Source organism: Mesoplodon mirus (assembly GCF_964341445.2).
Source record: "Mesoplodon mirus genome assembly, chromosome: 2".
Taxonomy (NCBI): domain Eukaryota; kingdom Metazoa; phylum Chordata; class Mammalia; order Artiodactyla; family Ziphiidae; genus Mesoplodon; species Mesoplodon mirus.
The window spans coordinates 109,545,702-109,617,790 of record NC_138977.1 but is presented as its reverse complement, the minus strand read 5'-3'; the positions used below and the strand labels follow the sequence as shown (position 1 = coordinate 109,617,790).

The following is a 72,089-nucleotide window of genomic DNA, read 5'->3' as shown; positions in this document are numbered from 1 at the left end:
TTTTTTTTGCCAATCTAATAGATAAAATGATATCAAATAGAAACTAGTCATTTTAATCTCCTATGACTTGTGAGTTTAATGTCTTTCACATGTTTACTGGCCAGTTACTTTTCATCTTCCATGAGGGTCTACTCATACAGTTGACCATTTTTCCTTTTAGTACTTTGTCATTTTCTTCACAGTGTCTAAGAGCTCTTTGCATACTAGAGATATAATATCTTGTCATGTTACTATAAATATTTTCTCCTAATCTTTCTTCTGACTTCAATTATGATCCATTTGCTATATTACTAGGTTATAAATTTTACAAACCAATCAAAAGAATACAGCATTGGATTGAGGGTTATAAGAAGCAGACAATGATGTTTTTCCTTTACACATGAGATTTCTGGACTCTTCACAGACTTTAGCTGCTACCTAACATAAGCAAGAAGGACAGAGGTTAGCTTTATTTTATCATCAACAGATTATGTCAATAATCCCTGTTTTTAAAAAATCACTTTAAAGAAAAAATTTGGACAGTTTCCCACCATTTTACCATAAGAGGAAGAGAGAAGAAGAGAAAGTTTAAGCAAAAGAATGTAATGGTCTTTTACAAAAGATAATTTATGAGAAGAATTCCTTCCTTATTAGGATAATAAACTATAGAAATACATATTATTAGTATATATTATCACAGATATTACACACACACAGTAAACTCAGTATTATTGTTAGATGCCCAAAAGATAGTAGCTTATATGTCAGGCACTATGTTAAGTGCTTCCCATGGAGGATCTCATTTAATTCTCTCAACAACCCTAGGAGATCTGCACCTCCATTAAAAGATGAAGAGAAGAGTCTCTGAGAAGTTAATTTCACTTGCCCAAGGCACACAGCTACTATAAAATCCCAATACTACACTATTTAGCAGGAAATGGGTGCAAGGTCAAACTTTCCAAAAGACAACAATATTATTAGATATTATCATATATGCATACTCTTGCCAGATTTCTGACACATTTCTAAAATCTTACCATATACCTACATCCGACTTAAATATGAATATCTTTAGAAGGTTTTTGAATGTCAAAGTAAACTCAACACTGTCTTATAGGAGACCATGTTGGCAAACATGGTCCAACTGACGAGTCTCTTTTTGTTCAACAGCCATAAACACGGCATCAGATGTGTTAGATCCTAGACACGGCAAGGCAGACATGAAAACTGAGGGGGAAAAAAGGGGTAAATAAGCCCTCTAGGAGCCCACTGTTCAGTTACTTAGAGAAGAATAGGTAAATAAATAGTTCCAATAAAATGTGGTAAATGCCATGACTGCCAAATGTACATGAAGTGCTACAACACTACAGAAGACAGAGTGTCACTATCTGCAGAAGTGTAGGAAGTCTGCCTAGAAGAGGGGACATTTGAGCTAGGTATTGAAGGATTTGTAGGGATTTTCTAGGAAGAGAAAAATGAGAATGGCACAAATTAGCAGAGAGAAAACTTGTACAAAGACATGGACAAATGCAAAGGCACAGTCCATTTGGGGAAAGGTTGGAGAAATAAGTACAGCATGGTCACAAAGTCAGACGTTTCAGGAAAAAAAATGAAGGATAAGAGTGGTAAGTTGTACAGGGACAAGATGATAAAAGACCTCTGGTACAATCCTAACATGTTTGGACTTTACCTTATTTATGATGGATAACCATAAAAGGTTTTTAAATAGGAGAATGACATCATATCTGTGTTTTGTAAAGATAAGTGGGGAGGCCGGCTGTCCATTAGAAGACAGTGTGGAAGCAAGGAGACAATTTAGGCAACTGTTCAAATGCCTTAGGTGAAAGATGATGAGGGCCAGAACCAAAGCAGTGGCACATAGTTGAACAGAGGACTGGATTTAAAAGTCACGTAGGAGGCAGAACTGAAAGTATTTGTACCTCATTACTTGAGAGGGGAAGAAAGGTTTCATTAATGACTCAGATTTCTAATTGAAGCAAAGATCACAAACAGATAAAAGGCTTCTTCAGAATTCCTTGTAAATGTGTATTAGGTATTTTACTCATCCTTCCAGAGTCGTCATCAATTTCTGAGTAAACTTACAGCTTAGACTTAGCTCACTGGACGGTTCTGGAAAATAGCATGTATAGTTTTGACTGACACCTCACTACAGTCTGGATCTCAGAGCACAGAGAATTTTTAAGCAGGTAGGATCCTCTGTAGAAGAGAAGTGATTTGACCAAGTGCATGTATATTCCGAACAATACACTGGACCAAAATTTCCCAACTCAGAGAGCAATTCATTACACTAATTCTTCAAATACCTGGAGAATTTCAGGCTTATCAGTTCCACATATTGAGAGATTCAATGGAGACTTAAGTAGACATCCACACAATCTAAGCCATGCCACTTTATACCTAATAACAGCTTTGAAATCCAACCAGACTTTGCAAAATGAAGCATGGAGTCACAAGATTTTAGTTATTGTTTATATACCTGCTCTACTGGACCCAGTAAAGTGAAATAGCACAGTTTCCTGGCATGCCTAATGCTATTTTTTTTTTTTAATTTTGGCTGCACCAGGTCTTAGTTGCAGCATGCAGGATCTTTTAGTTGCGGCATGCAGGCTTCTTAATTGCTTCATGCGAACTCTTAGTTGTGGCATGCATGTGGGAGCTAGTTCCCTGACCAGGTATCGAACCCGGGCCCCCTACACTGAGAGAGCAGAGCATTACCCACTGGACCACCGGGGAAGTCCCCCTAATGCTTTAATAAGATTAAAAGTTGCCCAAACCTCAAAGAGATGCTAAAAATGTCAAATCTCTTAAGAAATCAACTTTTAAAGTATCCAATCATCACTGAAATATCATTCGCTATTACTTATATTTGGCAAGATGCTTAATTAGTTCAATGGAAAAGCTATCATAGTGAAAAAGAGCAGAACATTTTAAAAAAACAATATTTTTTAAAAAACTATATATTTATACAGCACTAAGCAAGTTGAATTAAATAAATTACCTTATCATACAAGTTGATCCTTACAGCTCTGAGATGGATAAAGTAGGCATTATCATTATCCCCATTTTGTTGATGAGGAAACTGAATTGCAGATCAATCCAGAATCACACTTATGAATCTTATTTTCACGTATCTTCTGACTTTGAGTTTGTCTCTTCCACTAGACTGCAATGCTTCCCTTTTCTTACTATTTCATTTAAGTTCTTGAGAAAGGTAAAACACAGCATTAAAACGATTTCTTTGGGGCTTCCCTGGTGGCTCAGTGGTTGAGAGTCCGCCTGCCGATGCAGGGGACACGGGTTCATGCCCCGGTCCGGGAAGATCCCACATGCCACGGAGCGGCTGGGCCCGTGAGCCATGGCCGCTGAGCCTGCGCGTCCAGAGCCTGTGCTCCGCAATGGGAGAGGCCACAACAGTGAGAGGCCCGCGTACCGCAAAAAAAAAACCAAACCGATTTCTTTGTTGTCAACACTTTATTGCATGGTACTGTAGATGAAACTCTTATACAAGAGCTAGACCTTCCTCTGCATAACACCGGTAAGTCTGAAATTCTCCTCTGCACACCACTCACAAACTGGTGGGCACTGGGATCACTGATGGTGTAATAAATTTCTCTCCAACTCCTACACCTATCATTACAATCGTCCCAGCAGAGTCTGCCTCGTAAATACAACACCTCCATGGTAGTGATGGATAAACACTTTCAAAGGCTGATCATTTTTAGTTGAATTTTTAACCATTATGACTTTCTTCAACTGGAAGGATAGCTGTTGTTACAAAAATGTACAATATGTGCAAGACATAAGTATAACCATTTTACACAACCATCATTTCAGAAGGATCACAAATAGTGAGTTGAAGGAAAGGTAAATTAAAGAGCAGGGACTGTCATACAGAGTGAAGTAAGCCAGAAAGAGAAAAACAAATATCGTATATTAACACATATATGTGGAATCTAGACAACTGGTACACATGAACCTATTTGCAAAGCAGAAACAGAGACAAAGATATAAAGAACAAATGCATGGACACCAAGGAGGGAAGCGGAAGTGGGATGAATGGGGAGATTGGGATTGACATATGTACACTACTATGTATAAAATAGATAACTAATGAGAACCTATTCTATAGCACATGGAACTCTCCTCAATGCTCTGCGGTGACCTAAATGGGAAGGAAATCCAAAAAAGAGGGAATATATGTATACACATAGCTGATTCACTTTGCCGTACAGCAGAAACTCACACAACATTGTAAAGCAACTATACCCCAATTTAAAAAAAGAAAAGAAAGCAATCTATTCAAAATTGTTGATCAAAGCAGAAGTCAGAGTGATGTGGAGCGAAGAGTCAAGAAACAGAGACAGGCTCTAGAAGCTGGAAAAGAGAAAGATAAGAATTCTTCCATGGAGCCTACGGAAGGAGCAAAGTCCTGCTAACCCACTTTGGACTTGTGACCTCCATAACTGCACCATAATAAATCTGCATTGTTTTAAGCCAAAAAAAAAAAGTACTCTACTATACTTCAAAGTTAACTTGGAAAACAAATATTACAATAGAAGAGGATATATCTGAAAAAAAAACCAACACCAACACCAAAACACACACACACACACACATTTAGATCCTTTAAGGATAATAATATACATGCAGACAACTATTTCTAGATATAATAGGATAGTGCACACCTTCCGAATCCATGAAGAACGATAAGGATACTTTGGGTATCATTTTAGAGTTAAATATTTAGTACTATATGACGTTCGAATTCCGTAAAAACTGAGAGTACTATATGACACATCAGTCTCTGTCATCCAAAATAGAAAATTAAAAAGGAGGTTAATTTTTAAATTATACCAACTCAAGAGTACAATATTGTAGACCTTTAAAAAGAAAAAGACGTTGCTCTCTGAGCAAAACTTCACTGGAGACTTGAGATACCAATCCAAAATTTATTTCCCTTGGAACATTCGTCCCATTTATAATAACAAGTTCTCTTTAATTAAGGCTGAACGCAACAGAGTTGATGGTATAATAAGTATTCAAACTATATTAAGTAACAATGTGCTGTTTTTAACTTCACCATTCAAAGAGCTGAATCAGCCATACTTCCTGGTTCATGGCACACTATCATTATTTTCTTCACTTATTTATTCCTTTTTATCTCCTTAGCTCATTCCCACACACCGGGCCCCAAAGGCAGCGTTCTAACGTGTTTAATGAGTCCTTTCTGTAAGCATTCTTACGAGAAGTTTACTGTGCTGCACTTATGAATTTTTAATTCCCATGAATGATAAATATACCTCACACTCTTACATTGTTCACCAAGCACTAGATTCTTCAGATCCATTCATGATGGTTCTGTTTAGCTAATCTATTACTTCTAATGGTTGCAGACAACTCCACGATGTGCACCCGTCATTCTCTCCCTCTCCCTCTCCCAGCAATGGTCACCCAATTACCTCCCACCCCCCTCCACTACTAATAACACAGCAGCAAACAACCTTGCTCACGTCCTCTTGGGGACCTATGGCACACATTCCAGGGTCCATCTGTGGGAGTGGAATTGCTGGGTCACAGAGTAACTAACAGTTAATCTGCTTAAGTAATGCCAGACTGCTTTGCAGACAGCTGCCTGAGACTATGCTCCCACCAGCCACACACAGGTTTCCTCTTTACGGTCCCCTGCCCTTCCTCGGCTTTGCCACTTACTAGCTTCATAAGGACCATGAACAAGTCTACCTCTGAACCTTGTTTTTCTTTTCACTAAAATTAGACTATTTACTCCCATTCCCTGATGTGGTTGTTGTGAGGCACAAATGTCTTAAATAACATGTAAGTACTTTAAGGAATATAAATAGTTGTCTACAGATGTAAGCAATTATTGTTGTAAGTTTTGTTCTTATAATTTCTAATCATCCTGCACCGCTCCTCCCCCACACACACACCTCTGCCAAATGAAAGGAGATAAGTGAATAAAGCTGAAGCATGGAAAAATGAAACTCTGTCCTGGATACCGAAACACTGAGGGAGATTGAAACGGAATGGGGAAAATACTTTTTCTTCTTTATTTACTTAATCAAATATTTTATTAAGGACTATATACCTGGCACTCTACTAGTAGTAAAATATAAAAATTTGTAAGCAAATATACACATAGTACATGAGCAAATTTTCCATCTATGCCTTAAATTTTGTACATACATTTTATTCCAAGATGTAATTACCTCAAAGTTGGTAGCTTCTGACATCACAACATAACAGCTCCTATTTATTGAGCACCTACTGTATCAGCATGTCATGTATATTTCCTCAAACACTTAGAACAATCCTTACAAGGTGGATGTTATTACTCTAGTTCCTCATATAAGCAAACACAGTTAAGTGATTTACCCAACAGAGCAATTAAATGGGAATTAATTGGCAATAGAGTGAGAAAACCCCAACAGGTTATTCTAAAGTCCAAGCTTCCTCTTTCCACTCCACCTCATTTCCTCTTAAAAGACATGTTCAAAGATACCTTTAGCAGAGGGCAGACTACCATAGGAGCTATAAAGATATGAACCAAATGCCAAAGAAATTACAAAGATGAAAACACAGTTCAACAATAAACACTACCATTTATTTAGTATTTATTACATACCAAATGCTTTATGTGTTTTATTCATCATTCTTATAAAAATATTGTAGGGGCTTCCCTGGTGGCACAGTGGTTGAGAGTCCGCCTGCCAATGCAGGGGACGCGGGTTCGTGCCCCGGTCCGGGAAGATCCCACATGCCGCGGAGCGGCTGGGCCCGTGAGCCACGGCCGCTGAGCCTGCGCGTCCGGAGCCTGTGCTCCACAGTGGGAGGGGCCGCAACAGTGAGAGGCCCGCGTACCACAAAAAAAAAAAAAAAAATATATATATATATATATATATATATATATTGTGAAGGAAGTATCCTCATCTCTATTTTCAAAGGTTTGGAAACTGAGATTCAGTTTACCGAGGCCACACAGCTGCTAACTAGTTAAAACTCAGACTAAAACACAGGTCTTCCTAACTCCAAAACCATGGTTTCTGACTAAATGAGCACTTACTTGAGAGTAATAGACATGTTCTAAAATTAGGTTGTGGTGATGGTTTTCCAGCTCTTGAAGTATACTGAAAGTCACTGAATTGTATGCTTTAAATGAGTGAATTTTATGTATATAAATTATATCTCAATACAGCTGTTTTTTAAAAGACTTCTTTTTAACTGTACTTTCTTTTACAAGCTTGTAAAATCTTACTGACATCAATTTTTTCAATATTCACCTTTTGTCCTTAGTTAAATCATAGTTTCAAAATTCTCAGATTCAGTACCTGCCAAAGGAACAGTTCTCCTGTGTATTTTCCCCTTTCCCCCCCACCTTCTGATCTGATATCATTCATTCTCTAGAGATGTCTTTTTCTTGTACAGTTAAGCATACACTGCCTTTTGATTCTACAGTCCTACTCCTGGTATTTAAGCTCCTACACACACACAAAAGATGTGGGTAGGGGAATACCTATGTCAACAGAAAGATCTATCCAAAAACATGCATAGCAGTTGTATTCATAGCAGCCAAAGCGGAAAACAATCCAACGTCTGGGGAATGGGTGAGCAATTTGTGGTATATTTGTACAACGAGTTATTACTCAGCAACAAAGAGGAATAATCTAATTATTATTAGTAATAGTGATACTAATACCTACAACAGCATGGATAAATATCAGAAACATTATGCTAAGGGAAAGAAGCCAGGCACAGAAGAAATCACATAGGTAAAGCAAATTTATGGTGAAAGAAATCAAAACAGTGCTTGCCTGGAGGGTTGAAGGGAGTTTAATGGGGAAAAGAACCCAAGTGAACTTCTTAGGATAATAAATATTCCGTCGTGATGGGGCATAATGTTTGTAAGAGTGGGAGAATTGACACTTAAATCTGGTGAATTTTATTGTATATAAATTATACCTCAATAAAGGTGATTCATAAACTTGCACACACACCAACATATACACAAAGGGAAGAAAAATCTGTTATGCTTAACTTGACCTCCAAAGAAACAGAACCTTAAAAATCCCAGTTCCACCCTTCTAACATCTAATAATCCAGTTACAGACCTCAGTACACTCGTTTTTTTAAATTAATTTTTATTGGAGTACAGTTGATTTACAATGTTGTGTTAGTTTCTGCTGTGCAGCAAAGTGAATCAGTTATACATGTACATGTATCCACTCTTCTTTAGATTCTTGTCCCATGTAGATCATTACAGAGTACTGAGCGGAGTTCCCTGTGCTATACAGTAGGTTCTTATTAGTTATCTATTTTATATATAGTAGTGTGTATATGTCAATCCCAATCTCCCAATTTATCCCTCCCCCCTACCTATTCCCCCTTGGTAACCATAAGTTTGTTTTCTATATCTGTGACTCTATTTCTGTTTTGTAAATAAGTTCATTTGTACCCTTTTTTTAGATTCCACATATAAGCAATATCATATGATACTTGTCTTTCTCTGTCTGACTTATTTCACTCAGTATGACAATCTCTAGGTCCATCCAGTTCTCTCATTTCTAATCCAGATATCTCGGGATCTACTTGGTATTTATTTTGTGCCAGTGGAAAAAGAGACCTGATCAACCATTCTCAGTACAAGAGTCCTTTCTTTACTTAAAGTTCATTTAAACAGCCTACTAAACTATGACATTCTGGAGAGTAAAAACTGGTTCTTATTTACCCAGGCTTCCCCATGTTTGCCTGATATCTCTTAAGTGCCAAATATATTTTGGATAACAGATTACTATTCAACTAAAAAAATTCAGTGTTGGAATTCCCTGGTGGCGCAGTGGTTAAGAATCTGCCTGCCAGTGCAGGGGACACGGGTTTGAGCCCTGGTCCGGGAAGATCCCACATGTCGTGGAGCAACTAAGCCCGTGAGCCACAACTACTGGGCCCACATGCCACAACTACTGAAGGCCGCGCGCCTAGAGCCCGTGCTCTGCAACAAGAGAAGCCACCACAGTGAGAAGCCCGCGCACTGCAACGAAGAGTAGCCCCGGGTCGCCGCAACTAGAGAAAGCCTGTGCACAGCAACGAAGACCCAACGCAGCCAAAAATAAAATATAAATAAATACATAAATTTATAAAAAAAAATAAGTGGTGTGCTGGAACCAGATTTCAAAACAGCCAACTCTGTACATCTCTTCCCAACTCCATGTTCACCTCCCACTGTCAGCTTGAAATCAACCACGATGGAAGTATTCTGTGATAGTGTTATTTACAATAAGAAATATCTATTTGGTCTTCAACCCATTCCTGGCACAGAGTTCCTAAAACCCTTGGGATTTCCTAAGTGAGGAGAGCAGTAAAGGTGTCTTGTTATGTTAATGAGCTTTGGGAAAGCCCCTAAGGAAGAGAGGCTGGTTGCCAGTAGAGCCAACCAGGTGCTTAGAGGGTTGGGACTGAAAGTCCCCACCCACCCCCTCAACCTCTAGGGAGGGGATAGGGACTGGAAATTGAATCAATCGCCAATGGCCAAGGATTTAATCAGTCATGCCTATGTAATGAGGCCTCTATAAAAACCCAAAAAGAGGGCTTCCCTGGTGGCGCAGTGGTTGAGAATCTGCCTGCTAATGCAGGCGACACGGGTTCGAGCTCTGGTCTGGGAGGATCCCACATGCCGCGGAGCAACTAGGCCCGTGAGCCACAACTACTGAGCCTGCGCGTCTGGAGCCTGTGCTCCACAACAAGAGAGGCCGCGACAGTGAGAGGCCCGCGCACCGCGATGAAGAGTGGGCCCCGCTTGCCACAACTAGAGAAAGCCCTTGCACAGAAACGAAGACCCAACCCAACCATAAATAAATAAATAAATAAATAATCACATTACCAAAGAGTATTTAAAAAAAAAAAAAAACCAAAAGGAGGGGGTCAGCAGAGTTTCCAGGATGGAGATGGAGCTTCCCTGGGAAGACACAGGGACAGGGATGTGCTCCAAGAAGACATGGAAGCTCCGAGCCCTTTCCACAGACTTTGCCCTATGCATCTCTTCCATCTGGCTATTGCTGAGTTATACCCTTTCATAATAAACTGGTAATCTAGTAAGTATGGTGTTTCTCTGACTTCTGTGAGCTGCTCTAGCAAATTAATCAAACCCAAGAAGGGGTCATCGGAACCTCTAATCTATAACCAACTGGACAGAAGCACAGGGGATAAGCTGGGCTCGTGACTTGCATCTGAAGTTGGGCAGGGAGTGTGGGGGGCAGACTCGTGGAACTAGGCCCTTAACCTGTGGTATCTCAGGCTATCTCTGGGTAGACAGTGTCAGAATTGAGTTGAATGACAGGGCACCCTGCTGGTGTCAGAGCATTGCTTGCTTAATAGGGGGAAACCCTAAGACCCCCAAATACACACTGGAATTAGTCACCAAAAGTCGGATTTTCCCTACAGAAACAGGCAAATGCTATAAATCAGGGCTTTTGGGTTTTGTTTTGTTTTGTTCTTTGAGAGCCAGTTTACCAGCATATCACTGATCGTATCTCAAATTTAAGAAAGAAGAAGGGGAGGAGGGGAGGAGGAAAGAAGGAAAACCTAAAGGACCCAAAGAGGCCAAGCAGTTATCCCACTGCTCTCCACCTACTAAGTGAAGTGTCCCACTTTGACTCCCATTCAAATCCCTTGCCTTTGGTGAATGTTCAATTACCAGCCCAGACTCACTGAGATGTCCTCTTGCTACTTCTCCTTGGAACTAATAAATTCCTGATGCTCTAAGACATCATGAATTGCAAAAAGCAAAATTCTTTAAAATCAGATTTTCTGGAGAAAATAAACCACTTAAAATAAACAATACTAAATGAACTTGAAAGTTCTCAACATTTGGAAAAGTATCCTAACATTAGGAATGCCAAAATATGAGTGGGGGAAATGCTTCTGTATCACTTTATTACTAATTATCTCTACCTCTCTTTTAGAGTTTAATTTTTTTTAAATCATAGACTATTTTAGCTGGAATAAACCCTAGAAATAGTTTATTCCAACTCTCTCCTTTTCCCAGTGGAGAAATTGAAGCCCAGGAGATGATAAGATTCTGAGGATCTGGTGCTACTGTTACTTGGGGGATGGGGACTCCATTCCTGGCCTCCTGATTTCACCATCACTGCTCTGTCCATTTCTCAAGCAGACAGGGGTTCCAATCCAGTTTCAGCCCTTACCAACCATAACTTGCACAGCTTTCCTGAAGCTCAGTTTTCTTGTGTATAAAACAAGGAGGAGTGGGCTTCCCTGGTGGCGCAGTGGTTGAGAGTCCGCCTGCCGATGCAGGGGACACGGGTTCATGCCCTGGTCCGGGAAGATCCCACATGCCGCGGAGCGGCTGGGCCCATGAGCCATGGCCGCTGAGCCTGCGCGTCCGGAGCCTGTGCTCCACAACAGGAGAAGCCACAACAGTGAGAGGCCCGCGTACGGCAAAAAAAAAACAAGGAGGGGTAATGATTTCAACCCTACAGTTTCTTTTGAAGTACATAGTGCCTACTATGAGAGGCACAAGAAATCACAGCTGTTATTAGTAAAGATGCATATGTCTTCTCTAGCCAATTAAATTCTGAACTTTTTTTTTTAACATATAAGGATATTTACTTGCAGCACTGTCTGTAGGGGCCAAAAAACTAGAAACAAGGCAAACATTTATTAACAGGGAAATTAGGAAATAAATTATGGTCTATCCACACTGTGAATATGAGGTCACCATAAACAAGAATAAATTAGACTGCTTTTTCAGATAGTTCTCCATGCCTTTTGGTACACACTTCCATTCTGTGGAACTTTTCAGGGAGGAAATTAGGAAGTATACATCTATTTCCTGATGTACCTCTCCTTAAATTCTTAGGTACCTTTATCTACATTTTCTTCCCTTCTTGATTATACACTAAAGGCCAAACTAAATATGAGGCACCTGAATAAATGATACCAAAGATCTAGGCATGGAAAATTTTCTGGTGCTGGCTCTCTGTGAGCCTTGTCCTATGTAAACTCAAAGTCACCTGGATTATGAACTTCTTGACAGTTAAAACCAAGACTGTGTACCTGGGAGTGCCTTTCACATGAAAGGAGGGCAAAGTATTGTTCATATGATTAATGCTGCTCCTAAATCTGAATGCCAGATCCTTCTCAATATTTATCCGTTCATCAAACATGAAATGAAGGCCTACTGTGTGTCCAGCCCTGTGTTTGATGCTAAAGGGCAAAGCTGCAGTGGCAGAGCTTCTTTTTGCCGGATTCCATATAAAATGTCATGATGTGAAAAAAAGAGGGACAAGAGAAGCCCCACACCTGTAAGCAGATCCTTGGCATTAAGTCATGGCATTACCCAGAGGGGCTACACAGCACAGAAATGCAGTTCCATGCTGGAGGGACAAAATAGCTACTAATCAATCACCACAGTTACCTTTAAAACACTTTGGGAAACAGCCTGCCAAATCAGCCACACACAGTTCTTTAGCCTACACTAGCGTTTAAATTAACTTCCATTCTGCCCCTTTCCTCTACCAGACCAGGTCCAAATATTCATGCCTTGCCCAGAAAACAAAATGTATGTTCAGGCCAATTTTTCAATATTTCCCCTTTCTTAATATTATCTGAAAAATGGCAGCAACTAAGCATCACCTGATGAAAGAAATACCAGAATAACTTATTTCGTATTTTAAAGCTCTAACTCTAAACATTAGTTCACTTAATCTTTATTTATTAATATAAATTGTCAAGTACTAAAGACAGTTTCTTCTAAGAAAAATACCACTTCTACTCAGTTCTGAACACATATAACTTTCATGTTACGTGCGTTTGCTTTCTTCTCACCCAACATAAGACACTTACTAATTAATCCATACAGAACCATCCCAAGAGAGGAAATTCAGGAGTAATTTCCATAAAACATCAAAGAATTGGTTCTATTTTGGTGTCGTTGATCTCACTCCCATGGTCAAACAGGAACCTGACTGGTTCCAGGAAAAACCTATGTCCTTTGGAACAGACAAATCCATTGGAAGATACAGTTTGCCCTCTGTATCAAACACAAAGGGACAAGTGTCCAAGGTATAATTCAACCATGAGTATAGATTTTGAAGATTTATCACATCCTTTAGGGTCCAATCAGGAAAAAGATACTCAAACAGATACTGCACCTAACTTTGATAGAACGTTCAATCTATAACCACAGCTGTGCCTCTAGTACTTAAAAACATGGCTAATAGAAAGCACAAAATATCAAAATAACTTTTAAAATTATATCATATATAGAAGGCAATTAAAAAATTTTAAGCTGTTTTCACATATTGACATGGGATGAAAATTAAAAATCGCAATTAAATGGCCCTACTGTTTGTTCCAGGTACCTTAACATTAACGCAACATCTCACTGGCATTTACATTTGCAAGATCCAAGGGTAGATTTATGTGAACAACAACCCAGTCAATACAGACACGGAAAGGTTACTTCAGATCTGATTACATCATGAATAACCTTGATCTTTTCAGAAGGGTAGACTTTAATAAGTTTGGAGACACTGTAGCAAGGCTAAACATTCCACTTACAATTCATTAACTCAGAACCATTCTAAGTAAAGGTGTCAGGTACCTGGTCTCACCAATTTCAGGTATTTATTCAAAAAAGTAAAAATGCCATTTATATAAGCTAGAATTTCACATGACCACCAATTTGGATAATAATGATTTCCTATAACCACAGTAACACATTCTATAAAAATATACAAACATTTTGTGCATAAAATAATGGATAACTTTTAAATATAGATGTTACTACTTGGAAATTAACCTAAGAACAACCACTGAGAGTCCAGACAATTATATTATTTCCAATTACCAAAATATCATTCTAGAATTAGGCAGACTCACTTGCTCAATGCATTAACACTGTAAAAGGGGGAAAAACTGAAGTACTGAATAAAGGAAAACGAGAGCCCTAATGTAACCACTGCCACAAAAATGCAAACAAATTCAGAATCCACAGTGTCTCTTTGGATTCCAAAACACACCATTGGTCTTTATATTGTCTGAAGGACACTGAGCCACATTTCCTGCTACGGAGCCTCACACATCACTGTGAAACTGATATTTATTTATGCTTTATCAAAAAGAACAGCGAGAACTGGCATAAATGGTTCATCATAAATAACCATCTAACTACCGTCCAGATTCACAACTCACTTATTCATCCTCCACGGATTTGAGAACTAAGAGAAATCAGCCCTCTAGATATGAGTAGCTGGATTGAAGATATTCAGTGGATTGCTCAATTTCAGTCAGTTTTTATTTCAGAGCTGTGGTTTTAACTTTACATTCACTTTCAATATAGAAAATTTGCTTCCTTAAAGATGCATCCATTTGAGCCCAGGTCAGCAGATTAGAAAGATGCCTAAACTGCTCTGCCAGCAATCCATGTCCACTCTGAGACTGTCTCCCTCTGGTTTTCCTACTAGAACCTTCTTGTGATGGCCTACCCTCCCGGAAAAAGTTCTGGTATCACCCTAGCACATCTCCTGGCTGTGCTTTTACTAGAAAGTCACCTCTTCCAAAATCAGACAAGCCACACTTGCTCTCAAAAAAGCAAAATTAAAAGTCAGAATCGAGGTAGCAATAAAAACCACCAATAGCTTCTGTCAAGACTTAAGTCTTCTTTTGAAGACCTCCCCTTGATTCCCTAAGGATTTTTAGAGATGACAACTGAAGGAAAGATATGATAGGGGCTAGGAGATTTGTGTGTTTCAAGGGCAATTCCACGTAACTTGAAACTAGGTAAACTACTGCTTTCAAGGCTATGCAAACGGTTTTTGGAACGGTAATATTTCTCTTTTTTCCTAAAATAGGTAATGTATGCACATGGTTTAAAAAAAGAAGAAAAAAGTCCCAAAAGGTATGTGAAACTGAGTCTCCCTCCCACCAGCCCCCCAGCTCCCCTCCCAAGGACAACTACTGTTTAAGTCCTCCTTCCGTAGGCCTTCTATGCACATGCAAACATACGCGCGTGTTTTACACCAATTACCCTCTATTACACACACACACACACACACACACACACACACACAGTGGCAGCTGCAAAACTGCTACTAAACCCCTCTGGGCTTAAAGGTGGCCATCTGCTCAGGGGTGTGGGGTGGGAGGAAGGAGACCTATCTTGAAGCTGCGTTTTGCACATCACGCACCCACTTTTTACTTCGAGGGTGTTTTACTTGCGCGCCAAGGCAAGGCTCTCAAAGAGAAGGTAAACGCACCGCAAGCCACCCCTTAGCACTGCAGTCCATATCCGCACTGGCCTGCGCTTTTTCTATGTCCCAATCTTTAAAGTAGATTTTGTATTCTCACTGGGTTAAATGAAGTATCTCGACTCACCTTCAGAAAAGAAAGGGAGGCGAAAAAAAAAAAAAGCCTAACTCTGAAGGTAACTTTCAGAACCAGGTGATTTCCTTCCTCCCTGCCAACGTGGGCAGCCGATTTCGCTTGTGTCCTGAGGACGGGTTCAGCCTGGCACGGAGTCGGGGGGGCGAGCCGACAACACAGAAGCCCAAAGACGAGAGACCGCGGCGAGGGCGTCCCGAGCCCCGGGCCGCGCTTTTCCTCTAGACAAATGTTTCCCAGCGGGAGCCCCGCAGGTTCGGGCCCTCCCTCCTTCCCTGGGATGCTCGCGCGCGCGCCGGGGCGGACTGCGAGCTCCCGCCTCTGCCCGCGGCCGCAACTTCGGTCCCGCGCCCTCGGGCGCAGCCGGACCCCCAGCGGCCGCAGGGACCAGGTCCCCTCCGCTCGCCTCGCCGACTCCGCCCGGCACCCCCAGGAGAGCAGGACTCCCGGCGGCGCCCCCGCGCGCGCCCGCCCCTCCGGCTCCCGGGACCCCCGCCCCGGGCCCCCCGCGCGCCCCCGCCGGGCAGGAAGCCACAGGTAGGGGGGCGGCGCGGCGCTCACCTGCGCAGGAGGGGTGGTCTCGGCGCCGGCCAGAGACGAGGAGGCGGAGGAGGCCATGTTGAGGAGCGGCGGCGGCTCCTTCCAGAAACTCCGCTCTCCCCTCCCCGCCCCGCTCCTCCGGCCCCCAGACGTGAGACCTCTCAGAGAAAAGTTCGGCGGTGGCTCAGGAACGCCGAGCGCGGCCCCGCGGCGCCGGCCCCGCGCGGCGTCTCCTCCCCCTGCCGTGTCCGCAGCGCCCGCCAGGTGCCCGCCCGGGGCCGGTGCGCGGGGGGCGGGCCCCGCTCAGGTAGAGGCGCGGGGCGGCGTAGCCCGTTCTCCGCCGGCCGCCCGGCCCCGGCGAGCATGCCCAGTCGGGCGGCGCTGGGGGTCGGAGCGGCGGCCGGGCGGAGGAGGGGGGGAGTTGGGGGGCGTCTCACCTGGGGAGCGGGGAGCGGAGGTAGCTCCGGGAAGGGAGGGAGGGCAGGTCCTGTTTCCTGCGGGCTGCTGAAGAGAGTTCCATTATAATAACAAAATACTAATACTGCTAATAACAGTAAGCTCTGATGATTTGCTTCATTGGTGCTTATTCAAGCGCGAAGTGAATAAAATCTTCAGGCAATTTTGCTTTCGCGCTTTTATTATTATTCATCTACAGCCTGCAATCCATGTAGACGCAGTGTTTGCCAGGCAGACAGCTTCAAAACAATGTCCATAGCCTCCCTTCCACCCCACCGACGTCCCAGCAGCACCTAGGTGGCCTCAGCTACCTGTCCAATGAAAATATAAAATTCTGGAGCAGTGTGAGGTGTGAGGGTGTGAAGTAGACACTGAGCCTGATCCATCAAGGAAATAGGGGGCAGGACCTCCGAGTGTCCTTGCTTCTAGGAGCTCACATGGCAAGGCTTTTGCGGAGCTCCTGTCCTCGTGGACGGTTGGATTCAGGACGCTGCTCTCCCAGAACTTATTATTCAGCTGGGGTGCCGAGCGAGGTAACTGCCCGTCACATAATGTCTCCCAAAGGAGAGCCCCTCGCTGGAGTCAGGGGAGATGCGTTTAGTCGGTGCACGGAGCAGGGTCCGGGCATTAAATGACAGCCAATCCCATTGGAGAGAAAGTTATTCCCTTTTCAATGCTCTCTCAGTTCTTCTGATTGCAACAAGAAGAAAGTATTCTCTGTCAAACACTGGCTAAACTCCCTATTTATCAGAGAGCAGGCCACAGGCTCAAAGCCCTAGGTAAGTACTGCTCTCTAACTAGAATCTAGAGCATTGTTAAATTTTCATTGTTTACTGTTACTGTTACTTTCTATGTAGGGCAAGTGAATGCCGTTTTCCATTGATGGTTGGGATCCAAAGTTTTCTTTTTAAGCAAGTACATGCAAGTTTAACAACATTATATAAATAAAGATAGTAATCGTTTAGATGGGACTGAGATCAACCAAAACTTCTACAGATAGCTAGGGAACTGAAACATGGGAGACTGACGACAACGTTTTCACCAACTTGTGACAACAAAATCCTGGAATAACTCCTTCACCAGAGAGCAGTGAGTTAGCTGTGGCCGGGGCTGAACACCTAGCTACCTTCTTCCATGACACACTTAAAGCTAAAATAACATTTACTGGCATCGGCTTTGTGTTGGGCTCTCTGCTCAGCCCCTTATTCATAATATCTCATTTAGTCCTCACAAAATCCTTGTGAGACAGGCAACACAATCTGGAAATGGAGGCTCAGAAACATTGTTTTAGCCCAGGTCACAAACTAATGGAGCACAAATGACTCTATAGTCTGGGCACGCTTAAGCTGAATTTTAAAAACCACTTCAGAATTTAGCAAGTCCACAAGCCCCCTGAAATTTTATGTTAAATTCTGCATGCTGGACTTCCCTGGTGGTCCAGTGGTTAAGACTCCAAACTCCCGATGCGGGGGATGCAGATTCGATCCCTGGTGGGGGAGCTAAGATCCCACAGGCCACGTGGCCCAAAAAAAAAAAAAAAAAAAAAAAAAAATTCTGTGTGCTTTTTCATGGAAACAAGACATATAGTTTCAACAACTTTTCAAAAAGATCTATAGGTCTTAAGAGCCACTGTTACCATTTTTTGGAAGACAGTCCCATGACTTGGATTATAAAGTCCATGAAGACAAATGCCCTGTCTTCTTCTAGCTCTCCTGTGCCTAGCCTGGTGCATTATCCCCTCAGCCACTCATAGGAACTGATTGAACTAAATTATCAAACGTGTGATGCAGAGAATATAGGCTACAAGAACGAGTGGGGGCGGCTTGGGAAGAGCGTCACCTTGAGGAATCCAGCACACACACAGGTATTCTACAAGCCAGCTCCCTGGCACCCACACAGCCCCGAGAGCCATCTTAAACAAGCGGCAAGCAGCTAACCAGGTAGACAATAGAGGGAGGAAGGAGCAAAAACTCTACAGGAAGTTAGCACAAGAAGCAGCGCCTGGGACACGAGCCCAGAAACACGTGCATTCCTGCGGAGCTATTCCAGTCCAGTCTGTTTATGCAGCCGTCTGTTTCTGAGAAACACTTGTGTTCAGGTTAAAGACATGTCTCCTCCAGAGGCCGGCTGCAACACAACCGAAAAAGCTGACTACTGAGAGCGTAGCGGCATCTCTCCTCCCCAAAACCTTGCCATACAGCCCATGACTGCTTCTAATTTTGTACTCTGTGTCCCTCCCTTCACAGCCAAGTGTCTTAAAAGGACAGCAGCCAGCACTGTGTCCCTGCTTCCTCACTTGCACACTCCTTTATTCAGAGTCACCAGCCTTTGCCCCTGCTCAGCTACTGAAGCTGGTCTTCTCAGATCACTGTTGACCTCCTATTTGCCATGTCCATCAAGGATATTTCCAGACCTTGTCTCAGTTAATCTTTCGAGGGTACTTAACACGGTTGACAGTTCCTTTCCCTTCCCCTTACGTATTTTCCAGGCTTTTGACCTCAGTCTTCCTTATCGTACCACGTACTGTCTCTCTGTGATCTCACCCACATGAAGGCTGCAGCGATCATATAACAACTCCCAAATCCAACGAAGACAATCTCCCTGAGCCCCAAACCCATTTTTCATCATGTCCAAAATAGAACACCAATGGGACTTCCCTGGTGGTCCAGTGGTTAAGACTCTACACTTCCACTGCAGGGGGCGCGGGTTCCATCCCTAGTCAGGGGAACTAAGATCCCACATGCTGCGCGGCCAAAAAAATGGAACGCCAAGCAACACAGACCTTGAAGCCAAAGGAGGAGGCGTGGAGATCTTGGAGGGGAGGAGACTCTGCCCCCCGCCTCCTGCAAGTCCAGACAGGTACTGCGTCCCAAATAATGCTTTACAATATCTCTAAATTGTCCCTTCCTAGCCATCCCCACTACATCCTTGCCTTTGCCCTTCTAATTGCCATGATTTATTGAGCAATTACTATGTGCCAAACCATGCCAATTTGCATTCTCTCATCATCTCTCACCCAGACAACTACATTTGCCTCAGTTTTGTGCAGCGCATCAGCTCTGTCATCCAATATTATGATTGTCCTATAATTTCAAATCTGTTCACATGACTACACACATGATTTGAAAATCATTTAAAGCTCTCTTTATCCTTCCGGCTAAGATGAGATTTAGCAAGGTTTCCTGTCCGCTGCTGCCACCTGATCTCAGCACTTCTCCATCAGCCTTTCCATCTCCATGCCCTTCCTCCTCTCTGTCTCAGCACATCACACACACAGCCATTCCGAATTACTTGCAGTTCCCCCCAAACCCCAAGTCCATTGCCTTTTTGGCTGTCCCTACAGCCTAGAAAACCCTTCTCCCCATCCTCCAATGCCCCGTCTCCTCCATCGTCTCTGCCCAGTTAACGCCTATTCATCCAGCAAGACTCCGTTCAGAAAATACATCTTTAAGGAAGCCTTCCCTGACCTCGTTTCTATTGAAGTGTGGTTCATTGCCCTTTCAATGTTCTTCCAAAGCAACATACCTCCAGTTATTGTGAAAACTAGGCCCACACTTTTTGCAGTTCAGAAATCTTAACGTTACAAAAGCCAACAAGCTTCACTGAACTGACGTGGGGCTGTTTATAGTCTTTATTCCATTTAGCGTGGATGAATATGTTTTTGTTATGGGGTACCTGCCCCAGACCCTTTTATGGGTATTATGTAATATACAGTTTGTGTACCATATCAACATTCTAAAAATTCAAAATTGTGAAACACATCTGCCTCCAAGGGTTTCAGTTAAGGGATATAGACCTGTGTCCTTTCTTTTTTTTTTTTTTTTTTTTCTTTTTGGCCAGACCGTGCAGCATGCAGAACTTCCCTGACCAGGGCTCAAACCTGTGGAAGCGCAGAGTCTTAACCACTGAACCACCAGGGAAGTCCTCTAAGGGATATAGACCTCTATAACCATTGCTTTCCTTGTCTTTCCCCCTTGTAATCATAAGCTTCTTGAAGCTTCAGCTGTACTTTTCTCATGTCCAAATATTCTATAGAGGTTTGCTGAAGAAATTAAGGATATATTTATGAACTTGGACTGTATTTCATAGGACTGCTTTCCAAGGTTGAAACCCGATACCTCCCCTTGCTCCACACATGGCTATCCCTCTTCTGGATACCTTGCACACACACCAGATTTCTCACTGTATAATAACTGTTTGCATAACTGTGTCTCTAGTGAGACTGAGCTCTCAACAAAGCAAAGATAATGATGTACTAACCTTTGTATTTCTGGGTTTGCTGTGAGCAGTACAATATCAGACACAGTATATACTGACTCAATACATCTTGTTGAATGAAGGTAGAATAGAACATTGTGGGAGAGAGAAAGAAGGGAAGATAAAAAAGAAGAATGGGGGCTTCCCTGGTGGCGCAGTGGTTGAGAGTCCGTCTGCCTATGCAGGGGACACGGGTTCCTGCCCCGGTCCGGGAAGATCCCACATGCCGCGGAGCGGCTGGGCCCGTGAGCCATGGCCGCTGAGCCTGCGCGTCCGGAGCCTGTGCTCTGCAACGGGAGAGGCCACAACAGTGAGAGGCCCGCGTACCGCAAAAAAAAAAAAAAAAAAAAAAAAAAGAAGAATGGAAGAAGTCTGGGTGAAGATGATTTAATCTCTATTTAGAGGACTCTAATAGCATGTACCCAACATACTATGTTGTCACTTCACAGCATTTGTCATATTTGTGCATCACTTTCATTACTTAATATTTTTATTTAAATTAACTTTCTACCTAAACAAATTTATTTTTAAAAGAAACTTTCTCTTCTTATCCTAATGGAAAATCACTTTCCCTTGCACTAAACAATACGATGAAAACAAAATATTGTCAATTTCTTGTTTTATTCTGTATTCTGCTGAGGCCCTCTCTCTTTGTGATAAAGGAGACTTAGCAAGTATTAAGGGGATTTGAAAACTGCCACTAGATGTGAACTTTCTCCTTAATGTTAACCAAAGGAGTGAAAAAGAACTGAAAAGGTAATAACTCATTCTATGATTCAATATTATTTAATGCCCTATCCTTAAACCACCTACTGTTAGCTCAAGAACCACCAGTAGAAGGAAGACGATAAGAACTTTCCTCTCGTTTTTCCTCACTCTGCTTCTACACCTAGTGATATTTCTCCACAGCTTCAATCGGACACTCTATTCCTTCCAGAGTAATTCCTACTATAATTAGTCTCTAATTTATGATTACATTTAAACAGTAGGAATTTCCCACCTGACTGTTAGCAAGAGAGAGGTTTCTGCTTGATGGTGTCCATGAAATCTCCAGTCAACAAGGAAGTAAGAGTTAATACAGAAACTTTTATCCTGTGAGAAAATGTTTATAAAGTTCAGGAGATTATGGTTAGCAAATGTGTGTTTGTTTCATAAAATAAGCAAGTAATAGAAAAGCATTTCTCAAATAAAAGGAGTATCTATGTATATTTGGTTACCACTACCCATGGGAACTATGATCATATATAGAAATAGATCCCTTAATTTGTAAATTTTATGAGGGAAAACAGCTCACCAAGCACAAAGTTGGACCAAAATGTTTTCTCTCTTGTGGCTTTTGGCTTTCCCTCCCCGATTTATGGTCTCAACTGGGTAGAAACTCATACTTCTAAATACACAATAAAGGTCATGGCTTAGCAATATTTTTATCAGAGTCAACTGGAAAAAGAGTATGATGTCTATTTATTAAGTTTAGCAATCCCATGTAGAAAATGGTTAAGTAATTTATTTTAATATCAACTTCCATTTCTTAATTCCTTAAGCGTTTGAAAAGAAATAGAGATTTTTCTGATATTCCCCCATAGAATGAGAAATATTATTGACTCAACAAATTTAAGATAACTAATTATTGATTTTAAAAACACAATCACCCACATGATCCAACAATCCCACTCCTGGGCATATATCCAGAAAAGACAAAAACTCTAATTCAAAGAGATACATGCACCCCAGTGTTCATAGCAGCACTATTCACAATAGCCAAGACATGGAATAAACTTGTGTCCATCAGCAGATGAATGGATAAACAGGTGTGATATATATACAATGGGACATTATTCATCCATAAAAAAGAATGAAATATTGCCATTTGCAGCAACATGGATGGTCCTAAAGATTATCATACTAAGTGAAGTCAGACAAAGATAAATATTACAGGATATCACTTATATGTGGAATCTAAAAAATAATCCAAATTAATCTATTTACAAAACAGAAACAGTCTCAAAGACATATAAAACAAACTTATGGTTACCAAAGGGGAAGGGGAGGGGAGGAGGGATAAATTAGGAGTATGGGATTAACAGCTACACATTACTATATATAAAATAGATAAGCAACAAGGATTTACTGTATAACACGGGGGACAATATTCAATATCTTATAATAACCTATAGTGGAAAATCTGAAAAAAATATATATTAATATATATGTATAACTGAATCAGTTTGCTCTATACCGGAAACTAACACAATATTGTAAATCAACTATACTTCAATAAAAAAATTAAAATGTCTATGGGAAAATATACCCTAATCATAGATCACTATTTATATTATACTTACCTATTTCTTTTGGGTATATTTCTCTACAAGTGAGATTTTTAAAATCACATTTAATTTTCATATTTTAAAACCATATGTTGTATTAATCTTCAGGGCTACAACTTTATATATTCAAAATTTAGAGAATAAACCTCTTTACTTTGTAAAAGAAAAAACAACAGTCACAAAGTCGTTTATGAAATGGGACTAATAAACCTCATCATCATAATAACTTTATAATAATCATAAACTTCATAATAGAGTTGCAGAAGAGAAAAGATTGATAGGGTTAAATCTACTTTGTGTCCACACTTTTTTAAAAAAATCTTTTGACGAGCCACACAGCATGTGGGATCTTAGTTCCCAACCAGGGATCAAACCCATGCCCCCTGCTTTGGAAGCACAGAGTCTTAACCACTGGACCACCAGGGAAAGCCCCTATCTCCACATTTTGATTCTAATAACTTTTCATCAATTTCTCTTACTTAGTTTGGTATGGGATTTCAAAAACAAAGTGATGGTAATATAAATAATAGTAATATCAATTCCCAAAAATACATATAAAAAGTTAACATGAAGCAAAATTAATTAGCAATTGGAAATAAATTGGTGACTTTCAGCCGCATATTAATAAGGAAAAGCAGGGCTTCCCTGGTGGTACAGTGGTTGAGAATCCGCCTGCCGATGCAGGGGACATGGGTTCGTGCCCCGGTCCGGGAAGATCCCACATGCCACGGAGCGGCTGGGCCCGTGAGTCATGGCCGCTGAGCCTGCGCGTCCGGAACCTGTGCTCCGCTCCGCAGTGGGAGATGTCACACAGTGAGAGGCCCGAGTACCGCAAAAAAAAAAAAAAAAAGGAAAAGCAAACCTTCCTTATTACCCTTTCTGGAATTCCCAGTGAAATGAATGGTATTGATTCTCGTTGAGGGTGCTCAGGAAAGAAAAGGAAAGAGGGACTTTGTTTCACTGGCATGACATCTAGGACACAGGAGAAAAGGAATCAGAAAGTGACACCTTGAAAATGAGATTTGGGAGAATAAAAAGGAACTGATGTTCAATTAAAGTATTTTCTTCCTTTCCACAGACTCCCTTTTGCTCCCTCTTGCTTCTTTTACTCTCCTCCATTCAGATTCTGCTGAGCCAAAATCAGGCTCTCTTAATTCATATATGTTTTCATTTTTGTCCTGAACAAAGGGAAAAGATAATCACGAACCTTCTTGACCTACTCCATGAACACATTGCTCGCAGCTCCAGTAGAATTGCCTGTTTCAGGTTTTGTGCTTTATAAAGCTGTTTCTAGTGCCCTTCTTCACCTAGGGATTCTACTTGCACACCACTCTGGGATATAAAACCTTGAACTTCAAATCTGAGTTTTAAAATTCAAACCAGGAAGTAAATAAATAAATTAGATTCAATGAAAATGGAAATACCAAGACACTGTAAATCAACTATACTCTAATGTCAAATAAAAATTTTTTTATAAATGAGAACACCAACACAACTCCCCAACACTACTCCCAAACTGTCTCCACCTTCCAGGAGTACCAAATATTTCTGGGCACTTGGACATCCTATAACTGATCATTTTATTTTGCCACACTCTTCCTCTTTTCCACTCTTTCAAGTACAGTATATAACTTGCTTAAATTTCATATTGTAAGTTTCAGAGAACATATGAAATTCTTGTGGACACTCATGTTACTGATACATCCATAAGTAGCGATCACTGACAAAAATAGGTAACTAGAAAAACAATATTCACAGTCTTCAGCTCAGTACTGTCCCTTCTTTATAATATCATCATCCCTTTCTCTTCTGAACACATACCTCTGGCGACTGCACATGTAATTAAGCAAGTTTACTGCAGAAGGGTGCCATACCCAAGCACCATTCACATCATATTACACTAGAGTTGAACATTTATCTTAAATTTTTTGCAGATGGCCCTAAGCAAATCAATGTGTTTTAAGGTTTCCTACAGATGGAGATGACATGTCTTGCAGAAGGAAGAGAGGGTCTTCCTTTATTCACACAGAGACACATACAGTGTGAGTGGAAATATTAAATTCAAAATCCCATGAAAACAAAAATGGCGACTGCCATGTCTATCACTGTGTATTCCAGCACCCTGCACTGGACCTAGCATGTACTGAATGCTAAAGTCACATTTGTTGACTGCTTGGCTGAACTCCGTGTTTTATTTGTGGTTCTTCCAATTTATTGATATATATCTTTTCTATTGCTTATCCTGTCTCACACTGAATTTATAAATCCATAGTGGATTATTTTAATAAAATGATTGATGAATAGAATGGAAATATAGAGGCACTTTGTAAATGTTACATGGTATTATTGGTTGGTTTATGTGACAATGACATTTGAAGTTCATTTCAAATGTGTCCCCTTATTAATCACCTCTTTACAGCCAGGGCCTTCTCTTTCGCAGAGCACTTGAAAAATATAACCCATGACATGCCACTACCATCTCTCCGAATGCACTGCCTCCTAGGTGTATAGATTTAGTACATCTCTCTTACATTCCTCTTACTCTTCATTCCAATCTAGGTCAGGGGTCAGCCAACTTCTTCTGTAAAGGGCCAGAGAGTATTTTAGGTTTTTGAGGCCATACAGTTTGTGTTACAACTACCCAACTTCACTGTTGTACCACGAAAGCAGCCATACCTCACACATGGTCATGGCAATGCTCAATAAAACAAGTGGTGACCAGAGGAGCCAGAGTTTGCTGACTCCTGTTGGAGATTGCCTGCACCCTAGCCTTTTGATTTGTGGGTTGTCACGTAGTACATGCTGGGCACCCTGTTTTAGCTCATTTAATCCCCAATACAAATCTCCAAGATGAGTATTATTTTCCACTTTTTAAGGATGAGGAAATTAGGGTTTAGCTAGCTGACTTGACTGGCTTCTCCTGTCTCTTGAGTCAAGTAGCCTGGTCTGTCTGTGCAACAGGCCCACTCTTGCCCGGAGACTGCATTCTCTCACCTAGAATACTGCCCTCCATGCCTAACCGGTCTCCTTGCTGCCCTCTCTCCTCCCTATATTTCACTCTTCTCACTGCATCAAGAATGTTCTTTTTTTTTTTTTAATTTATTTACTTTATTGATTTTTGGCTGCGTTAGGTCTTCGTTGCTGTGCTCAGGCTTTCTCTAGTTGCAGCGAGCGGGGGCTACTCTTCATTGCAGTGCGTGGGCTTCTCACTGCGGTGGCTTCTCTTGTTGCAGAGCGTGGGCTCTAGGCACGTGGGCTTCAGTAGTTGTGGCTCGCGGGCTCAGTAGTTGTGGCTCACGGGCTTAGTTGCTCCGTGGCATGTGGGACCTTCCCAGACCAGGGCTCGAACCCATGTCCCCTGTATTGGCAGGCAGATTCTTAACCACTGCGCCACCAGGGAAGTCCCAAGAATGTTCTTTTAAAAATGTATATTGGGAGCTCCCTGGCAGTCCAGCTGCCGTGGGCCCGAGTGCGATCCCTGGTCGGGAACTAAGATCCTGAAAGCCTAGTGACCCAGCCCCCCCCCCCAAAAAAAAGTAAATTAATCACATGACTGCCCTGCTTAAAACCCTCCAGTGGCTCCTATTGCCTTTGGAGTTAAAACCAAACTCCTGATCCTGCCTGCAAAGCCTGACGTGGTCTGCCCCCTGCCTGCCTGTCTGACCTCACCCTCTGCCCTATTACTTTTCTCCTGCAGGTCCCAGACACAGCAGCCTAAGTTCTAGGCTGAGAACGTACCCAGATCCTTCTGCCCTTATGGTCTCTGCACACAAGGCTTCCTCTGCCTGAAGCATCTTCCCTGCCCTTCCTCCAGGTCTTCCCCAGTTGCCTTCTTCTTGTCTTAACTTCAAGGTCATTTTCCCCCAGAAGTCTTCCCTGATTCTCAGTCTATGCCTTATCATCAACCATTTTCTTCTCTGCATAACTGTGTGAATTTTCCAGGCTATTGTTCATTGCCTGTCTGTCCTACCAGAATGTAAGCTCCATAGAAGCAAGGATATCGTTCTCTCTTATTCATAAATACATCATCAGAGTATTCAATAGTGTTTGGCATGTATTAAAGACTCAAGAGATATTTATCAACATCTGCTGGGTGAATGCTTGTTAACAAAAATCTCATGCTTTTCATCACACTTTAACCACTTCCCAGGACTGGCTGAGGCTATTTCCCATAAGACACATCATAGCAGTTGGCTGGGGAAGTATTTGGTTTGTGTTGTTCCATTCACATCGCTAACTTATAACCCCAAGGACATAAGCAGAGAAAAACAAAATATACCAACTATGTTTGGCCAGTTAGTTCAATGACCAAAGATGATGATACGTTCCATTTAGAGAATAATACCCTTGAAAACAACAGCCCTATCCTGATGTGGCTAAAATTCTATTGTTTAGATAAGCAGCCTTGCTGAAATGATTTAACTCTTAGAATGCCATTCTTCAAAGGTCTCATTAAAAATGAAAAAAAAAATGGTCTAAACAGGAAACAACTTTCATTTCACACTGAATTCAAGGGAAATCAACAGGATTTTTCCTGTAATTATGCCCTGCCATGAATTAGGTTATATGTTTTTTATCTTAACGAGACTGTAAGTTCTTTAAGAGTAGGGACCATGTTTCTTTACATTCCCATTATGTTAAACACACATACATTGAATGAATAAAAACTAAGGAAGGGGAAGAACTATGAAAGTGATTGATTTTTTATTTTATTTTATTTATTTATATTTTTCTTATTTTTTTTGCGGTACGTGGGCCTCTCACTGTTGTGGCCTCTCCCGTTGCGGAGCACAGGCTCCGGACGCGCAAGCTCAGCAGCCATGGCTCACGGGCCCAGCCTCTCTGCGGCATGTGGGATCTTCCCAGACCAGGGCTCAAACCCATGCCCCCTGCATTGGCAGGCGGACTCTCAACCACTGAGCCACCAGGGAAGCCCCAAGTGATTGATTTTAAGGTAAGTGAAAGGATTCTGAATTTGGAGCCCGTCAAAAGGTAAGCATTTATTTTACAATTTTAAAGAGTATAGGGACTTCCCTGGTGGTCCAGTGGTTAAGACTCTGCACTTCCAATGCAGGGGACATGGGTTTGATCCCTGGTTGGGGAACTGAGATCCCACATGCCGTGCAGTGCAGCCAAAAAAATACATAAAAAAATAAAAAAGAGTATAGTAGTGGTAAGAGGTGGGGTCAGGATTTAGAAGAGCTACTCTGAGGCCCTGGACAATAACTTTATAACTTTTTCAGCTTCAGTTTCTTTATTCATTAAAAACAAAAAGGTATTGAACTAGGTGATCTTTAGTATATCTTCCAATGCTAACATTGTGTGGTTTCACCAAGATTTTAATCTCAGCAGCTGAAAAGATAAGGCTGTAATTCAGTTAAATAAGCCACATTTCCATCAATAGTATAAGAAATATAGAAAAAAGATAATATAGAAATAGAGAAAAAATATATAGAGAAAATATATATGTATATAGAAATATATAGAAAAAATATATATAGAAAATATTTTAAAAAGAGCAAACAGAATATTCGGAGATGTTTGGACTTGTATTCTTCATTTACTCACTTTTCCATTCATTCATCCATTAATTCAAAGATATATTTTTGAATTCTCACAGATATTTTACTAAATATAGTGAGAGGAATGAATCCTAAGAATATTTTTAAAATACTCAATGCATTCTGAGCTTTCTTAACAGATAGGAGAGAGAGCATGAGGCTTGGAGTATATATACCTGGTTCTAGTCCATAGAGCTCAGGAAGGAACATTCCTAACATGATGCTCCAAGGAATCTGCCCAGTTTCCTTTGCCAGGATGTGATGGGTCAGCTGCAATACTTTTAGATATTTAGATGCACCTTTCCTAGAAAACATGATGATATGAAGACATTGAAGACAACCTTGTCACTGAGAGTCGTCAGTTAGGCTATTTTCGGTTAGACGCTGCACAGGAAATTTGAAATGCTCTGAAATCTTAGCACTCATATACGAAAGAAAATTGCTAGTGGTTTTCTCAAAGTAAAGAACATCCTGAAAACTTACATGACATTATCAATAATTAGTTCAAAATCAAAATAAACTTTTCTAAACAAGTTCAGATCAACCTAAAGGAAAACTTGAATTATCTTTCCAGTTTCTCTGTAGAAAGTCTTACAACACTGTTGTCAAGTTTCAGTCCCCACAAAATCTGGATTCTCCCCAGGATGTATCAGTAACAAAGGAGAGGAATTTAGGAAAGACCAACATCAGTATGCTTAGGGAAGGCTCCCTAGAGTGGATAGGATAGGACCTGGGCTTTAATAGATGGATAGAATTTAGAAATTGATAAGTGAACTCACAACCTGGAAAGAGTTCACAGAGTTGCCTATCTTCAAAGCTGTGTCATATTCCAAGCATGCCAAATAAGTGTCCTTTAAAGTGTCATCTGTAATTGATTGGTCTGGGTTCAGTAGAGAAGAGTGCTGTGATCGACTGGTGATGCCTGCCACAGGTCAGAGATGGGAAAAAGGAACTATGTGTGCCACATGCTTGTCTTACCTGCTCAGATGTCTCAGGGACCTGTTTTCCTGCATCACAATGAGAATACTTTGTCCCAATTCAAATGTTATGTCTCTTCACATGAAAATATCTTCTTTTTAAGTTATACCAATGTTGAAGTGTTCCAGTACCAAGATGGAAAAAGAAAATGAGAAGAGATATTTGTTCTTAAAAGGGGGTTCTCTCACTTTCTCCCTAAATCCCGCTGTTCCTCAGCTCCTCTGCTTCTCAGCAGTATGTGTGAGGTTGAAGGCGAGGATGTGGAGGTTTCTGGGATAGTGTCAGTGCAGGCACAGAGGCCTACCTGAGGGCATTTAAAGGGAGGCAGAGAGGGAATCAATTTAGCAGAATACCAGGTGAAGAGGGGCTCAAGCCAAGAGGGCCTCTCTATGTGTACATTTCCCCACTCATTCTCCTTTTGGCTGTAGCACCTTTATTTTCTCATTTCTAGAAACAGTGGCATATGTGGAAGGAGGGAGATGTGGAAGCAGAAGAGCATCTCTGAGGGCTTTTTCGTCTGCCATCACACCTGACGACAGTGGTTCTCAAGGTGGGGTGTCTGGGGCAGAAGCACCAGGGTCACCTGGAACTTATTACAAATGCAAGTCATTGTGCCTCACCCCAGACCAGATCCAAAGTCTGAGGTTGGGGCCCAGCAATCTGATTCAACAAGCCCTGCTGATGTCAGCTCAAGTGTGAGAAACACTTCCTTAAGTCAATGCCAAGCTCTTCTGGGTGAAGGTGGTGGGTAAGCAGGAGAAAAGAGCGAGAGCTAGGTTTGTTTCCCAAGTTGAGAATGACCATGAAAATGATTATACCTAAGGGTTTTCTTCTTGGTGTGTTGGGATGGGGCGCTCTGACCCTATACTCTGACTGAGGAGACAGAAGCAATTGACAAAGTATGGAATCACGTGGCTAATAGAGTGGAGAGAATTCAGAAAGACTCTGGAGTGTGGTTTTGGGTGACAGAGAAGAGAACCATTTCAACAAATATGACAAGGAAACATGGAATATGTAGAAAAAAATCTTGCACCCCAGTAACCCAGAGACCTGAAAAAAAATAATAAGTTCTATCTTTATCAAAAGAGCAAGGAAAGGAAGATGGAGCTCCAGCAGCAAAATCATTACAAGAGAGAAAACCATAATTCAAAAAGATACATGTACCACAATGTTCATCATCACAGCTCTATTTACAATAGCCAGGACATGGAAGCAACCTAAGTGTCCATCAACAGACGAATGGATAAAGAAGATGTGGCACATATATACAGCGGAATATTACTAAGCCATAAAAGGGAACGAAACAGTTATTTGTAGTGAGGTGGATGGACCTAGAGTCTGTCATGCAGAGTGAAATAAGTCAGAAAGAGAAAAACAAATACCGTATGCTAACACATATATATAGAATCTAGAAAAATGGTACTGATGAATTTAGTGGTAGGGCAGGAATAAAGATGCAGACGTTGAGAATGAACTTGAGGACAGGGTGGGGGAAGGGGAGGCTGGGACGTGGTGAGAGAGTAGCACTGACATATATACACTACCAAATTTAAAATAGGTAGCTATTGGGAAGCAGCTGCATAGCACAGGGAGATCAACCCCTGAGAGGGGTGGGACAGGGAGGGTGGGAGGGAGGCTCAAGAGGGAGGGGATATGGGCATATATGTACGCATAGAGCTCATTCACTTTGTTGTACACAGAATTGTAAAGCAATTATTCTCCAATAAAGGTGTATTAAAAAAATCATTACAAGAGAAACTGACAACTTACCAGGTGACATCAGCAGAGATTTGTCAAACTGGTGAAGAAACAATTTAGGAGTCTCCTGTTGGAGGCTGGCTTGAGTTTGGCTTACATGGGGGGTGGTGGGTGTGAAGTGTGGTAGGAAAGGATGCCTTTCTCTTCTTAGGTCAAGAGGTAAGAGATAAGACTCTTCAAACTTACCAGGGAGCAGAAATTCCTCTTTACACCTATTGGGACATGGATCTAGGGCACTGGTTCTCCACTGGGAGCTATTTGTTCCCCGGGGCATATTTGGCCATGTCTGGAGACAGTTTTAATTGTCACAACCTGCAAGGTTTCTACTGGCATCTAACGCACAGGAATGCCCTCTGCAAGAATTATCTGGCTCCTAACGTCAATGGGGCTGAGGTCAGGAAACCCTGCTCTTGGGTAAGGTGCCCTGACAGCCTCCACTTCAGTCATATACTAGGTATCAGTCTTTGCCAGTGAAAACCTCATGTTTTCAGGCAGCAAAATTGTACCTTTGAGTATTCCTACTGAGTCAAAGTGAGAACAGCTGTAAGTGACTGGGAGAACTGGGGGTAGTGATCTGTTGACTGGATGAAGACTTGATGGCTGGACTCAGAAGAGAAAATCAAGTAAACAGGTCAGATAGACAAACCCCATCTTCTCTGTCTAGAGGATCTTGGTGCCCTAGAATCCAGTCACCTTCTCCCATCTCTTTCCCGGTATGGGGGCAATGGTTGTCTTCACGTCAGCAATTCCAGCCTTGCAAGGGGTGGTACCCAAGGATACATATAGCCTTGGGATGGGAAGTGTACTATTTAACCAACCACTCTGAACATCAAACACAAATTATACAGACCCTGAATCACCAGAACTGTTTCATCATTTAGCAAAAGTAAAACCTAGTCAGGGATTCCCTGGTGGCGCGGTGGTTAAGAGTCCGCCTGTCAGTGCAGGGGACGCGGGTTCGAGCCCTGGTCCGGGAAGATCCCACGTGCCGCATAGCAACTAAGCCCGTGTGCCACAACTACTGAGCCTGCACTCTAGAGCCCGCGAGCCACAACTACTGAGCCGGTGCGCCACAGCTACTGAAGCCCAAGTGCGTAGAGCCCGTGCTCCGCAACAAGAGAAGCCACTGCAATAAGATGCCCGCGCACCGCAATGAAGAGCAGCCCCTGTTCCCCGCAACTAGAGAAAGCCCAGGCACAGCAATGAAGACCCAACACAGTCAAAAATAAATAAAATAAATATATTTATATATAAAAAAAGTAAAACCTAGTCATTATTTAAAAAGCCCTTTAATGAACTTCTCCACGACCTTGCGTGGTGTGAGATCCAAGAGGCTAGGGTTTTGCACTTAATGTGTTCTAAGAATGCACCGTGTATTCAACATAAAAATCTACCTACTTCCTGTCCAGAATCACCCAAAGCCACCAGATGTTCAGTTAAGAGAACTTTGAATACAATTCACTAAATGTACAGAAGAAATAGAAATCTGATTTTACTCATCTCTGGTATCTCTCCCACAAATTGTTCATGCTCAAATATAATCCCTTCCCTCCCCCGCCCCCCGTTTTTTCAGCCCACTTAATTAGGTGATGTAAAAGTTTGCAGGTAAAATATAAGTTTATTGGATGACTTTGTTGATTTTTACTGCTCTTCTAAGTAGAGCTGGGTAACATTTCTAAGTTTGTCTTAATTAGTTTTTAACCCCTTAATTAAATTGCCTGGATTTTAATTAACTTTTAATTAATTCCTCTACTTCTTCCTCCACTTCACAAGCAAAGTGGTTGAGATGAAGAAATCTGGGGTACAGTTTTCAATATATAAGTTGAAATTAAAGCAGTTGTCATTTTTTTTTTAATTGGGTGATTCGACTATATAAGCTCAGTCTTCTTTCAGGACATTTTTCCTGGGTCCCCGCCTAGTTACCTATTGAAGTACCTGGAGAAATTTTGCTTTGGCCTCTGGGCTTCTGGAGACCATGAAGGATGAGCCTGCTTACTTTCCCAGTCTTTGAAAAAGTTTTTAGAGTTAGAAAGAAGAAATGCCATGAATATATTTGGTCATTTATTTATTTGGGCTGATAAAATCATAAGGGTTAAAATTCTCTCTGGATAAAAAATTAACATACTTTGAAGCTTGTTAATTTCCTCCTGGTCACTGAGTTATGAGTAATAATGAGGAAATCATTCTGACTCTGCCTCAGGCTACTGGAATCAGAGAAAGGAATTCCTGTGCCCAAGCCAACATACAGGAGACTGGCCTAGTCACAATTACTGAAGTTACTGTTGAGAATGTCAGAAAACAGAGATGCGATCTGAAACAAGATCTAGTTTTCTCCTAAATGTAACTTCCTTTCACCCTGATCTTGCAATCACACAGGCTCACCTGTGCACACACACGCACACATACACTTCTCCTTGCATGCAATTTCTAAATCTCCACTCTCCTACTTTAACTGACACATCCACATATCAATAATTAGGATTCTTATCAGAGAAGTCTTTTCTCAAAATTGTAAAAGGGCTTGCCTTAACATCAAGCTCCTGTTAAAAGTATTGCCCAGGCCTTCCCTGGTGGCACAGTGGTTGAGAGTCCTCCTGCCGATGCAGGGGACACGGGTTCGTGCCCCGGTCCAGGAAGATCCCACATGCCGCGGAGCGGCTGGGCCCGTGAGCCATGGCCGCTGAGCCTGCGCGTCTGGAGCCTGTGCTCCACAACGGGAGAGGCCACGACAGTGAGAGGCCTGCGTACCGCAAAAAAAAAAAAAAAAAAAAAAAAAAAAAAGGATTGCCCATCCACTCCTTACTGTTAGCCTCATTCCCACTCATCCTGTAAAACTCAGCTCAGTCACTGCCACCTCCTCTGGGAAGTCTTCCGGGATGCTCCACTCCCAGTTGGAGGGAGCTGTTCTTCCTCTGGGCTCTCTGGTTTTGTGTGCTTTCCTCTCTATAGTAAAGGTGTGATGACTGGGGAAACCCCTCCCCCACCTTCTGCCTCTGCCTATGAGTTCATTACAACTGAATTTTTTTGTTTGTTTAAGTATAGTTAATTTACAAAGTTGTGTTATTTTCAAGTGTACAGCAAAGTGATTCAGATATACATATATATTCTTTTACAGATTCTTTTCATTATAGGTTATTACAGGATATTGACTATAGTTCCCTATGCTATACAGTAGGTCCTTATTGCTTACCTATTTTATATATGGCAGTGTGTATCTGTTAATCCCAAACTCCTAATTTATCCCTCCTCCTCCCCCTCCTTTGATAACCATAAGTTTGTTTTCTATGTCTGTGAGTCTCTTTCTGTTTTATAAATAAGTTCATTTGTATCATGTTTTTAGATTCCACATATAAGTGATATCATATGATGTTTGTCTTTCTCTGACAGCAAACTTTTTTATTATCTTTGTACATCTGGTGCTCAGGACCAAGCCTGTTACATACTAGGTACCCAGTACATGTTTTATCAATTTTCCTCGACAGGCTTATTGATAGAATGAAAAAATTACTCCTCAGCTACACAGTACAGGAATGCATGACTATCAGAAACATGGAATTCACAGTGATGTGTCTGGATAGAGAGATATTCCTGAGAAGCAACCAACCATTATGATTAGGAACCACCACACTGTAATACCCAGAGACGTGCTAAGCTGAACGACTTCTACCCTGGCTGAAAACCAATTCATTCATTCAGCCAATAAACACTTAGCTGTGTGTTAAAAGCCTGGCGCTGAGCTGCTTTGTAGGGACGGAAAGGTAAAAGAAATCTTGGGGAGCCAAGATTGTATGGTTGTAACAAAGTGAGATAAGAGCCCAACAAAGGTATATATAATGTAATAGCACAATGATGAGGTCATAAGCTCTAGAGTCAGACTAAGTTCAAGACCCTCACCACTGATTATTATCAATGTGACTTGGGCTAAGGACTTACCCTCACTAAGCCTCAGGATCCTCACCTGTAGAATGGAAATATAATAACTCCTATTTCAGAACCTTATAATGATGTTTTGATTATTAACTTATATAATCCTTATAAAGCACTTACAGCAATGCCTGGGACTTGGGGAACACCCAGTAAATGTCAGTGCTTCTACTGCCACTTCTTTAATAGTACAAAATATGGAAGACTGCCCTACTTAATGAGTAGAGAGAGGGACAGTGAGAGGTGGTATTTTTTAAACTTTTATTTATTTAATACATAATGAAATGTTTTTATTGTCAACTTTACTTATTTAAATTGAAGTATAGTTAATCTATAATATTTTGTTAGTGTACAGCAAAGTGATTCAGTTATACATATGTATGTATCTATTCTTTTTCACATTCTTTTCCATTATCGGTTATTACAAGATATTGAGTAGGGCCTCCCTGGTGGCGCAGTGGTTGAGAGTCCGCCTGCCGATGCAGGGGATACGGGTTCGTGCCCCGGTCTGGGAGGATCCCATATGCCGCGGAGCGGCTGGGCCCGTGAGCCATGGCCGCTGGGCCTGCGCATCCGGAGCCTGCGCATCCGGAGCCTGTGCTCCACAACGGGAGAGGCCACAACAGTGAGAGGCCCGCATACCGCAAAAAGAAAAAAAAAAAAAAAAGATATTGAGTAGAGTTCCCTCTGCTATACAGTACGCCCTTGTTGTTTACCAGTGTGTATATGTTAATCCCAAATTCCTAATTTATCTCTCCCCCCTCTTTAATACATAAAAAATTAACTCATTACTTAACCACATTAGCAAACGTAGATTAAACATAAGTCACCTGTATTCTCAAATGAACACTTTGGTGCATGTTGTTCCACAGTTTTTTATTTCTATATAGAGAGATCATACTACACATACTATTTGGTATCATATTTTCCCACTATTACTCTCAATAATGCATTTATATCATAATTTATAGCTCCCTGTATTCATTACATAATTACATACTATTGTGTTTAGTTGATTGCCTGTCAAAGTTCTTTTTCTTCTATTAGAATGGACGCTGTGATGAACATCTCTCCCTCTCTATCTCTCCCTGTCAATTGTCAAATAATCATCTGATAATTACTTTCTGATTCATTTCTAGAAGGTAGCAAAAACTCATCAACAGTTAAACTTAGATTTTTTTTTTAATGAGAAAATTCTTAAATATAATGACAAGTACAGAGGTGGGCAGAAGTCAGAAGCAAAATTGTGTTTGGCATTTGATCTTTTTTTTTTTTTTTTTTTTTGCTGGAACCAAATTGTGAGTTCTTTATTATATCTTTTTTCTCTTTTATTTTATTTTATGTTTTTTATAATTTTTCAATTTATTTTTGTTACAATAGGTCCTTGCTGGTTATCTATTTTAAATATAGCAGTGGGGGGCTTCCCTGGTGGCGCAGTGGTTGAGAGTCCGCCTGCCGATGCAGGGGACACGGGTTCATGCCCTGGTCTGGGAAGATCCCACACGCCACGGAGCGGCTGGGCCCGTGAGCCATGGCCGCTGAACCTGCGCGTCCGGAGTCTGTGCTCCACAGCGGGAGAGGCCACAACAGTGAGAGGCTCGCGTACCGAAAAAAAAAAAAAAAAAAAAAAAAAAAAAAAAAAAAATATATATATATATATATATATATATATATGGCAGTGGGTACATGTCAATCCCAAACTTCCAGTCTATCCCTTCCTCCCTCTTCCCGCCCCCCACCCCCGGTAACCATAAGTTCCATAAAGTTACTTTTATCATCTTTTTTTTCAATAGATAAAACATTTGCATATTTCAAATATCAAAACAATATAAAAAATCATAATTAAGATACCTTGCTAACACTCTCCATCTTGTTTCCTAATTTCTCCCATCATAGAAAACCATTTTTATTAGGTTATTATGTACGTTTATAGTGTTGTTATGCAAATATTAACAAATGCTCCATGTATATTCTTATTTTTCCTATTTCTTACCCAAAAGCTAGCATAGTATACTCATGTTCTGCATCTTATTTTTTTTTATTTAGCTGTATATTGGAGACAATACCATTTTGATACATAAGAAACTATCTCTTTTCCCCACCCTTCCCTCCTAGGCTTCTTTTTTCTTAATAGTTTAGGATTACAATTTGGGGAGATATCATGTATTTAACAAGTTCCTTATAGATTGTCTCCTTGCTCTAATCTCCAGGATAGGTTTGGATAAATTTGACTCCGCCCCCTCCACCCCTCCACCTCTTCCTCATTTAGTAATGGCAGGACCAGAAGGGCAAGCCAATGACCAAACCACCTAAAGTGTTCCAAACCTTTGGGAGACAGCAAGTGTCCACCATTTCTCCAGTCTAGCTTCTTGATTTCTAGGGTTTCCTTCCAAAGAGAAACAGGTGAATAGACTATGAGAGACATTTATAACCACATGCTTTATTATTCGTTTACACTGACTGACAAAAATAGTGGGGAAAACACAGGTGTATGGTACCAGGAAGCTCTCCCAAGCACAGGCTCAAGTTAATCCTGTAAATACATAAACATTTCCCTCCCCTCCATGACTTCATTCTTTCTTTATAGCACAGACATCTCCCAAAATCACCCCCTGACTTTCTTCCAAGGAATGATTACTAGGCCAAGATCCCTAATGACTATTTACTTTATTTGCACGTAGGTTTTCTCATTATGGTATAATTACCGTAAAATGATGATCCCACAGCCAAGGTAAACCAGAACCTGATAATGGACAATGAAACTTTAGCTAATAGTTCTGTTTCCTCTCCTTGTTTTGCTTTCCACTCTATAAGGCTGCTGCCTCTTGTGTTCTGGCTGACCTTCAATTTCTCTTGAAATTACTGAATTCATTCCTTCACTACCAGCTAAAAGTGAGGCCTTTCTCTTCCTCTTAGCCAGAAAATTACAGACCATTTCACTCAACAAAGTACAGATAAAGCAGATAGTCATTCCAGATAGAGAGAATGCAATATGACGTGACTGAAGAATCACAAGTTGTTTGAAGCTACTGGATGTAGCACAGAATGAAGTGTCAGGGCTATAAGGAGATGTGATAGGTTAGATAGACTGGAATTGTACTGTAAAGAAAGGAGAAAGCCATGCTAATCGGTTTAGGCTCTATTATCTCTGTGATGGAGAGCTACTGAATAATTTTAAAGAAGGTACTAACATGGCTGTAGAGATTGAGGAGACTCTGGAGGGAGGAAAACCAGGTAGGCAGTTATTGAAACCGTAACCAAGAAGTGATGATGACATAAACTACAGGAGTAGCAGTAGGAATGGAAAGAAAAGAAAAGGTAGAATGGACATATCAGATTAGGTGTGGCTGGGGAGAACAATGGACCAGTGCAACTTTGGGAGTGGGTGAAATGGAGAGACTATATTTGGTTGGGGAAGATATTAGAGGTTAAGATGCCAGTGGGAAATCCAGGAGGAGTAACCCTGGAGCTCAAAAGAGAGGTGAGGATTGGAAGTAAGCATTTAGTCACCACCGTTCTATAGATGGTAACTATCACCTTGGGGTTCAATGAGATGGTCTATGCAAGGAAAGAGAATAGAGCGGAAAGTGAACACCCAGGGTGGAATCTTGGCAATCATGATGGAGAGAAAGGAAGTCAGCCAGTGAAGGAGACTGGGATGCAGAAACCAGTGGTAAGAGGAAAACCACAAGAGAGGCTGGTATTGAGAAAGATGTGTCTTTTATTTTTTTATTTTATTTCATTTATTTCTGAAAGATATGTCTTCTAAAACAGAGTTTCAAAAGACAAAGTTTTGCCAAAAATACTGAACGCCTCATAGAGTTCATACAAACTTATGTACGTATAGCAAGTAAATGCTTCTTGTCTGACTTTTCCATCTGTATGAATAACAAACCAAATAATTTTTACTTCTGTAAAATAACCCAATGAACTTACCTTTTTTTTCAAATTCTTTATATACCCTTACCTTCTATCTTCAATATTGTTAAATAGCCAATATGTGTTTGTCATCAATATGTAAATACCATTGTTGTCCCACCCTCATCTCATTTATCACTATTTCACTACAGAATTATTTATTGGACCATTACCTTGTGCTAAACCCTGTCCAGTTCCTGTGGGGCCAGAGATAACCAGTCTCTGCCTCCAGGCCCGCATAGTTTGCATTCTTGTCATCTTAAACTAAACAACTGGAAGTCACTAGGAGACTGACGGAAATTGCTAGACCAGAGGGCAGCACGGGAAAGCTGTGCAGGTGAAGGGCAGGGAAAAGAACCGCAGACCAACAAGTCTTCTTTGTTTGGCATGTGGGATCCTAGTTCCCCGACCAGGGATTGAGCCTGTGCCCCTGCAGTGGAAGCTCACAGTCTTAACCACTGGACCACCAGGGAAGTCCCCAGACCAACAAGTCTTGACTGGTGCTTCCCCACTCCTCCCCTTGACATTTCCTGGGCTCAGTTACATAGTCTAAGGAGGGAGGGAGGGAGGGGTGAAGGGAGGGAGCAGATAAGATAAAACAAGTTTGGCAAAATGGTGATAATCAGTGAATCTAGGTGAAGGCATAGTGGTTTTATTGTTATTACTCTCAACATTTTTGTAGGTTAAAAATTTTTTTAATAAAAAGTTGAGGGGAAACATATACACACACACTCTTTAAGACTGTACAGGTAAGATAAAATTACACAAAAATACAAGCAAAGAAATGATGATTCAGGATAGCAGTTACCTGAGGTTGGGGTGACTGTGGAATGAGATGGTACAAAAAAGATGACACACATGTAAGCTATTGTTAAGGTCCCAGTTTTGATGTTGGGTTATGGTTTCGTGGGTGCTTATTACATTATTACTATAAATTAATAATTGTATGAATAAAGGTGGTCAAAAATGCACCAATGATGAAAGTGTGTCACAAACCATTAATCCACTTCTGTGTTCTTAAGGCACCATCAGCCTACACCCACAAAAACAGTGAAAATAACCAGATATCTTGAGTGGAAAATTCTAGTAATGAGAGAAAAGCTGGACCAACAGCTATTTGAGAATGAGTTCTGAATTTTTTCATCCCTTTCATCTGAAGCTAATCATGTGGTGTTCCAAGAATAATGAACAACTATTTTAAATACTCTACTATTAACCTATGATTCAACCTTGTTTAATCATATTCTTATTTAAAGAAAATGATACACTTCTACTGTTCTTTAAGGAGACACTAGTGAGAATGAAATTATCCTTAAGATATGCAATATAAGGGATAAACATATAATTCCTATTTACCAAAGTTAGTGTTAATAACATTTCCAATAATTTATCATCTTAGAGGGTCATATTTATTTTATCACACATAAGTGGAAGATTGCATGGTAGTGGAGAAGCTGGGCTTTGGAGTCAGAAAAATCCTGGGTTCAAGGCTCCATTCTACCTCTTGTCAGCTGACGCTGGACAAATTATTTACCCTCTCTAGATCTTAGTTTCCTCCTTTGAAGCTGAATCTGCACCAATAGGACTTTTGCATTTTAAAAGATAGACCATGTAAAGTTCTTAGCACAGTTCATGGCATAAGTCTAAATGTTATAAAATGTAGCTATTTTTATCATACCAAAACATTTAAACTGATTTATTTTATCTATTTTACTATACACACATATACATATATTAATACATGTTTACATTATTTCCTGCTTACTAACAAAGTTACACTGTTTATTATCTGGAACTTAAATAACAATACAAATAAGTCCATGGAGCTCTGAAAATAGGGGAAATGTAAAAACTTATCTCCTTAACACTCTCTTCATTCCTCATAAGATGATCTCTAAGGCTCCACAGCTTTAACATTTTATTATCTTATAAATTCTATGATTATTGCCTTTGCAAGTGTTTAGAAGACATTGAAATGAAAGTGAGTTTATTTTTAGTTTTGGAGTTTTATCACGTTTTTACCGATGGAAGAGGGTGGTCAACACAGACATTTTCATGACTCAACAAGTTTACGGAAGCATCTACTCCTACAGTAGGATGTGCCTATTTGATATTTAGTAACACACAGTACTGCTGCAATACCGACTCATTTCATTTGAAGTTACTGTTTGCTCTGCTGGCTTCTTTGCATTCCTTTTCTTAAGCTGCTGTGGAAGGTATTTATAAATCTTCTCAAATACTATATTTTACTCCAGAGATATATTGATTGTAGACATATTCATTCTAGGTGTCTCAATTTAGTTTCTTCCTTTCCTCCATACCTTCCTTCCTTTTTTTTTTGTTTAAAAAAAAAACAAGGTAAGGTCATTGAAGAGAGTTATTGTGATGAGAATTTTAATATATAGTGATCTTTGCACCATGCAGCCTTGAAAAATGTAAGTTAAATGACAATATCTTGAAATTGTAAGTAAAATGTTAGTGGCAGTACATTCCCTTTTAGTGTGTGGTCATTGTAAAAACACCATAAAACTAGTTGGATGGAAATGTGTTTAAATGACCACACATCCCATCACACTAAGAGAACAATTCTGTGTCTATTTCATTCTACAATAAATTCATGATTTTATAAACTTGCAATCATAATGTATGTGTTTGGGTGTGTGGTATTTGATTAAGGGGGGAATATCATAATTTGCCTTTTTAACTATTTGCCTATTTGACTTCTAGGTTGGCTCTAAATTTTTGTTATTATAGAAAATGTTGTAATAAGCTTTTTCAAATATATGACTTTTATTCATTTAAAAAGTTTTACTTAAGATAAAATAATGTTGGAGGAAATACTAAGTTTACAAAAAAAAAAGAGTATGGGTATTATAGCTCTTCAGTGCTATATTAGTTTCCAAAAGGATGTGTGTATGTGTATAAAATATAGCAATATATACAACATAGCAATATATATTTTAAGACATTATCTATAAATGAGTATATTAAAAATATGCTTCTTCCAACTTCAATTATCTAAGAGAACACACCAGAATTAACTTTTACCAATTTTTCTTTTCTTCTTTTCTCCTCTTCCTCTTTCTTCTTCCTCTTCTCCTTTTCTTTCTTTTTCCTTTACTATAATCAATAAAAGACTTGGATGAAATATTTTTGGTTCAGTTTTTTTCTTTAAGTTTCTTTTCAAGGTCATAATGAGATATTGGTTATTGTGAAGAGGCTAACTAAATACCAACTGGTTTTCTGGTCTTCCTAACCCAGCTATATTACCTTCTAAAAATTGGGTACCTTGAATTTACTAACTTGTCTAGAGCTACAACCTACTAAATGTACTTGTCATATTTTTCTTAGCCATGGAATGACTGAATTAAGCTTACAAACATTACAAAATATAGACAAGAAGAAAAACACTTGGCTTGTAACAGGTAGAGATGGAAACAGCTTCATCTACTTTACCAATTTGTCTCTACTACCCTCTAGTGGAACCATAGTCATAATATCCTTACAGCATTGTTTCCAGATCTCACACACACACACACACACACACACACACACACACACACACACACAGATTTATAAATTTCAGCTTTACAGAGTTGGTCCCAATCTTAGATATGATGAACTCCTGGAACGAGTTATCAGTTTTAACGTCAGTTTAAATGTCAGTTTAGTTTAGTTTGTTTGTTTGTTTGTTTTTGAGGTACGCGGGCCTCTCACATCTGTGGCCTCTCCCGTTGCGGAGCACAGGCTCCGGACACGCAGGCTCAGCGGCCATGGCTCACGGGCCCAGCTGCTCCGCGGCATGTGGGATCTTCCCGGACCGGGGCACGAACCCGTGTCCCCTGCATCGACAGGAGGACTCTCAACCACTGCGCCACCACGGAAGGCTTAAGGTCAGTTTTAACTGACATTCTTGCTCCTCTCTCTTCCCACACTAATCCTCTGTGAAAAATACTGCCAGATTAGTCTGTTTAAAGGGGAAATGTGATCCTATCACTCCCCTGCTCAAATGAATGAAAAAACCTTCAGTCCTTCCTTCCCTTTGAGCTGTTTGAAGTGCTGCTGGTAAACTTCCCCACAGTGACTTCTAAAAGTCTTCACAATATGCATCCAACTCTCCTTTCCCCTCTCCTATCCCTTTACCTCCTGTCAAACCCCACCTTCCAGCCAAATCTCACTGGGGCGTGTTCACCATGCCTGCCCTATGATTTTCCTTTCTGCCTACCTTGCCACCCGTGTAGTCATCTCCACCCCACCAACTTTCCTTCTTTCATTTCTATTTGCCAGAATTGTGCTCATATTTCAAGACTTTTTTCAAATGTGCTTTTATTCAGCATCATCAAGCTCCCTTCACCAATTTCACGTAAGCGGGGTACCTCTGACACTATGCCGTCTATTGCATATGCTGTTCCCTTTGCCTGGATGTTCTCCGCAGGCTCCTCCCCTTCCGTTCCCATTTAAACTGACATCAGCTTTCCTTCCCAACCCAATGCAAGGGTCATGTCATTTAATGAAGCCTGATCTGCCTCCCCCAGTTTTGTTTTTTCCCATCTCTCCTGTGACCCCATAGCAATTTACTCAAGTCTCTGTTCCAGTATCTACCACCAGAGCTAATTTTGTGAGAGACAGTGATCAATACAATCAAGGAAAATCCTATGTGTGAAGTTCTTACTGTGGGCAAGGCGTTGATCTAACTAGACATTTCATGGATTACCTCATTTCATGCTCAAAACGACACAACTGGGTACTATTACTCTCATCATTTGAGTAAATGAGGCGCAGAGAATTGAAGTGACTTGCCCAAAGCCACAGAGAAGTTAAGGGAAGGAGTCAGAATTTAAAAGGATTTGAGCCCAGGTGACCTTTGGACCCTAAGCTTTTTTTAAAATAGAAGTATAGTTAATTTACAAAGTTGTGTTAGTTTCAAATGTACAGCAAAGTGATTCAGTTATACATATACATATCTTTTATTTTTTAGATTATTTTCCATTATAGATTATTACAAGATATTGAGTATAGTTCCCTATGCTATACTGTAGGTCCTTATTGCTTACCTATTTTGTATATAGTAGTGAGTATATGTTAAGCTCCAGCTCCTCATTTATTTCCCCACCACCACCTCTGCTATCCCTGTTGGTAACCATAAGTTTGTTTTCTATGTCTGTGAGTCTATTTCTGTCTCGTAAATAAGTTCATTTGTATCTTTTTTTTAGATTATACCTATGAGTGATATCATATGATTGTTGTCTTCATTTGACTTACTTCACTTAGTATGATAATCTCTAGGTGCACCCATGTTGCTGTAAATGGCATTATTTTATTCTCTTTTTATGAATGAGTAATGTTCCATTGTACATATATTTCACATCTTCTCCAGCCATTCATCTATCGGTGGACATTTTGGTTGCTTCCGTGTCTTGCCTATTGTGAATAATGCTGCTAAGGACATTGGGACCCTGAGCTTTTAACTGTGATGGCACAGCCATTCCAGAAGGGCTCTTGGTCAGGACAGTGTCTCTTGAATGGCTTTCCTCCTACTTTTCATTTTGGATGTTTGGTTTGGGATTGGCTGTGGAAGAAATCAAAACTGATTCCTGGGGTAGGAAAAAATTTTTGTTCTGTCTTGTTGAATCAAAATCTCTACTTTTCCTCTTTGAAATTTTTTCATTTTATATCTTTCCCCATCTGGAGTCTGAAGTTTGGGGGCTTGCATTTGATTCTTGTTTGTATGCCCATTATTTAAGCTAGGGCTTGGGACAAAATAAGGCCTTCATAAAGTTATCAAATGTTATTGAAACAGTGGATATCTTTTTCTTTTTGCCTTATTCGAATGTAAATCACTTTACCTTGTATTCCCTCAGTACTCGGCTCAAAGTACCAGCCAGAAGGAAAGTATTTAATTAATTAGCATAAAAGGAATATAATCATTTGGTGCATTTTTCTTATCTCTGCCCCTCCTGTCAAGCTCAATAAGAACAGATATCTAATCCATCTTTGTATCTTTAGTAGCCACCAAATACTTCCAGACAAACAGAAGAAACTCAAATATTTGGTGAGTGGAGCCGATAGAGTTTAATTTGCTGTGGCACTTCACTCTCACATCAGGTATAAACTGATGCACAGACAAGAGCCAGACAACTGATGTTCTTGGAGAGGCACTCGGGTGCTACAAGGCTCTGAAGTGCCTGTCTTGGTTTTTTTGGTTTTTGGGTTTTTTTTTTTTTTTTTTTGCGGTACGCGGGCCTCTCACCACTGTGGCCTCTCCCGTTGCGGAGCACAGGCTCTGGACACGCAGACTCAGCGGCCATGGCTCACGGGCCCAGCTGCTCCGCGGCATGTGGGATCTTCCCGGACTGGGGCACAAACCCGCGTCCCCTGCCTCGGCAGGCGGACTCTTAACCACTGCACCACCAGGGAAGCCTCCCTGTCTTGTTTTTTAAAGATAGAGTAAATTATGTTTCTGTATCATTTTAGCAGTAAGAAGGAGTAACTATAACTTCTCTCTTTGGAATCTGTCAATTATAGTAAGCATGTCACATGAAGCAGAATATTTCATAATGTGAAATCCCAGGCCTGTATCATTGCAGATGACAGTTGATTGAGTTAAAATAGAACCTCATCTGTTTAACACCATTAGAAAATGGACTTTTACATTAATTCCTTAACTTACTGATTAAATATCTAATCATAATCCACTACCCTGGTTTACTGAGGTGACTTTTCAAACATAACTATTTAAAGAATTACTTGTCACTCTAAATTTTTAGTTCCAGCAGAAGGGCCTATCTTAGGCATGAGCAGTATTGTGAAATTTAAGGGACATTAGGAATTCATAAAACACCACCAAAAGTATCTCAGATATTCAGCTAAAATAACAGCCTTGATCATTTCTCCTGGCTCCAAATATGTATGAAGTTGTCTGCCAATTTCAGAGTTAAATTCACCATGAATCTCATGAAACTTACATATCAGGATCTTGTCTTTGCACAGGCCCCTTCCAGGGCTCTGAGAGAGGTGTTCACATGGTCATGTCTTTGTAAAATGTATAAAATAAGATATTTTGAACACAGTTTGTTAAGGCTGCTGTTTCTTTCCACTTCAACTTCCAGTCAGTCACACTTCTCCACCTGTCCAGTGACACTGGCAGGACCATGAACACTGTTGAGATTCAGCTCAGGAGACGTTGAATTAAGGATATATTGAGATTAGGATGAGTGGTATCTAACACTTCCAAGTTACTCCCAGCAGTCCTAATATAAGAAAAGCTTCTGGGACAACTCCTTCCATCCATTCTGCTCACTCTCCAGGCATCTGGAAATGAAGATATAGGGCAAGAGATGTTACCTGAACTGGAAATAAGTGGGTAGTGTGTAATAGGGGAAAAGCTAATCTGTGGAAAATTCTTCCAATTATCAGATTTGTAAAGTTATATCTACATGTCCCATCAGTGCAAAGAGAAAACCTTACCAGACGACTCTTATTATCCTCAGTTCTGTTTCACTCTTTTATTCTCTTAAAGACTTAAGAATGATGTTCAAGTGCAGAAATCTCTCTTAAGGATATGGTGGAAGCAATGAAAGAGAGTTTTCGATACTGTAGTATATCATTACCTCCTCTAGAATGAACTTTTCTTGTATTAGGAACACACTCGTTAACACAGCATGAACAATTATAAGTGCATCAGACAGTTCTTGGGATCTGGAATATTTAGAATCACGTAAATTAGAATCTTCCACAATTGCTGTGTTTGTATGGCATAAACTCAGAGTATTAGTACAAACAGCTCATATGTGAAAGAAACTTGATTTAAAAAAACCCCCAAAACAAAAACAATGGCATTGAAAAATGGGCAGAGGACCTGAATAGACATCTTTCCAAAGAAGACCTATAGATGGCCAACAGGCACATGAAAAGATGCTCAACATCACTAATCATCAGGGAAATGCAAATCAAAACCACAATGAGGTATCAGAATGAATATTATCAAAATGACAACAAATAACACGTCTTGGTGAGGATGTGGAGAAAAGGGAACCCTCTTGCACGGCTGGTAGGAATGTAAATTGGGGCAGTTACTAAGGAAAACATTTATGGAGGGTCCTCAAAAAATTAAAAATAGAGCTACCATATGATCCAGCAATTCCACTTCTGGGTATGTTTCCAAAAAAAACAAAAACACTAATTCGAAAAAATATATGCACCCCTATGTTCATGCAGCATTATTCAAAATAGGCAAGATATGGAAGTAACCTAAGTGCCTATCTTGAAATGAATGGATAAAGAAGATGTGGTATATGTGTACAATGGAATATTAGCCATAAAAAATAAAATCTTGCCATTTGTGACAACATGGATGGACCTAGAGGGTATTATGCTAAGTGAAATAAGTCAGACGGAGAAAGAAAAACACTGTACGATTTCAGTTATATGTAAAATCTAAAAAACAAATGAACAAATATAACAAAGCAGAAAGAGTCATAAATACAGAGAACAAGCAGGTGGTTGCCAGAGGGGAGGGGGGTAGGAGGATGAGTGAAATAGGTGAGGGAAATTTTTAAAAATAAAAAATTAAAAAAATAAAGTACCAAAATGTTAGCAGTGATCCCTCTGTCTGTCTTTTGTTGAGGAAATGAGGGTGGAGGCACGGAGATTGTATGTGACACACTTTTTTTTTTGAATTTAATTTATTTTTTTATACAGCAGGTTCTTATTAGTTTTCCATTTTATCGACATCAGTGTATACATGTCAATCCCAATCTCCCAATTCATCCCACCACCACCCGTCCCCCACCACTTTCCCCCCTTGGTGTCCGTACGTTTGTTCTCTGTCTCTGTGTCTCTGTTTCTGCCCTGCAAACCGGTTCATCTGTACCATTTTTCTAGGTTCCACATGTATGTGTTAATATACGATATTTGTTTTTCTCTTTCTGACTTACTTCACTCTGTATGGTATGTGACACACTTTTATTATGGAATTGTTTGAAACATTTATTTTAAAAAACCCCATTATTTTGTAATCAGAGAAATGTCTGAGGAACAGCCATGAGAGTTCAGTGTTTTCGGTTGTGATTAAAAGGTCTTGAAACTATGTGTCTTGTTTTTTTCCACTGTTTTACTTTCTGAATTAATGTAAAGGAACAGTCTTTTCCTTTTGGATACTTTTTTTTAGAAACTTCTATGAATTTTATCCAGTAGCAAAAGAAGCCTTGGCAAGATTCATTCATGCATGCGTTCCTTCATACATTCATCCATTTACTCTTTCATTCATTTTTGGACTAAGGTGACTAGCTTTTGAGTTTTGAACCATACACTCACATGGTTCAAAATTCAAAAGCTACCAAAGCCTCCCTCCCACCTCTGTGCCCCAGGCACTATTCCACTCCACACAGGAGCATTGTTATTAGTTTGTTGCATCTCCTTCCAGGGTATTTTACGTATTTAAAAGCACGTTTCTCAAACTTCTTTATCTGAAAAAATACTTGTCTAAGCTCAGGCTGCCATAACAAAAGACCATAGGTCGGGTGGGGTAAACAGAAATTTATTTCACACAGTTCTGGAGGCTGGATCGAGGTGTTGGCATGGTCAGAATCTGGTGAGAGCTCTCTTCCTGGCTTGCAGATGGTGCCTCGTTCTAGCAGTGTCGCCCCGTGGAGGAAATAGAGCGACCAAGCTCTTTGGTGTCTCTTCTTAGAAGAACACTAATCCCACAGTGAGGGCTCCACCCTCATGGTCTTATTTCAACCTAATTTCTTCCCCAAGGAGCCATCTCTAAATAACATCACACCGAGCCAGAGGCTGCAAGGTATGGATGGGAGGGCGGGTAGTGGAGAGAAACATAATTCAGTTCACAGTAACACATATCTCAAAACAAAACAAAACTTAGGGGCTTCCCTGGTGGTGCAGTGGTTGATAGTCCGCCTGCCGATGCAGGGGACATGGGTTCGTGCCTCGGTCCGGGAATATCCCACATGCCACGGAGCGCCTGGGCCCGTAAGCCATGGCTGCTGAGCCTGCGCGTCTGGAACCTGTGCTCCGCAACGGGAGAGGCCACAGCAGTGAGAGGCCCGTGTACCACAAAAAAAAACACAAAAAAACCCCCCAAAAACTTAGGTGCAGTACCAATGGATCTTTTTTTTTTCCCCTTCTAAATGGAGGTTGCCAAAATATAAATATGGAACTTTGGGGGAGCACATGCCTTTCCATCCTCTTTAGTTTTTTTCCATGCCACTTCCAGAATTGGTCTAAGATATTGTGCCAAGGCTGTAGGTCTCCTGAGCAGCCCCTTAGAACAGTATTCAGGGCTCTTCAAGGTTCTGACTCCAAATTCCCTTCCCTGTTTATCACCTAAAGGGCCCTACACCCTCTGATGCAGGCACCCTGAGTAACTTGGGCAGACTTCAGTGCTTTACTCATGCAACTTCCTCTGCATGGAAGCCCCACTCCACAATTCCTTCTCCAGTGTTCCTTCAAATGTCACATCCTCTGCTTGAATTAGTAATTTCCTGCTCTGTGTTTTCATATCGGCTTATAGCAGAACGTACAACCTCAGTGCCAGAAGCAAATTATAAGTAATGGTTGTGTTCTTCCACCCCCAACACCTAGAGCAGGAAAAGTATCTGACTTATTTTTTGTGACACTGAATAGAAGTTGGCCCAAGGTACAATAAACTGTATTTGCTAAGATGATAGCCTGAATTGACAATAACCCCGAAACTTTAAAAAGAAAGACAGCCAAAACAAAAAACAAACAAAAAAAGACAAGTCACACACACACAAAAGAGAGATAACGGAGCTAAATTTTTTTTTTGGTTTTGCCACCAGTCTTGCAGGACCTTAGTTCCCCGACCAGGGATTGAACCCAGGTCCACCGTAGTGAAAGTGCAGAGTCCTAACCACTGGATCACCAAGAAATTCCCCCTGAGTTAAATTTAAATAAAAATCTCACGTCAGAGCTATGGAAGCTTGTGGTCTTCTTTATGTTGAATGTAAAATGTATATAATGAATTACTAGCTGTTTTTAGATGATATAAATTGAATCCCTTGCTTAGGCCTCCCAGAGAGAAAGCTATATATATATTTATTTGTTAAAATTAGTTAAAAATAATATCCTAGACTAGCAGAGAAGAGTCTTCTCTAGAGCACTTGTCTGGGGCAGTTTTTATTTAAAATGTGAATTTGAGATTTTAAAAATAAGTTTTAAAAGGTATTAGTTAGGTTCAGGCCAAGATTTCCCAATCCCCTACTTCCACCCTGAATCCCAAATGCTCTGCTTCTGTTACCCAGTAGCACAAAATTGCCAAGGCTGAGTGTTTGTGCCACATATACAGCCAGATGACAGATGCTGCTCCTGTGTAACAAGGTATTAAACACTTAAATGCATGTGATATGCTAGTTCCATTGCTTATCCTAATCTGGGTCATCTAATATGTAATTGTAGCCCTCACGGTAATCAATCTTTGTTCTAGGTCCCTTAGAGTCAGTGCAAACACTCTTATTATCCCCAGTTCTATTTTACTTTTTTCTTTTCTTTTTTTTTTTTTTTTTGCGGTACGCGGGCCTCTCACTGTTGTGGCCTCTCCCGTTGTGGAGCACAGGCTCTGGACGCGCAGGCTCAGTGGCCATGGCTCATGGGCCCAGCCGCTCCGCGGCATGTGGGATCCTCCCGGACTGGGGCACGAACCCGCGTCCCCTGCATCAGCAGGCGGACTCTCAACCACTGCGCCACCAGGGAAGCTCTACTTTTTTATTTTCTTAAAGACTTCACAATGATGTTCAAGTGCAGTAATCTCTCTTTAGGATACATTGGAGGGCAACGAAAGAATTTGGGGATACTGGATTATTTAAAGTGTAATTTAGATCTCTTTTTCTTCCCCCGCAGAAGTGCAAATTTTTGTGTTTTAAAGAACATTTAAAATTCTGATGTGAGAATATTTTAAAATTTTTTAAAAGAAAAATTTTATTTTAATTTTTAAATAAAATGTTAAATAGATTAAAAATTTAAAATAAAATGTGAGGTAAAAACATAGCACAGCCATATATATATGTGTGTGTGTAATGTAAAAAAAAGATATCTAAGTCCTATATCTATATATATAGGAAAACTTTCTTTACATTTTTGAGGACATCTTTCCTAGCTTTCTGTTATCTCCTTCTTAAGGTAACCGAAATGTGCTCCTTTGGTCTAGCCTGAGAATCATTAATTTAGAAAAACATAAATACACACTAGCTTTAAGTATTAGAAGTGAAAGTAATGGGATTTGGATTACGTGTAGTATCGCTTTTGTGATGAGCTATTTGAGTACAATAAATTTTAATTGTGCCAATATTGAGAGGGGGGGAAAAAACCAACCCAGAGCGAACAGCAGGTTTCTGATGACTAGAAACAGTAAGACGACACTTTCTTGGAATGAAAGACGGCGCTTGCGCTCAGACTCAGTGGGCGCCCGCCCTCCTGCTTTTTCTCCAGCCGCCGTTTCCTCCGCCTTTCGCGCTCTAGCCACCCGGGACGCCCAGCCTAAGGGAAGCTGGGCCCTGATTGGCTCCTTTGAAAGTCTACGGGCTACCTGATTGGTGAATCCAGGACCCTTTAGCGCGGTGAGTTTGAAACTGCTCGCACTTCTCTTCAAAGCTGGCGCTTGGAAGTTAGGGGAGAGCGCCGCTGACGTGATAGCCGCCGCCGCTTTCGCCGGGGGATAATAAGCCGGGTAGAGTTGCCGGGGTCAGGGTCATGCCTATGGGGCGTTGACTCGGCAGGCCGGCGTCGACTCGTGGGCCTCGGAGGGGGAGTATTACGGAACCGGGTGATAATTAGGCGGCTGGGGTCTGGGCAGCTGGTGTCTGCGTGCGGCCAGGCCGGGCCTTCACCTGGGGTCCGGGGCCTGGGCGTGGGAGCGACGCCGGCCGGCTCTAGCGGGAGGCTTGTGGGAGCCCAGCCCCGGCGGGGTTACTCCGGCAGGGCTGAAGTTGCTCTGGCCTTGGAGTTGCAGTCTGGGGTCACGCGGGTGGCTGAGGAGGCTCCCGGGTCCTGATTGAAGCCAAATCCTTGCCTTGGTTGGACGACGCCGAGCGCTTGCAGAGTGCCAGGCTCGGCCCTCGGCCCTGCAGCTCCCGCCCGTCCGCGGTGCGTCCTGCCCTCCCCTCCGGGGGTGGAAAGCAAGACCGTACCTGGGCCAGGTACCCGCGCCCGTTCCCAATCACAGGCTGTCCCGGGAAAACCGATCGGATGAACTACCTTGTGGACCTTCTCAGGCCTGCCTCTGTGCCCATGACCCTAGCCCTCCTAGAGCGTTTAAGAACACTTAGCCAAGGCATAGAACACTAGAGAACTTGGGTTTTTTGTTGTTGTTGTTGTCGTCGTCGTTTTTATTTTATGCTTGGCGGTGGTTACATTCTATGGAATTGGCAAAAAGTGGAAATCAAAGAAATGCCGAGAGTTAGAAACGTGTGTTTTTAAATCCTTTAATCAATTTTTATTTAATACTGAAGTTACCAGTGTGCACGTCTTGCTTCCTCTAAAGACCTGGAGGTCTCTGGGTGGATTAAGCCGCTGGTATTTTACATCCTGCCACGGGTAGCACAGGGGGCATTCAAAAGGTATGCTGAGGCCGCATCCTTTATTTAAAATAGTTACAACCAGGAAAGAGTGGAAGAGTAAGCTTTGAAATTGGGTTGGTTTTCAGTTATTTGTTTAAAGTGAGCTCAGCAATTTCATTGTGCTTTAGGCATATTACATCTGGATATTGAAGAAAAGATAATTATCCTAATCGTCCACTGTCATTTGTAAAATTAACCATTTTTAAGATAGCCAGGGTAGTGCAATTTTGTTCATTTAAAAAGATTTATCTCTACTTATTTCGGGAATGATTTTGAAGAAGAATGTGAGAAACATAACTTGAGGGTCAATATAACCTCAGGCTCAGTGACCTTTATATATGGTTTCATCGGTGATGTATTGTAAAATGATGCTTTGGGCTGCTGGAGCTATTGTTTCATTGCAAACTTACCAGCCAAGACTTAACAGGAAGTCTTGAGTATCTGGTTGTCATTTCAGCTCTTTTTATTTTTTTACCATTCTTTGTGATTCAAGTATATGGTTTTTTACTTTGTTCTTGACATTTGTGTGGGGTATAATTAGATTTTATGTGTGGAATTGCACTTTTTCTTTTAGAGTGCTTAGTGATCTTTCCTACCTTACAAAAAGTACCTTGAAACTTCTTGTCATGTTTGTGTTATGTGACTGCTGACAACAGGAGAAAGATTAAACCTGTCACTCGAGCAAGTTGAAACACGTTAAAATACTTGGGTATAACTCTGGCACACACTGGTGCTCCTTAGAAGTGTTACATAAAGAGAACATCTGGGATTTGTTTGGGAAGAATAGGTAAGTCCATGTGTGAATTTGAGGGTTAATTTGGAAGAGGCTAAATGTTACACTGGTATAGGATATACAAATATTTCCAATGTTTCAGAAGCTAAGAAGGGTGGGAGAGTCTTTGAGTTCTTTCCCTTCTAACTATTGTTTTAATATAATAGCTAATATTCATGGAAAATTAATACTGCACTAGGTACTGTGGGAAATGCTTTACTTATAGTATCTCATTAATAACGTAAAAGCACGCTTTGAGTTAGTGACATGTAATCAAATCAGCTTTTCCTCTCATTTTAGGATCTACCATACCCATTGATTAACTATGGAAGACTATACCAAAATAGAGAAAATTGGAGAAGGTGAGTGGTTTCAATAATATAAAAGGATTTTTAAAAAATGATTTAATGATGCTGTAACATCCTTGACATGAAGACATGTAAATATTCATTAAAATCCAATCTTTGGGACTTCCCTGGTGGCACAGTGGTTAAGAATCCGCCTGCCAATGCAGGGGACACGGGTTCGAGCCCTGGTCTGGGATGATCCCACATGCCGTGGAGCAACTAAGCCCGTGTGCCACAACTACTGAGCCTGCGCTCTAGAGCCCGCGAGCCACAACTACTGAAGCCTGTGCGCCTAGAGCCCGTGCTCTGCAACAAGAGAAGCCACCGCAATGAGAAGCCCGCGCACTGCAACGAAGAGTAGCCCCTGCTCGCCCCAACTAGAGAGAAAGCTTGTGCGCAGCAATGAAGACCCAATGCAGCCAAAAATTAAAAAATTAATTAACTAATTAGTTTTTTTAAATCCCATCTTTCAGGTACATCTAACAGTGTATTAGTGCATTAATACATATGTTCTCTACATAATAAAACACAAAAATGTTCACATTTCAGAATTGTGAACATTTTTGTCCCCCTGACATTTCCCCTTTGACATTGAGTTTTTGACAGCCCAATTCATTTCTTAAATATATCCAGACTTTTTTTATTTCAGTTATTACAAAGTTGTTCTCTGGTTTCTTCTGAATAACAAAAATCTGAGTGTTGTTACATTAGTCTTGGAACTCCTTCCTGTCTTAAGGAAATGTCTTTTTAGATTATAGAGAACATAGCTATATCCATGATGTGGAACCTTAGTTGGCATTTAGTAGGCACTCTGTAAACACTTGTTGATCAAAGGTTTTTCTCTTTACCGTTCAGTCTCCATAACTTGTCCATATCGAACATTTTAAAATTTTATAATGCTTAGTTCATTTCAGAGCGCATACCTTGTATGTCACAAATAATTGTTGGTAATTAACCAGTGGAATCACTGTGCTCTGTTAACTAGAACTCTCTTCCAGTAGTTCACTGAGAAGTGATATGGTTCAAAAAGAGTCAGAAGAGAGCCATAGAGCACGTGTGATGTCTAAAACTCAATTCAGTACGTATCAAGGAATCTAAGCGATGGCACAGTGGTTAAGACTCTGCGCTCCCAATGCGGGGGGCCTGGGTTCGATCCCTGGTCAGGGAACTAGATCACACATGCATGCCTCAACTGAGAGTTTGCAAGCCACAACTAAGGACCCTGCGTGCTGCAACTAAGGAACCAGCAAGCTAAAACTAAGACCCAGTGCAACCAAATAAATAAATAAATAAATATATTTTTTAAAATGCATATCTAGTGTTTGCTATAAGTTAATCAGTAGTTGTTATGAGTAAATTTTAGGACCAGGTGAATGTTGTACACTTGAGGGAGAGGTAAGCATACTTTAAAAAGTTCTGAATTTACCATTAACAGTTTGACTATATTATGAAAATGACTGATCTTCCTGAGTGGGATCCACTCCAGGATCCCTGTCAATGTCAATATTGACATTGTTGCTCATTATCTGAAGCCCATATATAAGAATCAGTGTTCTCAACTTCCAAATGGATGTGAGGCTTTCTGCTATATAGTAGATAATATGAGCTTGAATAGATCAAATATTTAATAAAATATTTTATCCTCATTCTTTTCTAGATGAGGATTGTTGACTATATATTTGAAATGTATGAAGCACTCTATATGAAGTTTTCTGAAAGTGTCACAGTGACTCCTGTTAGTAATATTTCCTGAGCCCAAATCTTTACACTGTATTTTATGCCTACCTTGTTGCCAGGTAGGATATCTGACAGGAGATACATTCCAATCTGCAAACGATCCTTTTTCTCTAAAATGTGCTGGAAAATTACTGGTAATTTAAATGTATGGGAAACCTGTGATGACTATATGAATTCTCTAAACTACAGACATGATAGGTTTTAGTTACCTTCAGTGTTGTTTTGGAAGTGATGAGGGTATAATGATGACTAAGATGCTTCCTATCTGGCCACAGCAGACATTTCTATCATGTGACACCTTATGGAATTCAATCATTTTTAAAACCTTTTTTAGTTTGTGGAGGTTGTCACATAGCAGACACTTTGTCTATTTCAGGTACCTATGGAGTTGTGTATAAGGGTAGACACAAAACTACAGGTCAAGTGGTAGCCATGAAGAAAATCAGACTAGAAAGTGAAGAGGAAGGAGTTCCTAGTACTGCAATTCGGGAAATATCTCTATTAAAAGAACTTCGTCATCCAAATATAGTCAGGTATGGTGTAATATCTGAATCTGAATCCTTTTCTGCATACTATTTCAAATGTGAATTTCATTGTGGAAACTTTTACATTTGCTTAATTTCTGGTCTAACCTTGCTGAGCTGACTAGAACCCTACTATTTTTGTTCATTGAGAATGCTGGGCCTAGAAAAAAAGAGGCTGGTAAAGCAGGAACAGAGTTAGAGGAGCTTGGTGATGAAGATTAGTAGTGGGGGCTGGAAAATCAGGGTAAACTGGTCAAAGGAGAAAAGGAAGTCCTTTTCACAGAGCTTTGACACTGCTCCCACTCTGAGAGCTCTGATCCTTAAAGACTCCTTAATCAGAGACCTGAGACAGGTAGATAGGTCAGATGAAGAAAAAGTTTTTCTTTCCAAGTATTTGGACTGGCATCTTTCCAAATTAGGATTTAACTGCATTCTTCTGGGGCTAGAGATAGTGAGCAACTAGTAAGGTCAGATACTGCTCTAAGGTTTGTTTCTATTATTTACCTCAATGGAAAGACAAGCTCTGAGCAACAAGCAGTCAACCTAGATATGTTCTGGAGTAGAAGCCGCTTGCCAGTTAGCGCCTAATATAATATGCCTTACTTTTCAATTGCTGCCCTGAGGTTCCTTTCTCAAATTCTAGTTTAGTGCTACGGTTTTCACAACTAGGGAAGCTACCACCTCTTCTTTCCCAAAACAGTATAGTAAAATTTCTTATGGCCCTACTTTTTGTAACAGCAACTGTGAAATGTATAGAAATAGTTTTATTTTGTGAGAGGTCAAAAATGTTAGAGTTTTAAATTTTCATATAATTATTCTTCAGTCTTCAAGATGTGCTTATGCAGGATTCCAGGTTATATCTCATCTTTGAATTCCTTTCCATGGATCTCAAGAAATACTTGGATTCTATCCCTCCTGGTCAGTTCATGGATCCTTCACTTGTTAAGGTAAGAATCTTGCCTAATTTTATTAGTATTTTTCCACTGTGAATGTAAAGTGTTTACTCTGTAGAAGTCCCTGTGTTTCATGAAAATGTGCTTGGAAAAAGTGTTAGAAAAGTAGAACAAGGAAGAAAAGAATATTTCGTTTTCTCCCACACAGTTAGTCTATGGGTTAGGTTGTTAACGGTTATCCATTTTATTACTAGATAGTGCTTCTAGCTGTAAAGCGAAAAGTAGTGCCTGAGATAACATAAAAGTAATAAGTACATATTACATTGTTGGAAGCTAGGATATCCTGGTCTTTATTTGGCAGTCAGGTACGTGTAAAACAAAGTAGCAAAAGCCTGGGGCAGGGTGATGGTGGCAGGTGGTTTCATTTTATTCTGGTTTTGAATATATTTTGGTTAATTTATTTTAGACATTAAATTTCATTTAAATTTGAAATGTGTAATTATCCTTACACCATCTCTACCAAACCTCTCCTCAGAGGTAGGTATTCTTTTTTTTTTTTAATATCTTTATTGGAGTATAATTGCTTTACATTGCTGTGTTAGTTTCTGCTGTATAAGAAAGTGAATCAGCTATACATATACATATATCCCCATAACCCCTCCATCTTGCGTCTCCCTCCCACTCTCCCTACCCTACCCCTCTAGGTGGTCTCAAAGCACGGAGCTGATCTCCCTGTGTAGCCATTGTTTTATTAGTAATCTTAGAGATACTCATATGTCAACTTTGTATGTGTATATACATCTACTGTTTTTATAAAAATGGGATTATATATATTTATATATATATATATGCATTACTTTCCCTTTTTCTGTGTAAAACATTATTCGACCATAGGTCTACCTGTCTTTCTAATTTTTTTTTTTTTACTCAGAAACATTTATTTTTGACATCCATCTATGTCTTAATGTAACTGTAATGAGTATTCCTTGTAATATCACCTCGTAGGGAAATCCCCACTATGATTTTTTTTCTTCAATTCCACTTTGTTTAAGATGTCTTCCTTTTTTTTTTTTTTGCGGTATGTGGGCCTCACTGCTGTGGCCTCTCCCGTTGCAGAGCACAGGCTCTGGACGCGCAGGCTCTGGACGTGCAGGCTCAGCTGCCATGGCTCACAGGCCCAGCCACTCCGTGGCATGTGGGATCCTCCCCGACCGGGGCACGAACCCATGTCCCCTGCGTCGGCAGGCAGACCCTCAACCACTGCGCCACCAGGAAAGCCCGTCTTCCTAATTTTTGATACAGTTAGGTAAACCAGTTCCACACTGGTGGACATTGAAATTGTTTTCCAGCTTGGTGATTCATGCCCTTATGATCAGTGCTGCAGTGAATATCTTTATATCTTCATATACATCTTTATAGGATGGATTCTCACAGGTGGAATCAATGGGTTGAAGATGTTTATTTACACTTAAAATCTTGATAGAGAGTGCCATTTGCCCTCTAAAAAATTAGAGCAATTTACTCTTAAACATCATGGTGTTTATTTTCTTTTAATACCTCACTGTCGAAACTTGTTTTTATCAGTCTTTTTGATAATAATCTATTATGTGAAAAAGACTAATATCATTTTGCATGTCACTTAACATTTTTTCATTTCTTAGCCATTTTATAAACAGCCTATACATATTCTTCACTGATGATCCTGTTAGGATATTTTTTTCACTGGTTTCTAAGAGTCTCTTATCGGTAACACGTTGATAATAGTTCTTTTATTCCTTTTTTTTTCGTCTTTTGATTTGTTAATGGAGTACACCGTTAGTAATTTTTATAATTTAACAATCTTATACATGACTTTTGGACTTTGAGATTTTTTGTGTCTTATTTAAGTCTTCCTCACTCAAAGATCACATGTATTAGAACAATACATGACAATGTTTTTCTAGTAGTTCTAGTAGATTACCCCCACCCCCTACTTTTGCCTTAAATTCTAGATGGATCAAAGTTTTATTTTGGTGTAAGACCGAGGGTTCTTAATTTTTTTCCAAATGGCTAGCCAGTTGTTCCAACTGATTGATTTTATGTATTTTGTAATTTTGAACTTTATAAGTCAATACTGTAACTATGTATATTTTCTATTTCTGTAATATCCATGTTGCTTCAAATGTCAATTACATTGTGTTGGCAACAAGTATCTTATAAAACACTTCTCTGAACTTAACCAAACAGCATTTTGCGATAATTGTATCACTTTAAATACACAGTCATAATATTCTCTTTGTTGTTTCTTTTGGAGTCTGTGACCAATATCTCCAAAGAGGAAATGAATATGTAAATATAAAAGGCTGAAATGGAAAAGACTAACCTTATTCAAGGTAGAAATAGAGTTGCTATAATTATATAAAACAAAAGTTTAAGAAAATTTCTATATAGAAAACTAACTTATGACTTAAGAATTAGGGACCAGAGGCCTCCCTGGTGGCGCAGTGGTTGAGAGTCCGCCTGCCAATGCAGGGGATACGGGTTCGTGCCCCGGTCTGGGAGGATCCCATATGCCGCGGAGCGGCTGGGCCCGTGAGCCACGGCCGCTGGGCCTGCGCATCCGGAGCCTGTGCTCCACAACGGGAGAGGCCACAACAGTGAGAGGCCCGCATACCGCAAAAAGAAAAAAAAAAAAAAAAAAAGAATTAGGGACCAAAATAAGTAAAAGAAGAATAAGTGAGTTCATAAAGATGTGCCCATAAGGTGAATATCTTTGTCATAGGTATACAAACATGAATACCTTATATAAATGGGCTTCCCACCTCCAAATACTTCCTGTTAGTCTCAAATTGCTTGAGAACTTTTTTTGTAAATTGTTTATTTCTCTGCATTATAATTTCTCATGTCTTTGAAAGAAAGCCACCAAGATTATTTAGAAAATTGTTAAATGGTATAGTTAACTTTCTAACTTATGGTTCCTTCTTCCAGAGTTATTTGTACCAAATCCTACAAGGGATTGTGTTTTGTCACTCTAGAAGAGTTCTACACAGAGACTTAAAACCTCAAAATCTATTGATTGATGATAAAGGAACAATTAAACTGGCAGATTTTGGCCTTGCCAGAGCTTTTGGAATACCTATTAGAGTATATACACATGAGGTATGTTTTTTGGTGCTTTTGTTAAGTGTGATTGCAGGATTGTTTTCTATATTTTTTAAGTCAAGAAAGAAATACTCAATCAGAAAGATTTCCACTCTGTGCCAGTATCAGTTTATTGCCTCTCTGCTCCAAAGTTATCCTTCATTGCCTGCTATGTGAAAATGTATATGGAACCTTTTGAGTATTTTTCTTTTGCCAGTTGCTGTGATGTTACGCTTTGACCGTAGAAGGTGCTGGAGAGGCATTACAGGAAGGAGTCATTATTCTTACTAGTCAATATAAATCTTCCAATCTTCTGTTATAGTTACTAATCCTTTATAGTAAACTTTCCCCATTCAAATTACCATGAGATTTCTGTCTCTTGATTGGATCCTCTCTTGAAACAATAAGATTGGTTAAAAGACAGGTTTTGTTGCTTAAGTGCTACTGTTTCAGATGTATTTAGAAGCTTCTAAATATAACCAAGTTTTGTCTGTGTTATATTGATGACTTGGCATTTTGTTTGCTAGTGCTGGAGGGAAAGGGAATGTTGACTCACATAGTTAAGGATTATTGGGAAACCTTGTCTTCTGTGGAGTTGTCTACGCTTCTGCCCAAAGACTTCCTCCAGATCAAAACTTAATGACAGTGCTGATCTGGTCAAATGTCTTGGCTTCTTTTAATTATTCCTTTTTATCATTTTTCCCATGGCTCTATAAATAAAGATTATTTGGTTTCCATTGGCTTAAACATATGCCACTGACCTCCAATGTGATAAATTAGATATGCTAAAATAGTAGATTGGTGCTAGACTACTAATAAACTGTTGTTTGACTTAGTTGTGATTTTAGCATGTAATCACTACATGCACTTGTACAGTGTCAACCCCAAATCCGTTATCACTGGGCTTTTTTTTTTTTTTTTTGTAAGTGAAGGCTAACTTGGCTATTTTGATCCTCGCATTTTAATGATTTGAAAAGACTTGGAATGCTTTTTTCTTTTCCCCCCTAATGAATATAACTTAGAAATGCTTCATTATTTATCCAACATTTAGTATTGTGTATAGTTAATTGACTTTTAAACACTATTATCAGAGGCAGTCAAGCAGCATTCTAAAGGACAGTCCTAATGAAATAGAAATGTTTACATTTAGGTAATTTAACGTGCCACATTTATTCCAAGTAAGATATTTTCTTTGTAATAGGTAGTAACACTCTGGTATAGATCTCCAGAAGTATTGCTGGGGTCAGCTCGCTACTCAACTCCAGTTGACATTTGGAGTATAGGTACCATATTTGCTGAATTAGCAACTAAGAAACCACTTTTCCATGGGGATTCAGAAATCGATCAACTCTTCAGAATTTTCAGGTATTTTTGTGTTATACTTGAGCTACTAAGAACTTTTAAATTAACATGTATATAACGAGAATTATGTTTATACTTTAACCATAAGTTTTTGTTTTGCTATGGCTTTTTAGAGCTTTGGGTACTCCCAATAATGAAGTGTGGCCAGAAGTGGAATCTTTACAGGACTATAAGAATACGTTTCCCAAGTGGAAACCAGGAAGCTTAGCATCCCATGTCAAAAACTTGGATGAGAATGGCTTGGATCTGCTCTCAGTAAGGAATGCCCTTTATATTGACTTTAACACTGTGCATGATTCTGAATGTACTTAATTCTTTCTTTCACGTAGGAAATAGGAAGAAAACCACTGTATACTGAGCCAGGCACATAACTATTATGTCTGTTATGTTTATTGCCAAAGCGAGCACATTACTAGCTCCATTTTAGATACAAAAAACACTAGTGGTTTTGAGAGGAGGATTTGGCATTTGTTCACTTTTTTTAATATATAGATTTATTTATTTGTTTATTGGCTGCGTTGGGTCTTCGTTGCTGTGCGCGGGCTTTCTTTAGTTGCGGTGAGCGGGGGCTTCTCTTTGTTGCAGTGCGTGGGCTTCTCATTGTGGTGGATTCTCTTGTTGCAGAGCACGGGCTCTAGGTGCACAGGCTTCAGTAGTTGTGGCTCGTGAGCTCTAGAGCGCAGGCTCAGTAGTTGTGGCGCACGGGCTTAGTTGCTCCACGGCATGTGGGATCTTCCTGGACCAGGGCTCGAACCCATGTCTCCTAAATTGGCAGGCGGATTCTTAACCACTGCGCCACCAGGGAAGCCCTTGTTCACTTGTTTTTAATCTGATAGGTAGCTGTAGATACTCTGAAGGAGAGGATGAGACCTTTAAGTTGTGGGCTTGGAGTGGCCTTCCTCTCCAGGTTTTTTGTCTCAGTATTTACTGCTTTTTAGTTTAGACACAGTCGTTTTCGTTTTTAAAGTCTTTACTGCATGAATTCCCATTTCTTACTTTGCCTTGTTTCCACATCAGACAGGTTAGCAGAAGGACGAATGTAGTTCTTAAAACCTTTCCCCTCTGTTACGTTGCTGTTCCCAACTAAACAGTTGTGTTCTTTAAAAACAAGACAAAAAAAATTTTTTTTAGGATAAAAAATTGTCCTAGACCTGCCTCAGGAAATTTGTTTCAGAACAGTATTTAAATACTGAGATTTTCTTTTCTTTTCTTTTCTTTTTAAACTTATTTTTAAATTTATTTTTATTTATTATTTGGCTGCATTGGGTCTTCGTTGCTGCACACGGGCTTTCTCTAGTTGCAGTGAGCGGGAGTTACTTTTCATTGCGGTGCGCGGGCTTCTCATTGCAGTGGCTTCTCATTGCAGAGCACAGACTCTAGGTGCACGGGCTTCAGTAGCTGTGGCACGCAGGCTCAGTAGTTGTGGCTTGCGGGCTCTAGAGCACAGGCTCAGTAGTTGTGGGGTACGGGCTTAGTTGCTCCATGGCATGTGGGATCTTCCCGGACCAGGGATCGAACCTGTGTCCCCTGCATTGGCAGGCAGATTCTTAGCCACTGCACCACAAGGGAAGTCCAATACTGGGATTTTAGAAGGGACTAGTTTTTATGAATCTCAGGTAATGTGATTGCAAAAAAAAAAAAAAAAAAAAAAGATTTTGACAGGTTACTAAAAAAAGGAAAAAAATCTGCTGCTATATCATCATACACATGTTCAAACTGATCTTTGGGCCCCTTCACAATTTATAAATCATGCCACCAAATTCAGCTTAGAGTTCCCAAATGCTTACAAGTGCAGTCCAAGATCCTTTACTGCCACTCAGATATTTTGTACATTAATATTGATGATATGATGTAAAAGGCCTTCTATATTCCTGGCCCAGTCTGTCTTTTTAACTTCCGTGATTCTTGAACATGAAGAATTTCACTTTAGTTAATGAAATGAAAATCATACTGTCAATCATGGTTCCTTAGTCTAGCCAGTATTGACATCTTGGACTGGCTCATTCTTTGCTGCTGGAGGCTGTCCTGTACATTGTAAGGTATTTAACAGCATCCCAGTCGTCTGTCCTATAGATGCCATTAACACATTCCTCCCAGTTGTGACAACCCCAGATGTCTCCACACTTTGCCACATGTCCCCGAGGGGCAGAGTCTCACCAAGTTGACAATCACTGCTGTAAATCATAAGTCAGTCTTGGTTTAAAATTTCAGCTTTATCACTCTTAAACTCTACGAACTTGCACAGGTTCCTTAACCTCTTCGAGCCTCAAAGTTCTTATTTGTAAAGTGGGACTAATTCCTACCTTTTTTTGTGAGGATTAAGTAACATGAAACGTACAAAGCACTTAATAGAGTGCTAGCTATATAATAAGAGCTCAAATGGTAACTAGATAGTAAAAGTATCTCTGGGTCTGCTTATTGATTTAGTTTTCTTGAAGATTAATAATATTTCTTTAAGATAAATTTTAACTTTATTCAGCCTTTTCTGTTAATGTGTAAATAAACTTTAATACTAGGTTGTCTGACCATAATTCATTTAGTGACTCATTTAAACTATGTTTATAACACATTGCACTCTGGTTTTGTTTTTATTTGGAACTTGCTGGAAGCTACATTAGAAACCTCTATAGTTAATTGCCACCACTTCAGGAATGCTGTAAATAACTCAGAGGGCCATTTAATTCTCAAAGTAAATATAATTAACTAGATAATCTTTCTTGAATTTATGCCTTGGTTTTAAAGCTATCAATGCTTGTGTCTTAAACCATAATTTATAGCAAAAAGAGGTTATCAAGATATCTATGATTTAAGGAATAGATTATTTAGAGCTAGGGGGTGAAGTAAGACATTTATGTGGTTTGGTATTAAACTAACAGAAATGTTCATTTAGTAGTTTTTCATTAAAATTATTAGCTTATGGCTTATTGGTAGAAAAGTAAGGCTTTTTGGAGATTTTTTTTTTAAATGGTTTATTTCTTAAATAACCTTTTAAAAAATCTTTTTCCTCCCACAGAAAATGTTAGTCTATGATCCTGCCAAACGAATTTCTGGCAAACTGGCACTGAATCATCCATACTTTAATGATTTGGACAATCAAATTAAGAAGATGTAGCTTTCCGACAGTTTCCATGTGTTGTGTCGAGAACAGATAGCTGTATTTTTATTGTTAACTGTTTTTGTGTTGTGTATTTTTCTTTTCTTTGTTGTAAAATTTAAGCTGTGACTCATCTTCTGATTTCAAAAGTGTAACTTAAAAGTGTAAATACTGTTCTATATGAATTTAAATATAATAATTCTGTATATGTTTGTAGATCCCACCGTAACAACTATTTGTTACTATAATAAAACTATATAAATCTAGTACTGATGTCAGGAATTGGGAAAATTTTGAGTTAGCTTAAATCATCTAAAATCCTACAGCAGTCTGCTTTTCCTGTAGTTGGAAATACTAAACTTTAGGAAAGTGTGCTAAGTTGAAAATTCATAATGCTCTGAAGTATTTTTATGCTCTGAATGTTTAAATTTTCTTGTCAGTTTCTTGCCATGTGGTAACTCTACAACCTGCCCAAAGATGAATATTTTTCTACTGGTATTTCAATTCGTGACCTAAATGTTTAGGCATTCAGATGAGAAAACTATCCAGATTTGAGAACTGATGCTTAATTTAGAGAGGTTTTTAGTAACTTATAAAACTAACATTAGCGTATGCCAAAGTTTGCTAAGTTTTACAGTCAGAGATTAAGGGCTGTCCACAGCAGGGAAGAAGTTTAAAAAATTTATGAGCTATCCTATTTTTAGGTAGGTTATGAAAGTTATTTGAGTGAATTCTTGTGCCTTGGTCAGAGGTAATAACTATTCAAAGGAGTTGCTTATCTTGGCTTTCAAGCCTGACTTTAAAACTCGGTTTGTAAATTTTGACATAGTTTAGTTTATTAGCAGCCTTCTTATAGTTTATTAGCAACCTTCTTAGAAGGTTCTAATGTAAAATTATTTAGCTAAAATCACTAGCTTTGGGAATTGTTTAATTAATAATGGTGCTCATTGTGATTTTTACCTGTAAGCAGGCTAATTTATTTGTTATAGCCAAGAGAAGAGTCTCTGAAAATAGTTTTATCGTTTTTAGTGTACATCTATCCATTATCTGCCCATATACTCTATTTTTCCTCCTGGTTACCTATGGCTAGAATGGGCATTCTTGTGTGACTCATCCAGTTGATTGAAAATGTAATGGGTGATCTACCTAATCTTGTTGTCTTAAAATTTTTGCACTTGAGGAGAAAGGATGGGTCACTTTCTTTGGCAACAGGGCTTATAAGTTGAGAGGTTTGGTGGCCTTGTTCTAGGTGCTTTGGTGGAAGCCCTCCTGCAGTAAGGGAATGCAGAGCTTGGAAGTCATTTGAGGTCATACTGTGGAGAAATTTCATGGCGGGAATTTGTTAAATGAAAGGTCACACCAAAGATTGAGTTGAGATGGTGAAATGGTGTATCTACAGAATTGTGTTTTCTTACCTATGAAGTGAAGTATTGAAGTGAGTCTACTTTTCAAATTGTGCATTGCAGCCCTTTAGCGGTTCAGGCTCAGCATTAATCAGTGATACCCTTCTCCCGCCCTCCCCCCCGAAACTACCGGTGTGTCTTTTATAATTATTTCTTGGTATTTTTGTTTCAATAATATATAGATGCACTGGTGTCACCAATGTTTGGGGCCTTGTGGGCTTGGTAGAAGCAGCATGCATCCTCACTGCTATTGTTCCATGCAGTCTCATTGTTTGAAAAGTCAGTAATTCATCAGTTGAGAACCTACTTAGTGGACCAGGGAAATGAGAAGGTAGAACACTGCCAACAGTTGCTGTAATGAGTGACCTCCTTTCCGTCCTGCTCCAGCTATCTGTGTAGTCCCGTGTAAAGTGTTTACGTCAGCTTCAGTGACTGGGTGAAGAGCTACTGAATTGGGTCCTCATCTCGTGCATCTTTTGACATTGGCTTGTGCTGTGGTGCTTCTGATTAATTTTAAAGTGGGTCTGTTCCCTGAGCCAATAGTTCTTCTATTTGTTGTGTGCTAGAGACACCTGAGACTAATTCTGGTCCCACCCTGAACACTTCTGAAATTGAAAATTTGTCTCTCTTCAAAATTTCCCCAAGGTGATTCTGATGTAGCCAGTTATCACCACTTGGTGGTGAGTTTAACAACTTTGGGCCGACATTTAGTTTTAGTTGTCTTAAAACTTCATGTCACCTTGCATTATCTTTAACTTGTTCTATTTCTGTTTCAGGCTGTACTCTTTAGTGAGGGGAGAGGGTTGTATATTTCATCACCAATAGAAGACTTCCATATTCTGTGACAATTGCTCTACCTTCTCATTGTCCGTAGGCTTTAGAGAAGGGTTTTTTGTTGTTGTTGCTGTTAAAGTTAAAATATATAGTCAGTAATGGTGCAAAGAAGTTAATACGTAATTTGTAGTAAAATCTTACTAATTTATATGTGGACTTGGCATATGTGAATTAAATGTTTGAGAAAAAATGATAGTGTTTTAGAGTTAATAAAAGGTCTTTTGGGGACTTGGATTAACAAACTAAAATAATTTTTAATTAGTAAAAAATAATTTTTAAAGTACTGAAGGAGACTTGAAAGTTCTACTAGGTGGAATACACTTCCACTTTAGTGCCTTTAGCAAACTGTAGTTCCTAATCGGTCAACTTCAGTTCCACCCCTTTTAAATGTTGCCATATTCAAACTGAAGTCAATGAGGTTCCATAGGACCCTAGGATCATTTTGCATTTTGTGGACAGAGTAGAGACAATTAGAGATGTTTGTGGGCTGTGGAGTTAAGAGAGTAGTGGGCATTGTTTAAATAAGTCTGGGACAAGATGGATAGAGTATTGAATGATTAAAGGGAAAGCGAGGGATGGAGGGATAAAGGGTGAAAGTCCCTGAAGAGGGAGGTACTTCTGACTTAAAAATAGCATCTAGTAGAAGGCTCCGGTGGGATATTAATGGTACTGACAGGGATTGTAACTTTAGACCCTTTGGAGAAAGGAGTGAAGTTTAATGAAGTATTTGGAAGCAAGACTTGGCGTTTTTAGTCCCAGGCTGTCATGTAAATATCAAGTTTCTAAGATGCTTTAAAAGCTTCAGAAGAGATGCACTGAGAGTCATAGACTTTTGAGGAGGAAAAAAGGTATCACAATACCAGCATTCCTGAGAATGCTGAATTAAGGTCTCCCTGAGAGCTTGTTAAGAGATTTCTGGACCATCCCCAGAGTGTGATTCAGTACATCCTGCATAGCCACGAATATACTTTCTTAACAAGTTCCCAGGTGATGTTGCTGATGGTCCAGGGACCACACTTTGAGAATCACTGCCTGGGTAGTTCTCAGAACTCTAGAGAAATGAACAGAAACCTAGCTATTTGGTCAGCTTATTTGTAGAGGAAGCACAGAAGTGCAGAAGGAGAAACTGGCCTAGAGCCAGGCATACATTTAGAGGTTGAACTGGAATTCGAACCTAAATCTTCCGTTGTCATTGAGAATTGAGACAAGTCAACGGTGTAATGTAAAGATTCCAGTTTTAGAGCCATATCGGAGCTTGGTTCCCAGTTCTGCCCATTCTATCTGTAGCCTTGGATAAGTCACTCAACACCTCTGAATCTATTTCCTCAATTGCACAATGGAGATAATAAATGGGATTTATTTATATAAATACATAGGTAGGACTGTAGGATTGTTGTGAGGGATGTAGATAGGGCTGCCAGGCATCATGCATGTATTATATAGTACATGTCTTGTCAGAATGCCCTAAATATTCTTTTTTCAATACATTACAAAAGTTGGGCAGTTAGAGCTATTTTTCTGCCACAGTAATTGGTGCTTAAATCTGTTAAATGGCAACACAAGGTACCCTAGATGGGGAATATGGGTAAAGTTCCTGGCACACGCCTAATTCCTTTCTCCTTTGAAGTCTCAGCACTTTTTTCTTATATTACCTCTTCTGGCACTTTTACTTTCTCCCTTACTAAATTCTAAGTCCAGTGAGGGCTGGGACCATGTCTTGTTCTTTCATCCTCACAGCCCTTGGTCTAGAACCTCAAGCATTAGACACGATCCCAGCCCTTTAAGGTTGCTCAAAGGTTATGGCACCTCCCCTTCAATACCAACTGAACATCTATAGTGAGCAGCCACTGTGCTTTACATACATTCCCTGTCTTTCCCAGCAACCTTGTAAGGGAGTGGGCAACTTTACCTTATAGATGGTGAAACTAAGATTCGTTGAGCATAAGTAATTTGCCAAAGGTCTCAAGGCTAGTAAATGCTGGAGCAAGGATCTGGGGGCTTTCTGGCTTCACATTGTTCTCTTTCCATGGCATCATGTTGTTTCCCACAATAAACCGATAAAGTGAACATGTGTTTAGTTTCTAAAGCTTAAGAAGAAAGAACCTGAAGAAGGCAGGCAAATACTAAAGCCAGTGCAGCCCAGATGCCAAGGAGCGCCCAGCTCAGGGTTGTGCAAACCAGCCCTCACAGGCCTGCAAGCTCCTCGTTAGCACCGAAGCTCCTGAGACCTCTACCTCAAGGCTGAAAGGACCAAGGTGAGATAGCTTTCAGTCCAGTTCATTTTCCTACCCCATTTTAGGCAGCACTGTCTCCTTTTATCACGTTGCACATGGTCCTCTTGTGCTTCTTAATTCCGGCTCCTTGTTCATACGGATGACCCAGATTGGACCAGTGCAGTAAACCATAACCTGACCTTTATAAACAAACAAACCATAACCCAGCAGCAGTAATTGGTCCAGGGGTGGGCAAACGATCTAAGCAAGGCCCATGAGGGTCCTTTTTGCTATAGAAACCTTGAGAGAATGAAGTCGTCTTTCTGCTGGTAGTGCTAAGCTGGGATGACATGGCTGGAAGCCTGAGGCATCTCCCCCATTCTGCCGAACGGGCTGAGCCAAGAAAGTGATGATGTCCCTGGTTCCGGCGGTGCTGCCTTAACATTTGGAGCTACCCACTATCCCTTGTAGGTGTAGGAGTTGTGGGTTGTTTATTCTTTTTTGCTTAATCTTGTTTGAGTTGGGGTTCTGTCATTTCAACCCCAAAGAGCCACAGTTGTCAATACCAAGATAACACTTGGATAAATAATCCTAAAGGAACCCTGAATTTTAAGCACCCTCATAGTTATAAATCCTTACATAGTTAAATATCTTCCTTTAAAAGCACTTTATTTCTCATAATCATTGTTTTCAATGCAGCTTCTAGTATTGGTTGTGTAGAATGGTACTGATATAGATGTATTCCTATTGACCTTTCAAAGAACCTACAAACTTTTGAGGAATGCTTACATATGTGTACCTACTCTTTACCAGTCAGGAGGAGAAATCTGCAGCATTTATTTCTATGGGCAGTCATGCCTTTCCTTGAGATAGGATTTCAAAACCATGCTATACTTTTCTGTTAAGGAAATAATGCAATGACAAAAGCAGAATGTTTGGGGAGAATTTGTTTCCTAATGAGTATTAGTAGTTTTTTGTATTTGTAAAGAGCTTTATAATAATTAAGTGGCCTATGCTATTTCAATAGACAGAAGCTTCCTATACTATAAAAATGCCCTTAACTATAAAACCACAAGAATAATTATACCATAAAACATACTTTATAATATGGACAGAAAAGATACATTTCCCAACTGACCATAGCCATTTGTCTCAATGGTTCTGGTATCGTGACAGACATATTTATGTGCAAGAAAATACAAATCTATTCTTCATGAACTGCATTCACTGCTTCAAAGATCCAAGTGGGAAGCAGAACATTTGCTCCATCTTAAATCTTCTTGCTAGAATTTGAACATAGTTTTAGAAATGCTTTTTGGCTTCTTGTTTGAATTACTTCTCATGCATAGGCACTAATGGAAAATGGTTCAGGACATAGAAAGATTGCAGTTTCCCTGGTGAGCACGAAGCATTTTAGACCAGTCAACATCAATCTGAAGCCACACAGACTGGATGACAAATGCAATGTTATTTATATGTTCAGAGCTCTTAGTTAGCCATGCCAACAGAAGGTTCTAGCAGCTTGGATAACCTTAAAGAGCCAACATCTCACCTCCCTCCCCCCAAATTTTGGCATTCACTCTGTGACCCACCCACCCACTTGCAACAAATCTCATTTCCAAGTTAGTGAAATAAAATTTTAGAATTGAACGGGATCTTGGACATTGTTCGGTTCAATCCTTATTTTCCCAAGGAGGAACCTACAGATTTCAGAGTGAGAAACAGAACCTAGGTTTTCTGACTTCCAATTTAAAGAGACTTCTACTCTGTTTTAGATTGCCTCTGACAGTGAAGCTGGGAGTCAATGGCTTCAAGAAAGAAATTATGTATTTTAAGGATAAAATGTGCAGACAGGAGAGAACCCAAGTAATCAGTGAGGAGAAAATAGAAGTCAGATCAGAGAACGTTGCGTAGATTTTCAGTTGTTCGAAATTAAAAGTGAAATAGCCAACAATGCAAGTAGCACATGCAAGCCAAGCACATTGTAAGTGAGAGGTACTGAGCGTGTTCTTTGCAAGAGCAATAGCGATTTTCATTCTCTACTTCCCTTCAGAGGGTAATGGGGGGTTTAACTCAGATGTTACAGGTATTTTTAAATAGTCACATTCTAAAAAAAAAAAAACAAAAAAAGAAACTGTCCAACTGCAATTTAAGTATGTATCATGTAATAAACATTGTGATGTTAATATTACATATTCATATGGTCTCTGGCACTGGAATAGCTGGCATATGTATAATAAAGGAAAAGGCAAAGAACTCAGCTTTATCTCTTTTATCCCTTTTCAAGAGAACTATCTCATGTGTTACCATGTTTGGAATATTTCCTAGCATGGCTGAAAAAGCAAGGAATAAACAGCAATCATTCAGTGTGCCTGATGGCACAAAATAAAGCAGTTATTCACAAACAGAAAACTGGACTTTTGAGCAGATGTTTATTTAAATACAAACATCAACTCCTACTTTTCCTGTTATCTCCAATTATGTGATGCAATATTTTTACCAGAAGAAGCTCTTTTTAAAAACAGCCTTCCAGGGAGTGAATAAACAATACTATATTTGGCTAACAGCTGCTTTTGGAAAATGAGATGTCAGCAAAGCTGAATGTTGTTTAAAGAAAACTAATTATCCAGCTACCTTTGACTTGGATCAGAGTAAATAAAGCACTTCCCTATTTGCACTGAAATGTTTTGTCTAGGAATTAAATATTAGGTATTAGTCAGATATTTCACTTCTTCCATCATTTGCCATGTGGAACAAATTGCGTTTAAGAAGTATCCCTGTGTTTGATTTTGCTGCCAAAACCACTTCAGGTCATCTGGTGCTGCAGAGCCGCTGCTGCTTTGCTGCTTCACCATCCACTAGTTCTTCTGTTTAGTGTAAAGCAGTGTGTTTATGGACACATTGAAACACAGGTGACCTAGTGACACACAGTATGGTGGCATTTGTGTGAATTTAATTATGCAAGTGTCAGTATAAGTGTATGTGTAAGATCACGTATAGAATCTGAAATAATGGAAATACCACCAGTTTTTGAAAGTTCATTTGAAGGTTGGCAAGCCAAGAGGACTGTA

The 72,089-nt window shown here is 40.1% G+C and overlaps 1 protein-coding gene across 2 annotated transcripts; it reads left to right on the top strand.

Annotated features, from left to right (window-relative positions):
• Positions 1-51,730: 51,730 nt before the first annotated feature.
• Positions 51,731-68,973, top strand: CDK1 (cyclin dependent kinase 1). 2 transcript variants are annotated; one of them, XM_082630929.1, is made up of 8 exons: positions 51,731-51,830; positions 53,792-53,853; positions 55,952-56,108; positions 56,923-57,046; positions 59,960-60,130; positions 61,314-61,477; positions 61,588-61,729; positions 64,488-68,973. In XM_082630929.1, exons 2-8 carry the CDS (start codon positions 53,817-53,819, stop codon positions 64,584-64,586), a joined length of 894 nt encoding a protein of 297 aa, XP_082487055.1. In that variant the 5' UTR covers positions 51,731-51,830; positions 53,792-53,816; the 3' UTR covers positions 64,587-68,973. The 2 variants fall into 2 exon arrangements, with proteins under 2 accessions (XP_082487055.1, XP_082487056.1); XM_082630930.1 differs by lacking the exon at positions 51,731-51,830 and adding an exon at positions 53,375-53,506.
• The last annotated feature ends 3,116 nt before the right edge of the window (positions 68,974-72,089 follow it).

Bases quoted from the DNA above. Each gene is read 5' to 3' on its own strand.
- CDK1 (XM_082630929.1), top strand. From the start codon at position 53,817: ATGGAAGACTATACCAAAATAGAGAAAATTGGAGAAG. The intron at 56,109-56,922 runs GTATGGTGTAAT...ATTATTCTTCAG, and splicing joins CGTCATCCAAATATAGTCAG to TCTTCAAGATGTGCTTATGC. The intron at 61,730-64,487 runs GTAAGGAATGCC...TTCCTCCCACAG, and splicing joins ATGGCTTGGATCTGCTCTCA to AAAATGTTAGTCTATGATCC.